Here is a 72,089-nt window from a genome sequence, read left to right as displayed (position 1 = left end):
TTTGTCATTATTTAACTTGACGTACTGTACGTCAGATCTTAAAGATTGACCATACTTTAATGACATCAGTAAAAAAAACAACAAATTATACAGGACACAGAATAAGCTAATTAATTTGTTTGTTTGTGAGAAAAGTGCTTGTTTTAAGAATAGACAAAAACATCAGCCGTAAGCTTTCATTGGTATTGTCCAAATAGAAGAAATTTCAAGAGACATTAACTGTAGACTTTTTAAAGGCAGATAAACTTGTCTAGTTTAGATCTAATTTGTACTCGGGTTTTAACAATAACTTATTGTTTCCAAGCACATTTGACATATACTACTGGTTTTGTTTACATGCATTAATATATCTCTGATGAGATTTGACTTTTTGATTACCTTAATCATTGATAAGAAATAATTTAAAAAATGACTTACATTAAAAAATGACTTACAGGAAAAGCCAATCTATTTTTCTGTTATTAAAGCATAAAATTCTTATTTCAACATTCTAAACCTAGATGTACATTATATTTGAACTGGCATGTTGAAAGTTATAATTCCTTGCAATTATGCTTGATTCCAATTTAAAACAGAAGAAACAGAATTTTCATTTCAAGGTCATTTCTAAATATAAACAGCTATGGTATTTTGTTGAAATCTTATAGTAAACCTAGCCATAGGGGATCAAGTAATAAAATATTTTATGGTCAAATGAGTTGTTATTTTTGATTATTGACCATCCTATTTATAATTTATTAGTTAAAGGGAATTTCACCTACATATTAGATTTCGAATTTTGTCACTAAGTAGCACTAAAGAGAATAGTTAATCTCTTTAAATATCACAGCAGCTTTAACGGGAAAAAAAAAAACCCTAGCTCAAATGGGAATTAGAATTAACAGGAAGACACCAATTCAACATATATATACTCCTGTTAAAACACACTAGTTAATGAATTTTCTACGACTACATGTATGTGTTTTGTCCCTGCTCTGTGTTCATCCAAACTTCTTGTCATAGAAACCATCTGAGTTGTATGAAACTTATGCCTATGTGGATTGATATGTTTCAATAAGGGTTATTAAATAATGATGCCTCAGACAAGTTTGAAGTTGATAATATTTAAGGCTTAATGGTTATTGTCCTTGATTAAATCAAAACCTGCCATATCAGTTCGTCGGCATGATATATACATGGGTTTTCATCCAAATATGATTATATGAATTTTTTGTACCTAGTCTACTTAGCCTGAAGAATCTCAACTCAATACAGCCTTCACAAACTGTTACATCAGTCTGTCCTAATACTCCTCTATTCCCAGCTTACAAATCTTGTAGTTGACTCTTCATTTTATAGTTCAAAGTTTCATCAATTTGTTTGACAAAGAACTCTTAGATTCTCTTAGCATGTAATTAAGTACAGAAAAACCAAAGTATATTGAAAAGAGACATAAAGAACTTTGGTGCAATTTTTATTGTGATGAAATAATTGTTGGCCAACATAAAAAAATACCGGTTAATATATTTGATAAACTCAGACTTTAATTCTTAGCAATTCTATTCATTTCAGTGAATAAAGGAGATGGTTTAGCCAAGTAATGTTCATTGGATATTGTTTATTTCAGATTAATACAGTACCTCAGGAAGTTATTGATATGAATAAATGTGTTGATGTAATAGATGCTGAAAAATCTACATCCCATCCCAATGCTATTGGTGTTGTAACTCCAGAAAAAACTCACTTTATTAAAGGAGAATCTAAGGAAGAATCACAATGGTAAGTGATATTTCTTATTCATGATTCAATCACTCCAAATAATATATAACATTTTTGTTCATATGGTGGCAACAACAGAGGAAAAGGGCGAAGTTCAATCAAGGAATTGTTCTCTGCAAGGCTTATAAGGATATCACCTACATATTTCTATATTTTGTTTCCTTAGGGTATATCTTAGGGTATCTTGTAAATTCCCTTTCTTACACATCAATTTTATAACCACAAGAAAACTTTCACATATCCACAAAATGGTGAAAATCTTCTCACAGATTATAGAATTCATTCACGAGCTTACTTAATAACTGTCACCTATTCAATATTGGGTTGTAAAAAACATACATTGATGTATGGGGGATTGTCAAAGAAAACAAAATGCAAGTGCATAGAAAACATTGAATGATAAATTACTATTGACTTAATGCATATAATTATACAATGAACGCCTACAGTCCACAATTCTAAACCTCGTACAATGTATTATTAAAGCTGACTTGAAACGCTGGTGAGTAAACCAATATACATTTTCATTGAAAAGAAATTAGGTTACGTCATTTACTTTTCATCTAACATCTTGATTGTTACAACTTAACACCCACTTTGATCAGAAATTGTGAAGAATTTTAGAATTATATGAAAAATATATATGGGAGTTCAGGATTACAATATCAGTTCTACAAACTTTCTAGCACAGGTTTAAGAAGGTTGGATTGGTTCGTGTAGTAAAAGAAACAAGAAAACATCTGATAAATCTCCTACATAATAAAATAATATGCGCTTAGGTTAAGATAACCAACATGTCAGCATGTTTTTTGTTATTTTCTAATTCTGCCAGTCATTTGTCATCCATGTGCTAAAATATTTTTGTTAGTGAATAAAAATTTTCACCTTCAAAAATGTCATTTATACCATAGATGTGTTGAAATATTTGCCAGTTTTACTCATATATATCTTTACCTTTGAATAATATTCTGAACTTCTACAATCTTTCTGCTATGTGAAACATTGTTTTTTTAAACTTTTGTTATACATCTATGTTACTGGCTATAATATTGTTTTATACTGTGAATTATTTTCAACGAGACTTGTAGGTTATATACAATGTTTAAAATGCATGAACTGCATTTTTAATCCTAGCTCTTTTCTATAAAGAATAAATGTTAGGGTATGATTATTAACGTAAAAAACATACTACTGCTAGTAATCTCTTGTCAACTGTCATGTAGTAGTAAAGATACTACTGCACCGTTTTAAACTAGTAGTCTGTATAATGAGATAGATGTCAAATTTATACAATGTATTAATGCTTAAAGTATAAGATACGCATGACCTATTTTAAATATGAATATTATCTATCATAGTGGTTAGCGGTTAGGTGTGGGTATCCGCATTTTTCTGATTTCATTCTGAAAAAAAAAACAGGTGTGTACATATTACGTCTTACTTATTTGTTTGTTTTTTGCAATAATTAACAAGTATTTAGGTCAGTTAAAGGTGAAATAAAGGTAAAACTCCTACTATGAGGTAGATATACAAGATAAGGAAGGAGGGCCTAAATTAAAGGTCATTAGAAATGGGTGTAGTCTAATTTGTCTTGCGTATGTTTTCTCATTGATAGTTAGGTACTAATGAATCTGACCTCAAGTCATGTGACCTTGATTACTCACTGACCATTTCCTAATATGGTTATTATAGGATATCAAATAAGTATGTGAAAGATCAGTTATTTATTTTAGTTATATTCATTACGTTAAATTTGTTTTTTCGCTATTTTCAGAATTACATGCATTCTGTATATTATATGTATTTTCATATTGTATAATCTTGCTTGGTATCAGCTGTTTATATTAATCTCTTTAACCTTAGACAAAAATCACTTCAAATATGGATTCATTATTTTAAAAGAAATTGATTTTCAACTGGGTCTGTGACTTTTATAATCCAACTTAATATTAATGTATTTTTAGCAGTAATTTTACAGTTGAAAATACTAGCTATACTATCTCTTCATCTATAGATCATACGTAATCGATCAAAGCTGTTATCTCTCTATATGATATATGCTATACATGATAGCTCTTTTGTTAAGTTGGCTTTTGAAATAAACTCGATGCAAATTCTGTAGGCATCAAGTTGGAGATATGAAAATAAAAAGTTCTTTCAGCACCATTTATTGAATATTTTGGTTGATGCATTCTTGTAAGTGTGTTTGACTATATATAAACTACTTCTACAATAGTTTATGATATGTGGTTTATGTATTCTTTCTTGATATATGCCTCTATCAGTGATAAGTGATGTTTTTAAAAGCTAATTGTTTATAATCTGTCATATTGACAATGTGGGAGATCTGTAATTTAATTATATCTGTATTATATTACACCTGTAATCAAAATAATCAAATACCCTATTATTATCTCCCTTTAACAACTCTTCAATAGAATCCCTTACTTCGTATTGTTCTAAATTATAGTGCTGAACTACGATTCTATCTCATTATATTCAAATAATGAAGAGAATCAAATAACAAAAAATATCATATAACACATAAAATAACTGTTTAGCTCGGAATAAAAACATTTCAATTATTTAAGCTGTACATTCTATATTAATTTACAGCAGCTGGTGAAACTTGACAAAACTTTCAAAACTTTCAAATTGCAACAGTATCAAGTGAAAGAAAATTGTATAATTTCATAAATAAAATCATAAAATTGTTGCAGTGTCCAGTTAACATCATTCAATTCATAAAATCCACAGCTGATATAAGATAGCAATCAAAGTTTGATAATGATGATATTGAATCTGACCATTTTGAGTAATTGAATACAACCAACTGAATATAATCAGTAGTCGGAGTTGAATTATTATACACAAGATTTCAGACATACGGTAATCTTTATTCAGCTTCTTTACATGTTGGCATGGATTTGATCTCGTCCAATTTGAAAAAATCCTATTATTCAATCCTGACTTGAAGTCCAAAATATGACATATTTTTTAAAATTCTCCCTAACTGTAAGATTGTAATCTGAAGTAAGTTGATTGACATGTTTTGTAAACTGAGGTGATGTTAGATTAGATCTGTATGCCCCAGGGATATCTCCTCCTGTAACATATCCCTTCTTGTATTGACCTCTTGGGTGCATCTCCTGATAACACCAACTGTAATTTATCCTTTTATTATATCTGAGCTTATTGATCTGACTTCTAGTTAAACAGATGACCTGCTAGATTATTCTCAGTATTGGTCACACTCTCCTGGCTCAGATTTTGAAATAACAACACCTGGCCAGTTTATAAATGAAAATACATTTCAACAGAAACTTTTGATATACAGACTTCTAATCTACTCACACCACAAAACAACGGAAACCATTCTTATGCCCATGAATGAAGCAAAGTTTTACCAGAATATAATTTAAGGTTAATACAACTATTTTTTAAAAAGGATTCGCAAACCTTCAATTTCATGTTTCTTAAAGAAAGTTGCAGTTTTTAGACACAGCTGTTCTAGTAGTATTAGGTGTTAAGGGTAGTTTTGGGATATTTATATTATTTCTATAATGGAACTCAAACTTTTTGACTACTGACCTAATAAGAAATAGATTAATGGTAAGATGTTTATAAAATAAGATTAATATATATGTTGATAAAAGCCTAGTATGGTGTGATTGTATGATTTATCATACCACCTAGTGTAATATGATTCAAGTTTATTTGATCAACACTTATCAACTTTATCTCTTCTTAAAGGGGGGCAGTATATGTTAATATACTTCAATGTTTGTATTCATTAAGTCATATGTATCATTGTGGGACAAATGAAAAAGATTGCATTGATATCATTAGTTGATTATTTACACTGATTATAACTGTAAGATTCTGGGAAAAATGAAAAAGATTTTAGATTCTATAGATTTTGTTATATTAATCAGTCTACCTAGGTTCTAAATACAAGTAATAATGGGGAATTTAAATTGCTGTTAAAGTTTGTTTGATTTCAGGATTATATGGCATTGAAGATGGATTTAGTTAAGTTAAATGGTTCTATGGTATAGTGATCTAGAGGTAATCTTCTCCATTGAGAAGAATTGCTTTGAGATACAGGGTGTGGTTTTAGGGTATCAGAATTAATCCCTCAGTTATAGATTTATATCTATATAACATTCAGATATACTAATCCCCTTCTTTTCTACATCAATGTTAGGAATGCCCTGGCATTTTCCAATATGTGAGACCTGACCGTGGAACCTTGTGTACTCTGGGACAGTCAGATAGCCTTAATTTGGGTAGTTATCCTTCGCACAATCAGATCTTATGTCAAAATGACTGCTCAATTTGAAAATTTTAACGCTTTTGGTATGAATTTAAAAAAAGGCATTAACATAAATTCGTCTATTGTCAATCCTCATATTTGAATTTTAACAGCCATCATACTAAACAAGTTTTATCATTCAGTTTGATTCATAAATGAAATAGGTCAAAGTATGACCTATTAAAACATTTAAATTTTCAGCCACTTCAACTTTTGAATTTTTATCAGTAGATATTTTTACTGAACTGACAGTTATATCACAGTCACACTTGTGAACTTTTGAATATTTTTTGCGAAACATTATTTAGACCAGCTTCTATTACAGCAATACCTGCCCATTTTGATTAAAAATATCTGATGTAATTATTATTAAAACTTAATAATGCACTATTACAGCTTTATGTTGGTTTTGCTATTTTTCAGAATTGGTATATTTTCATTTCACAGAATTGTTTGTTGCACGCATGGTGCACACATTATGTGTAATGTGACTCCCAATTGCTAATAGATGTATAGAATGAAAATGTTCCTACTTCCAATAAGTTTCAGTGTATTTGCTATAGACATCTTTAGGCTATTTCAAGTCAACTCATTCTGCACAGTTCTTGTTTTCAATATGTTATTGCTGGTAGAAGTAGGAATAAAAATATCCTACTAATTAATTTCATATTGAATTATCCTACTTTTTCCTTTTTATTTCTGTCATGATGGAACTTCACACCTATATTACGTGTAATAATATGTTGTATGTTTAACTAAGCTTTGTAATATATTTTATAATGTATATCAAAATGTTAAAATGTTGCATGTGGACAAGACATAAGTTATATTTTATATGACAAGGTGACATTCATTATTATTTATAACTCTGAAGATTGTATCATAAGTGAAATTATACATATTATATATACATATATTACATGTTTGTTGTCATGTAAGACACATAAACCTAAAAAAAATGATAATATTCTAAATATGGAAGACTATAAATTAAATACTTGCTTGTAGAAGCATTTGAATATGCTAATAAAGTCACACAACACACATCTATGCAATGCATATTATATTCACTGAAAATTATGCATGTCAAACAATAATTATATGTTAAAGAATATAATATTTTTTAATATGATAAACACAAAGGTTGAAACTGAAACCACATTGAAGCTAGAAGGTTATTCTTTTCTAACAGGAAACAAAATAAACACCAGTAATTCTTATAATGGTTTTACATTAATTGGAAAATCAACATCTTAGAATGACCTGGCTTTGCTAAATATATATACACCTCATAAGAGATATAGATAGCATTGAAGAATGATGTTACTTCCAGGGCTTATCAAAATTCAAATATGTCAAGTCATGATATATAACTGTATAATAGCTGTATTTGAGAAAGTTGGTAACACTGTGGAAAGTGATGACAGTGCTGCAGAAGGTCTTAGGTGATTTGTAGACTATTGTATGTTATATCTGTCTGATTTGTTTTAAGATTCTTTGTTTGTATATATTCCAGGTGGTTTGATGTACTGATACAATATCCACGAATAAATAAATCTATCATTAAACCACGACGTAAACCACCATTAAGTAACAAAGAAAATATTCAGGTAATATATTTAAGATTTCATGGTAATGCCAGGTTGTGGCAAATCAGGTTTTTGAATCCAAGAAGCCTTCAACCAACTAGTATTATAGGTAGGGGAGACGTGCAGTCTTATGTCTTATGTCAATTCAATTTTATGATGAATTCTATTTTAATAAAGATTACACAATTTAAATATTAAATAACTGATGTCTGATTTTTCAGCCCTCTACAAGCAGATTTGAAATTGAAAAAGTGAAAAATCAGTTGCCATCTTTTTCCACATATCGTGGTGTACGTAGTTTAAAACATAAATATGATAAAAACTATCAGGATGGTTTAAGAAAGAGCAGTAGTTTACATGATCTATCAACAGAAGATAAAGAATTAGGTGGGGACCTTGTCACTAGTAAATATCTCAGCTGCTCTGGTGATAACTTGAACTATTTTCGTAATTCTGATTCAGAGCATCCACTCAGCAGTCGTTCAGAAATTCTATCCAATCCAAATTATTCCAATCCATATTTTACAATTCCAAGAACTGTATGGCATCACTCTGGAAGAATTTCCAATAAATCTGTTTTGTCATCTACACCATACACCAGTACACCGACACCAAGCATCAATCTACAGAGCTCATTACACCGTGCAGCACAAGATGACAACAAATCAAGAAGTAAAAGTGTATCAGCCATTGAAAGGTCAAAAGTTCATCGTGAGCGATCAACAAGTCTGAAGGATTTTCCGACTACCTTATCCTTACCAAGAGATAATCATGACGATTCTTTAAGATCTGTTGTATCATCAGGAATAGATAACTCTCAATTAGACTCACCAAGAGATGATGATACTGAAAGCAATGAAACAGATGAATTGAAGGTAAATAGGGCCTTTTTAGTGCTATTTATTTCCTGTATCGTGTTAATGGAGATAAAGTAGACTATGTATATAATAATGGAAATATAACTTTTAATATAACATTTCATCAATACATTATGGTTTCAAGTTTTTTGTCTTGATTCAAATCATTTGATTGAAATTTGACTCTAGATAGCTACCTTTGTAATTATCTTTGTATTTTATTGCTTTCCCTTGCATCCAACAATCCAGCATCCATTTTTAATTACAGCTTGCTCTTTCCCAGCTAAATATCAATAATTTAATTTGTTGAGTATTTTTTCTTAAAGAACTATATGTTTTGATGGAAATTGAGTGAATGTTTTAACAGAATGTATTGAATTTCAATCACAAGACTAGAATTAGTTGTATTGTATAATAATTGTTAAAATGAAATGTAACCTGTATTTTAGATGGCACGAAGTACAGAATTAAATTCAGCTGGTCGTTCTAACACTAATGTTCAACCCCTCCCTGACCAATCCAATTCCATTTTTGAGGCAAGTATAAATAAACGTCCTTTGATATCTGTAAGAGCTCTAATTTTGAAAACTTAAATATCTATTGGAATTATAACATATGTTAAAAGCATGTCTTGTATCCACCCTTTGCACCCTGCTTGCATGCACCTTTGCAAATATTTATATAGTAATTCTGGTAGCATAGGTATAAAAGTAGAAAATGTTATTTGCCATGCTGGAAAGCAGTAATAAATGAGTCAATGAATTTTCATTTGTTAAATATTTGATATCATATATATTGTGCTATTAAATGTAAAGATATTCATCAAAATACCTAGAAGTACCCAGTACATTGAATACTTTGCGAAAGAATATTATAGCATTGTGATATATAGATATACAATGGCACTTTTCTATTGTTAGTTGCTGATGAAACTTGTTAAACATTTTGGGTATTTTCCAAAGATTATCTTTAGTAGCCCTTATATGATATCAGAAAGGAAAACATACATTGCATGTGAATGAGTTTTGTAATTTTAAGCATATGTGTGTTCTTACTATATAAAAACACTAGACATGTATTCCCAAATGGGTTCTAGCTTCTAGATCTTTATTTTAAAAAATCTCAGAAAAATTAAAATGGTATTATGATTGTAGGATTTGGTCTACATGAAGAAAGGGTGGTTGATCAAGCTGGGAAAATCAGAAAGGGTAATTATTTCTGTTCTGGATTTCTCATTTAAGAAAGGCATGCAACTGAAGTCTATTAAAAGGAATGAGATTGTGAATGTACCGGTTTTGGTGTTACCATCACTAGTTCATTTTCTAAGTGAATTGTGATAGTTTAGTAACTAATATAGAAGTGCATTTTGATGTTGAGTTGTCATGATTTATATTTCATAACAAAATTAATATATATCACTAACAACGATAACAATGTAATGGCAGACACGCTTATTATGAGAAAGCCAAGTAATGGAAACCTGTGACAGTGTTAAAAAGAGGGCAATGTGATTGATTAAATGGTATGATGTTGAATGTCGTCATATTCATGCCCAATAATGTTCAGACCAATTTGACAATACATTTTCCTATTTGATACACTACAGGATGTGAAGAAACATTGGTTTGTATTGGCTGGTAATTCATTACACTACTATAAAGATGCCAAGGCAGAAGACGCTAATAACCTGGATGGTAGAATTGATCTGTCCACTTGCTACGAAGTCTCAGAAGTTAATCTTCCTAGAAATTATGGTCTTAAAATTAAGGTAGGTTGTTTATGTTTGAAATAAGTCTAAAGCTGCCAAACCAGAAAACTACACAACTACAATTACAAAATTTAATTTGCTCAACAGCCCTAACTAGTAACTGATTTTATAGTTTTGGTCTTTAAATAAAAATGATCAATTCAAAGATTAAATCCTGTCTAGTAAGCATCATGATTGTTTACTGATATGATCTAAATGTGTTTTGTAGACAAGAAATGGAGAATATCAGCTGGCAGCTATGACTTCTGGGATTCGCAACAATTGGATGAAAGCTCTGAGATTATGTATGGACCTTCACAATTCTGGCGCCAAACAGAAATATGCTTCTTCTTTAACTGGTAAAGCTTTAATGGGTCTGACAACTCGAGCAGTGGATGATTTTGATGTCAACAGTGCTTCTGGCAACACTCAGGCTGTCACAAACCCTTCTGGTGAAACTGCATTTCAATTGGTTGGAAGACGAGATGCTAATAAAAGAGACTCACTTAAAAATGCAAGACGCCATCATTCTGATGTCAATCCTGGAAATGTCAGTAAAGTTCTGTCCGTCTCAGAATTTTGTGGTGCTTTGGATATACCTAATCTGAACATGTCATCTTCCTCTACAGTTAGTAATGACAGTCAAACAGGAACCGCTAGCTCTAGTAGAACCAGTTCTGTTTCTGAGGTAGGAGATGAGGACCGGACAAGATCCAAAGTTCCCCGCCATCATGGAAGCACCAGCAGTCAGGATTCATTATCCTGGTCACAATCTTCAGGATCTATCAGGAGATATGTAGAAGGTAGTGATGAGTTACAAGGTGATCATCCACGTAGATCCAAACAAAATATGTCGAATGATGTTAAGAGAGAAGAAGACAGAAGAGATAAGTTACACAGAGGGAAATCACCAAGTGCCAGAATTAAAGAAAAGTCTCGATCCTCTAAATCACCAAGACTTCATTCACCACCACCTGTTGAAGGATTTAGTTACAGTTTACCTGAACAACAAACATCTATTGGATCTGATGATGACATCACACAGGTAAAATATTTTAAAACTCTCTATGTTATCCAAAATAAGATAATACTGAAATCATCCATGTGAACACTTTGCATCATTGGTATAATAACAAATTATAAATGTGGATGTCTGACCTCTGATTGCAGGAATTATATCATGATGCTATGGAGACACCTGATGAAGTTGATGGTGGAGGAGAGAAAACTAAAGATGGTATGCTGGTAGAAATACTGGAGACTGAGGTATGTTGATAATTATTTTAGAAAGGTGCAAAACATGCAGTCACATTTTAGTCTTATTAAGATTAGACCAATCATTCACTTATTTTTATAAGCTTTTAATTTTGATATAGCCACTTCAGTTTGAGTCTATTGACAGCCCTCTTGAATGTTTGTCAAAATAACCTTTTTCAAAATGCCAGCGCTGGAGAAGGGTAGAAATTTGATTGGTCATCCAGTTAAGTCAAAAACAAAATAATGTTCATGAAGGCTGTCATTAGACACTAGCTAAAGTTGCTATGTTAAAAGTAAAACCTAATAGAAATAATTTACTTTCTGACTGATTTTAAATAACTCAATGCAAAACATACTGTGTATTTTTATGTAATTGTTAGAGGCTCAATGTAAAATATATTGTATTACATTTACTTACAGGTTGAATCATTAAAGGAAAGTTTGGACAATAAAGAAGAAGAATTAGTAAAAATGCAAGAAGCTAACCAAGATTTGAAAAATCGTCTTCAAACAGCTGATTCAGAGGTTTGTTGATTTTTCTCTTGCTGGTATGATATGTTACCATAAGTTATAAACTCGATTTTAAAGCTACTATAGACTACAATGAGTGAACCAACCCATTGAAGAACATGAAACAAAATATTGATTTGTAATTTGATCAGATTGAGGATTATATATGAATGATGATTGATTGAGATGAGAAGATTATGTGATAGAGAGTAGATTAGTAAGAACTAAAGAGGATTATAACAATCTGAAGATGGTACTATGAAAAATAAGTCAAAGACAAAGATGTTTGAGATGATTGTCCGCGCATTTGAACTTCTATCTGTGGAAGTTGAAGTCGGTGCAGAATGTATATGAAGATGTATCTTTGAATGTCAGTGAAGGTAAACCTATTTATAGAAATGTTTTGTTGTATTATAGGTGTCATCAGATAGATGGGGCAGTGGTAAACAACTGGAAGCTTCTCAGGTAAAGTAACCATACATTTATCTTTGATTATTATTATTTTATTATAATTTTACAGTAATGGTTTAAAAAAAAATTCCCATACTACTCCCCACAAAACTTGTCATTCATCTTAGCTCTCCAAACCCATTGATGACAGTGATGTACAATATGACTTGTTCTTCATTATCTTTTTTTTTTCTAGTTACAAGGAATGAAAAGACAGATGAAAGATTCCAAAGATGCTATACAAAGACAGAAAAATGAGATTGATAATTTAAAATCTAAATTAGATATGTCTGTTTCTAAACTTACTGGTACCGAGAAGGCATTGTCTGAGGCCCTGAAAGAACTGAAGCAAGAAAAAGAACGCTTCCTGAAGCTGACAAATGAATGGAATCGTAGAATAAGAACACTTGAAGGACAGTTGAAAGACACTTCATACAAATTAGAGCGTAACAAAGAAAATCTTGTCAGCAAAGAACGAGAGTGTCGTAGATTGGAATCAGATATGAAAGGTGCCCTGCAGAAAACTCGTGAATATGAACGTGAAATTTTGAAACTGAAAGCTGTTGAACATGAATATCGGGTTTTAAAAGAAAAATTTGATGATAAGGAACATGATATTGTGTCTTTACAAAGTCAGTTACGTGATCGTGAAACTCATTGTAAAAAACTGGAGTCTGAACTTGAAGAATTGGAAAAATCAAATTCTAATGAACAAGATGCTTTGGAAAATCATATAGAGGAACTCCAATCTAAATTGTGTGCTGCACATCAAAGACAAACCACAATGACTGACTCAATAACAAACAATATGGCAGGTATTTTGGATGAAAAGAATGATATAATCTCACAACTGGAAGAAAAACTTCGAGAACGAGAACGTAGAATTGGAGACATGACAGAGGAACTACAAGCAGAATTGAGTGAAAATGCTGACCTTAGTAACAATGTTGATATACTGCATGAAGAAAAACAGGAACTGATCCAAAAATTAGAGAGACTTCAAACTGTCCAATCCAAACTGATCAAACTGGAATCAGAAAATACTTCATTGAAGAAAATTATTGAGCAGTTGAAAAAAGAAAGTGGGAAATCAACTAGCAGTGCAGATGTGCATGAAAAAGAAAAGCTCCAGAAAACCATCCAAGATTTGAATCAACAAGTACAAACTCTACAACTACGGCTGATTGAGAAATTTGAAGTGATTGATCGTCAAACTGAATCAGTTCGTTCTTCAGGACATCTAGACAGCCAGGAATTACTCCATACTGTTTTACAAGTTGATTCAGAACTCAAAGATGTCAACTCCATGCTGCTCAGCTTACGGCAAAAATTTGATGCATATTTAGCTACTCAGCAAGGAGAAAATTTGACCAAAATAATTTCATTGGCAGATATGATTGAAGATATTGGGCGTAAATGTCAAGGAGTCCAGGATGTTTTACAAGAAGTTCCTGAGTCACCTCCAATGTCACCAGTTTCATCATCTTTACCAGAATACACTCATCATGTTACTGTAGACTCTAAATCTAACCCAGCAGAGATTCTCTCTGAATACAAGGGATTGAAAAATAAATTTGATTGTGCTGTGACAGAGTTGAAGAAACTTAGAAAAGAAGTTACAAATGTGTACAGTAATTATGATCAGTTAGAAAAAGATGATAGAATGATGAAATCTCAAGTTCGTGATATGGAAGAAGCTTACAAAACCCAACTGGAATCCATGATGTCACGAGTTGAATCTTTAACAAATAAATTAGACCAATTAAAGAATCCAGGTACACCCTCTAAAGCCAAGCCTAACAAAGCTTCTAGTCTAGATTTGTTTGGCCTTTCAAATCAAATAGAAAAACTTTTAGATGAATTAGACAGTAAGTTTGCTGAGGTTGAAAAGAACCTATCTGTGAATAATTCAACAAAACCAACTACAAAACAATCACGAATGTCTGTTTCATCCAATGAAATCATTGATCAGTTAAAAAATATGAAAGTACAACTAGATCACATTAATGCCAAATCTAAGGACATTTCCCAAGAGCTTACTCCTCAGAAAGGTAACAAACCTGAACGAAAACCAGAAGAACATCTACAAAAAAGAGTGTCGCAATATGTTCAGAAAATTGATTCTTTCACTACAAATTTAGAAAAAGTTGGTGGTGAATTCAATGATGATATGGTGAGAACAGACAGTTCTCGGCAAGAGGTGGCATTTGAAGATTGTCTGGGAGAAATCCGAGGTCGAATTATTGGAATCAGTGAACAGTTAGATGCCATTGATGATGATTCTTCTGAATCAGAGACAGAGGATGAAGATGAAACCACAATTGATGATGTTCGTGAAAAATTATCACATTTACTGGAATTCGTGGAAGAACATTCAAAATTGTCTTCATTTGATTGGAAAGTTTTAGATAAAATGACAAAACAACATTCAGCCATAATGAAACAGAAAACCTCCAAGCTAGAACCAGTATCTCAGGAAGATCGTTTAAGATTATTTGCTGATCGAGTCTCGTTAGAAGCTGTGGTTTTAGGTGAAATGGCCTCGCTGCTACAAAATAAATCCACTGAAAATACTTGCTCTAATCCTTTGTTGAGTGAAATTAACAATCTGAATAATTTAATTCTGGTTTTACATCAGCATCTTGACCTTGAAACACGACATTTAAACATTGATAACCATTCAGAAGATATTTTATCTTCTTACGCAGAGATTTTAGCTGAAAGAATTGTGTTAGAAAGTGAAGTAAGTGCTAGTGACAGTGCTGATTTAACAGAGTCCTCTAAGGGCCAAATGACAATGTTAGCTATGGAAAGTTTAACTCGATCACAAATTGATTCTCAAATTAACGAAGCAATAAATAAACCACTTATGGAACTAGAGTCTGTGTCATCACATATTGTGTCAAGAGCTTTAATTCAAGGGGAACTAACTTGTGCTTTACAGAAAGTGAAAAGTCGTGTAAACACATCTGTTGAAAAGTGTGGTTACCATCTTACCCAAAAACAATATGCATTCCAGGAATTGAAATCTCGTGAGTCTAATGTGTTAGATTTTTGTGAACAATATGAAAGCAAAATGGTAGAAATGTTATCATTAATTGTAGCAAGACAAGGTGATGAAATGACAATTGAACAAGGTCCAGTCAGTGTTCTAGAAGCTGTTTGTTCAGAGGTGTCCACAATAATTGAAAAACATATTCAAAAATATAAACATAGAGTGCGAACGGCTAGCGATACAAACACTGCACATAAATATGATACAATAGTGACTCAATTACGACGTGATCGGGAATCAGTTTTAAAATCTATCAAAGAACATCACAAACTATTTAAAAGTCAGTTGGATGAAGGAAAAGAGCTGGAAGATCCAGATATTTTGTTACAATCTTTAGACAGTACTATCAATAATTTTGGTGAAATTTTATCTCAAAAATCTATCATTTTGGCTAGTTCTATATATGTTTCTGAAATGTATGAAGCAAAAGATTTAAGTGTGTATGAAGCTGATGATTTTGATAATAATTCCGTGTCATCTACGTCAGATGTAGAAAGAGGTGTGCGATTCTTTTTAAGAAATCTCAGTGAACTATTAGAAAAGGAATCGATCAACAAACAAAATATTGTCTTTGAGATTCATAAAGTACATTCTGGTGGCAAAAATCAAGAAAAAATTGTGATATCCCTCCCTGATTTAGCTCACTACCCTAAACACTTGTCTCCCTATTCTGAAAATTTAGTCCGTGAGGCTGTCTTTCAAACCCAGTTGACTTATGTTATGTTAAAAATGAGGCTTGAACATGAACAAGAACTTGCACATCACAAGAAAACGCACAAATTAATCAAAAGTGAAAGTCAGGACTCTGAAATTGATTTTCAAACTGCTGTAGCCCCACTAGAGGATGTAATTGAGAGTAAATTTGATGACGAGACAGAAGTATTAAATATGTTTAGCCAACAAGTAGAAGCTTTACGCCAAGCTTTTACGACTCCTATGTCACCAGAAATTGAAGAAGAATTGCAGCAGTTGGAACATATGGTTGAACAAGAAATCATTGCTGCTCATGAACGACATGATGTACAGATTGAGGTCTTTAAACAGGTAAGTTTTATACTAGTATAGTTGTATATTAAATAAAGATCAATCTTATATTATATCATGACAACTATTTGCCTATTGTTAGACTGGTAAACAGAAAATCTTTTAGAGCATTAGAAAATTGACCTCATATTTGATATCAGTTAGTGTTATTCTTCTCAACGCATATGTTAATGGGTTCAGATAAATTTGAGAAAAGATCAATGCCAATAGGTTCTGACAATTTTTAAATTGAATGTTGCTATAATTACAGGAAGTAGGTAAGATAGAGAAGGTATGGGAATCTAGGGAGTATAATAGAGATGAATGTCGAGAGAGAATGGAAGATCTGGAAGAAGAATTAAACAGTATTAAATGTGAACATGAAGAAGAGGTTGAGAGGATGAAACAAGATGTTTTAACAGCAGTAGGAGCTATCAGAGCTAATGAAGAATTATCAGAAACTAATCTCACTGAAAAGGTTCAGAATCTTATCCATCAATTAGCTTCACAACGTAGAAATTATAAGGTAAGAAAGATGTTATATTTATGTGATGATATTTAATAAGCAAGACAAAAATTGATCTTCCAAGGTGAACGTCTTTGAATGGACAACCTATTTTGATCCAGACTGATTCCAAGTAGCTTCAAATATAGTTCTAATAATACTGTGTAAATTTTGAAACCTTTCTCTTACAAATAATTTCTTACGTCTATTCTATTATTTTATATGAAGAACTTATTTTTAAAAATCAAATATGGATGTATCAGCTCGATTGAAATCTTGTAATTGATGAAATTTGTTTGATGTTACAGTTGTTCCTGGAAGGGTTAAAGAGGAAACTGAACTCATTAGATAAGAACGATTTACTGAAGAAGATAGATGAACAACTTTTGAACATAAAAAAATCAGCATCTCAAGATGAGGTCAGTATATCTCATATATTGCTTATCGCTTTTTTCTCTATGTCGCCTGCAATATTAACAATTCTATTTTAAAATGATGATGACAATAGTTTGGAAGTGTCACAAGCTGCAAATCCATATTCCGTCTTCCAGTTTGTCAGGAACCAGGATCTGTTCTGTCTTTGACAGCACCTGGTATAACCTAACTTTGGCTTGTATATTTTGTTGTACTAGCTTGTGAATTTTGTATCATGCAGTACTGTTTTGATATGTTCATATCAAATCTCTAGAATCTTGGACTCAAAAATGGAATACTGTCTTGTATTTGATGACAATATTGATGGTTGTTTTTGTAGGATACATATTCTCTAACTAGTTCCACCTCTGAGTCTGATCTATCTCATACTGATGCTGTAGATGGTGGAGAGGAGATCAAACATCATGATATTAAACATCATAGAATTAAACCTGTAAGTATATTTTATAGTTATAGGTTAAAAAATAATTGGAAATATGAATTGTTTTTGACAGCTTCATTTGATAAGCTCCAAAGAACTCTCTTTAAATCACTGTGTAGGTAATATTAGTATGGTTTCTCTCTAGGAAAAGAATCGTAAATCTGAATTAGAAAAATTACGAAAAGAAAAAGAAGAAGCATTAGCTGAAGAAATGAGAAATACCAAAGCTGGTAAGAAATTTGTCAAGATATTATTTGGAATTTACTAATGTTAAAGCATGCTAGCAGTGCAAGGCAAACTCTCCATGATAAGTTTTGCGAGCTGTGGGCAATTTGAGTGCTATAGATGTTGATGATATCGCAAAATCTCTTCATGTACATTGGTCATCTCGTATTATAATTCATTCATTCATCTTATATTCTAGCCCTTGATGCAATGCGTAAAGCATATGAAGGAGAACTACAAGAAGAAAAAGATAAATTTAAAGAAGCCCTTATGACTATGTACACTGATGATTTTGTTGCTGAAATTAGAAAACAACACGAGTAAGTTCATTGAGAAATGTTATATAATCTGAGAAATGATCACAACATTAATTTTCTAAAATAATTTTATTGACTGTGCTACCAAAATCTATTCTTCATTATTTCTATGTCATCTGATTTGTGTTATATAATGTTCTATTTTATAGATAAGGTTGTGTTTTATATTCCCCATTGTTACACCTAACATGACTGGTTGTAATATACAAATATAATGATATTGCTGATTGTATTTTCAGGGCTGAGTTATGTAAATGCCAGGAAGAGCTAAAGCAAATGGAGTTCCATTATTCTAGTAAAACTGAAGATTGTAAGATATTGGAAGGGAAAATGAAACAGTTAAAGCAGGACTATGATGGTCATATATCACAACTTCTTGCCAGGTAGGGCGTATTGATATACCGGTGCATTTCACACTGGCACATGTCCCACAATTTTGATTCTTTGGGAACCACCACAATAAAAGTGGTATCAACCCTGATTCAGTAAGTAAACTGTTCTGCATCATTTTGTTGTTTTCAATTGAAAGATTTTCTAAAGCTTATATAGTTTTCAAAGACTGCTTTTCTGAGTGGACAACTAAATGCAAGGCAGTTCCTAACTTAATATACTATTGTCTTATGTATATTTTCAGTAATGATCAGTTGAACAAGTTGGTCAATGAAGAAGTAGAAGATTTGAAACAGTTTATTAAACACAAACCAAGTCGACTAGCACCAGGTAGTGCTACTGTAGAGGAAGAACTATATGATGCTCAGGTGGGTGAAAAATATGTTATATGTTCATTGAAGATTTCTCACTTTAAATATTTTTTTGAGCTTATGATCAAATGAAATTTTGAGTCATAAAGTTTAACTTGGTCAGTGTTATGGTATGTTTGTGAGGAACATAATGATATTCGCTTTATCAATTTACTTATTAGATAATAGAATCTTTTATATCCCAGTCAGTTTATACATACTATCTTTTTAGATTATGGTGAGAGTAAAAGATGCTGAATTACAGAAACTCAGATTACAAGTTAAAAATCATGAGAATAGTTTACATAGAATGATGGAGGTATGTATTTTATTTAATAAGATTTGTTTGAATGGCAGTATTTACACTCGTCTATTTGGAGCTCCTTAATTTTGCTTTTTAAAATATTAATTTTGCTTTAATTTTTGTGAAACTGAACCTTATATAAACTAATTGTTATGAAAGGTGCAGAATAAGTTGATTTAAATGCGAAGCAGAGCAGTTAATATTATTCAGATGTAGTTGACAAATGTTATACAATATCCTTAAAATCTTCTCTAGGAACAACGTCAAACAATGACAGAGAATTTAAGATTAATAAAAGAGAATCAGGAATTATCAGCTGAAAGTAAAAAATTAGATGGATTTAAAACAGGCAATAAAACAGATGATACTAACAGTAAACGCCCTGTCAGAAGAGGTAGGTACTAGAAAGAGTTTAGACCATGGTATTAATTGTTTGGCTTGAAAATTAGACAAGGTAAATCTGCAAATATTGCTCCCAATTTATAATTCGATGTATTTTATTCAGCACCATCATTTCATCAGAGAGCACGAAGTCCAAGTCCTACAGCAAGTTCAAAGAAAGAAGGTGAACATACAAGTCGTGAAGGTCATCGTAAACGTCATCTAGGACCTAGAGGTTAGTAAGATTCTATGGTTGTCACTTAGTTTCAGGTGATTTTCTAAATTATACATACTCTGATCTTGAAAGCCTCCAGCTACAACCATGGGTTGAGAACTTATATTAAATATGTTTTCCATCGGTTGAAGGAACAGTAATATATAATGAGTTTCTAGTTAAAGTAATAGGCGTTCATGTTCATGAATAAGAATAAGTCATTCAGGTCGAACTCGCCAGTCGTTTGTAAAGTTTGGTAAAAATGTAGTCAGTGTTATGCATTTGGTATTATTAATAGCATTGGCTGATATGATTTATTAATTTTGAATGAATAAGTAATAATTATATATTTGATGTAGATAGCTTAAGTGTAATTGTATGTTAATATGTTGTATATTTTTGTGCGTTCATCCAGCGCAACCTTTCTGAGACTTAATTTGCATGGCGGTTGGATACAGGTTTCTGCATAAAGCAGTTTTTCCTGGGCGGCAATTTAGGTTGATGATGGAAGTTGGTATTGTTGTCATAGTTATTGTGTTTAATAAAAGCATGGAGATTTCGACTCTTCATACCAAATAACTGTGTTAGTATTATTTGGGGATGGGATGGCCTGAAGCAGTAATGGAAGAGAAGAAACATCTTGACACATGCGATATGTTAGATTTTATGTGCCTTTCAAGTCTCTTCTAATAAATGATTTTAAAATTGGTCTAAAATTGTCTTAGGAGGAAGACCGTTTTTTTTTCTAACAGGAATGTTTGACTTTACATCCTCATGATTAACTTTGTTTGTTGATGGGAAATGAATAAAACTAATTTTGTGTTTTTCAGACATGAAAAGATCAAAAAGTACTCCATCTTTACCGTATGTGTTTGATGGTAAACAGTCAGACAGTAGTAAATCAGGTAGAGAACCCAGAACACCAAGATCTGTTAAGGCAGCTGCTGCTTCAAAACGATGAAACATGCCAGCTTGAATTAGAAATATATTGTTTTTGCATATTGTTTTCAGCCTTGAGATATTTAAGAGCAGGTGATTTTTCCATACAAATTATTGAAAACAACTGTTCAAGTGATATTTGGTACAATTTATGCATTTGATATATTTGATATACATTAAACCAAGTAAAAGTTCATCTCTCATTTATTAACATATCACTATCTATTATCTGGCATTGATATTTTCATCTGGATGTGTTTTGTATCAATCAAACATATCCCGTAATATACTATGTTTTATATTCATATCGGTGGTGTGTCATGTATTGTTTCAATTAACAAACCATTTCTCATTTGTTATTATGCAACTTAATCATTTGGAAAACTCTGATTGGTCAATTTCATTTTTATCTCTGTATTACATTTTTTTTTACTTATGATAATGTTGTTATTGACAAAAACTGAAACTACCTTTTTTCACACATTAAGATATACACATTCAAATGTTCAATACAAACTAATGAGACATACATGAGAACCACCCTCTATTGGTTGTGTTTCTCCTTCTATTTATTGTGATTATATTTTATTTTATCTGTACTTTAAACCAATGTGACATCCTAGTCCATCAAATACTGGTTGTGGTTTTAATACATCCTTTATTATTAGGTTTATGAACATGACTTACTGGTAATATGGCTCATGTAGAAAATATGTGAAAAGGAAATTAGCATAGATTATTCATTCATGCATGTAAGGTTTCTGATTTTTGTTTGAAAACCGATGAATACAACTATTTTTTGAGTTTTTGCAGTCTTTTTATAGCATTATATACACAATATTAACCTCATATCTTATACCTATATTTCACTTATTCTCTAGTTTATTAGAGAAACTCAATTTTTGTTGTGATTTTATATAGAATATTTATGTTCTAAACCTCTGTAACTGATAGATAGTTTGAAGAGCATAATAAAGTGAAATTATTATGAAATGATATATATTGTCATAATAAAAGTTTTAAAATGTAAAAGTTCAATGGGAGCCATGAGCTCAAATGATGAAAATTGTGTATGGATTTATTTTAAAAATGTTAATTTACAAGTGCACTAAATGTATGTCCAGGTCACATTATCTTATACACTGTTACACTGTTCATGTTGGTTACCATCAATGTTTTAATATTTAAGGAATGACCTGAACATTTTTTCAGTTTATCAATGTATAAACAGAAAAAAACCTTTATACATAAGTGTACACAGGTTTTTTCTGTTTATACATCGATAAACTGAAAAAATGTTCAGATCATTCCTTATAACTAAATCAACTGGAATACGTGTTTAAATGTTTATGTAATATAACAACAACTTAAGGCACTAAATTGGCGCTTAAATACAAAAGATTTTAACATAACGTTAATGAACTGATACTAAAAATATAGTGCATCGTGATTTAATTATATATTATTATCATACATGTATACAAATATATTTTGAATTTAAGAAATGCTGATCTTTTCTGGCTTTCAGGCACCATAATCAATCAGAATGGAATGATTACCATAAAATATCTTAATACAATGCTGCAAATCAAAACTATGCAATATTTTGGTGATAAAACTTGCTCAATTTATTGCATTCCATGCTTTAAGATTTTTAGCCGATATATTTAATTATTTATTTGTGTATCATCAAAGAGCTTCAATTTTTTAGTTTATAAATATTTATTTATTTATAACTTGTGTAAATTTCTATTTTCGGACTATTCTAAGTTTAACAACTTAACAATGTAGAATAGGTCTTGGTATAGTTTTTGATGACTATTATGTGCATTCTTGCCAAACCATACTACCTAATTACACTATCCAAATGTATTTAGTCAAAACTATTAGTTTTAGTTCATGTTATAAGATGCTATCCCTTATAACTTACATACTAGTGGCAGCAATTTTAGATTTCATTTAAGTAGGGCAATTATTATTTACTCATGATTGATCCAGGATTCAGAGTCACTTAACTTACACAATACAAACGATGTTTAAGGACTAAATATAAAGATTTGTAACAGTTCATTCTTATTTTTTTTTGATATGTTATATATCACAGTTATTATTATTAATAATCAACCAATGCTTTTCTAATCAATATTAAGTTTACTCTCTTAATTATATAATCTTTGTAATAAATTTTACCTCTATAGAAATGTGCATCAATATACTGATAGTAGGAGATGTGATTACCTCAAACTGTTAAATTGTTACAAAAACTGTTGCATAACATCGACTTCAGACCTTCAGTTGCATTACTTCCATTTCCCCATTTCTTTTATTCAATGCATGTACAAGAACTGTGTTAAGTTTATATTATTCAGTATATCACCTTACATGTTGTTAAATTTTATTTTATTAGCCTTTTAATATATTTTGTTATTGGTAGGGAGCATATTTGAAACATTTGTTTGCAGAAGTTAAATGTTTTAATAAGTAATAGTCAGTACTCAGTGATTATGTGCGTTTGTGTAAGTTTTCATTTCATATGAAATAAGAAACAGCTGAATGTAACAGTTTATTTTCTCAAAACAAAGAAAAAATGTTTCCTGCTGAGAAAATTAAAATCCACAGATTTTTTTTCCATTTTGAATTAGTTGAAAATGTTTTGTTACTAATATCATAAAACCCATGGTTGTATAAAATATCATATCCTAACTTTATCATTGCTATATACATAAATGTATTATTATCATTTACAATTTCTTGATATACATATTACTTATATTATTATATGTTTGACAAATAATAAAAAAATTATTACCAAGGTTTAGTGTTGTATATGTTGCAGAGTTATTTATATGTCCTGACATCCCCGGGCTTTGAAATTTTGGCCCCCCCTCCTCGGGCAATTTCTCCTGTATTGAACAAATTCAAATTTTTTTACGATGTAACGATGAAATATGTTTTTAGCTTTAGTTATCACCTTTGCCTCTGATATGTAGCACAACACAAGTTAGAGTGTTTGGAATACTTATTTGGATTGAGCCAGTTTTAATATGACGATGTTTCAATGAATTGTTTTAAGCTACTAGCCTTGAGCCAAATCAGCTCGTTACAATACAATCTATATTTTCCATCTGATTAGGCTAAAACTCGGTAGGTTTATGTGGATTGAAGTCTGGAAGTTTCTTTATACAAGCAATTGATTAAAACCAGGCAGTGTACAATTTCGAATAGATCATGTGACAACTAGCAGTTTTGTACACCAAACATTCATAGCAAAAGTCGATCTTTGTCTAACAAATAGATGCTCTTGAATCATTACCGATTTCCAAAGAATAACTGTGACTGTCTGCGGTGGCTTACGGATCTAGTTGACACTGTTTCGATGAACTTCTTTTGAGTTATTACCCTTGACTTAGTTTCAGATATGTCTACACAATATACAATATAAATTGCAACTAAGAAACTCTGATAGTCAACGCGTAGGGCGTTAACCTTCCTGTGTAGCAATATTGACATAGGTGATTAAGACACTTACCCAAGTTTCAAATCGGCATAAATTGGCCTATTTTTACCCGAGCTATTTAATTTTTGTTTTAAATGAAAGTTCAACATGTCCTATTTCAGTCGAAAGCCGAAAATTGGAATTATTTCAGATTGCCGAAAAAATACAATTACAATATTTTGTAGAGCAAGAGGAAAAAAGCCTTTAAAGTTGATTTCCGGAAGGAGAATGGAAATCAAACAATTTCAGTTCTTTGTACAATGCATTTCTAATTGCAGCTTTACATCGCTGATAGTTTCCAATGAAAGTTTGAAAGAGTTTTGGTTTTTACTCCCAACATGTGCAGCTGATTTGTAATCCAATGCCAAGATTCAGATGACCGCTACTTTGCCAATTCTGACCCTAGTGGTATAAAGATATACTTCCAGGTAGTTTTTTAACATGAACATTTTCTTTTTTTTTCTTTCACCTGTAAACATATTAAACTACATCCATCTAAATTCATCCAAATTGGTACAGTACCTCTTCAACATAGTGTTACGCAATTTCATTAACTGAAAAAGATCCAGTTTCGATAGGTCAAACGCACAATCTGTGCCTTTAAAACGTATGTTTTTTATACGCCCACATCTCTACATTTGCTTGTAAACGCTCTAAAAACTATATTTTTTGATTGAATCAAATGAAATTCGTGTATATCAAAAATCTTGAATATGCTATTACTCTCTTAGTTTTCAACCGATTTTGATGAAACTTAAAATGGAGGTTTACGATTCTTGTTGCTTACACGAAACTATCGCACCTCGAGCGATACCGTCGGCACCATTAATAAGGTTTTCTATCATTCCCATTTTCCAAATTCCTCTTGGGTTATCTTCGTCATGAACCAAAACGATATCACCCTCAGATGGTAAACTCAAACCAGTATGGGACAATCTATGGTTATGGTAATGCGAGTTTCTCAGTTCCACTAGGTACTCTTTCATCCATCTATTCCAGAAGTGATTCAAAACCATCTTAACGTGTTTCATCCTCTTACTTAGATCATCTTTAGGAATATTGAAATCATCATCATCATCATTTGGTAAAGGTCTGTCTGGTAGGCTTGCAATTCTATGACCACATATCAGGTGAGATGGGGTAAGCGGTTCTTCGATGTCTTCTGTCGAAATGAAAGATATCGGTCTAGAGTTCAATATCATTTCAACTTCTGTTATGGCTGTAAAGAGTTCGTCGTAAGTCATTCTCGCTCGAGCACATGTCTTTTTCAAACATCCCTTTACAGATCGTACCAGACGTTCATAAAAACCTCCCCACCAGGGAGCTTTGGCAAGAGTATAAATCCACTTCACGTTATGTTTAGTATAGTAGTTTTGGACCATCTTCTCCTTTAATATCTTAGTTATCTCCCGCTCCGCAGGTTTAAAGGTACTTGCGTTATCTGATACAAGAACAGATGGAAAAGATCTTCTGGCTGTAAATCGTCGGAAACTTCTCAGGAAGGCTTCTGGAGTTAGATCGGGAACAATCTCTAGATGTACAGCTCGGGTGACGCAACATGTGTAAAGAAACACCCAAACCTTTGAGTTCGTGTCATCAGCAGATTTGATGTACAGAGGCCCTAAATAGTCTAAACCAATGTAGGCAAATGCAGATGATTCAGATACTCTAAATTCGGGAAGGGGCGGTGTCGGTGGTGTCTGGTAGGGTTTAGCTCCGAATCGTTTACAGGGAATACAGGAATATACAATTCGCCTAACAAACTGTCTACCACGCGTGATCCAGAATCTCGATCGTAATTCTGCGAGTGTTGCTTTAACGCCATCGTGCATCACTGGCTGATGACAAACACGTACAATAAGAGTTGTAAACCAGTGTTCAGTGTCCAATAATATAGGGTATTTTGAAGAATAACTAAGTCCCAAATGATCTAAACGTCCACCACATCTTACTATCCCCGAATCGTCAACAAACGTGTTTAATTGGTGACACAACCTGTTGTAGTTCTTTCGATCATTTAATAGTTTCTGAACATCCCTTATCCACAAATTCTCAGACTGCTCAATATCGCTAATCGAAAGTTCGATGTCTAAACGACTAGTTTCACTGCGTTTCGATTTTAACAGTGAAACAAATTTAAGAACATACGCAGTGATTCTGAGGAGTTTATTCTTATCACTAAAGTCCTTACAGTCAATGATATTTTGAATTCCCACAAACTCATTTCCGACCACTAACGTAACCGAGTTTAATTGTTTCCGAAAACCAAGTTTCATCTCGCACAGGCAATCGTCTTCGAATACGTCTAGGTTCATATCGTCAAAACTTGTTTCTACTGCCTGTTAAGTCTTAAGCCAATCTGGTCCAAACCACCATAACGAGTTGGTAGCTAATTCACCTGGATTAATTCCCCTTGAAAGAATGTCTGCGGGATTATCCTGGCCTGGACAATGTTTCCAGCAAACTTCACTTTTTGGTATTAACGTTCGAATTTCATCTACACGGTTTTGGACAAACTGTTTCCATTCTTTATTAGGCTGTGTAATCCAAAACAGAGCAACCTTAGAATCGGAGTAACAGAACGAATTCAATAAATCGATTTCGGGATCAAGAGCAACTTTGATATTGTCAAGCAGCCTTGCTAACACGAGTGCGGATAACAATTCTAACCTAGGTATCGTCTGTTTAACAATTGGCGAGACTCTCGTTTTTGAAGCGACGAACCGAATATATGTCTCATTGACAGTAACAATTCGAATATATACTACAGCTCCGTATGCTGATTGAGAAGCATCAAAAAATCCAATAAGTTGGTACGAAACAGGATCATCGTAAACATCAAAAAGATAACATCTAGGTAAACATACTGGTTGCATGGAATATAAACCATCAACTAGACTGTCCCATTTTTTCTTGAATATTCCATCGAGAGGTGTGGCCCAGTCTCGCTGATCTTTGCAGAGTTCTTGAAATAATAGTTTGAACTGGATGATTACAGGTGATACAATTCCAACTGGATCGTAAAATTTTGAAGCAAGACTAATAACGTTCCGTTTTGTTGGTTCCAACGTCTTAGCTTCAGAAGCTATATACTGTATATCAAATATCAATTCATCTTTTCCATAGTCCCATCTGATACCTAGTATTTTCTGTTCACCATCAGAATCAGATGCAGTACCTGTTGTGTACGATCCAAGTGAGCTTCTTGAATAAGTCTCATCTTCTTCGAGCAATAATCGTAACTTCGATTTCAAATAAATGCTGTATGCATCATCTACGCTGTCGGATCCATATGTGACATCATCTACGTATATAGAGTTGAGGAATTTTCGAACAAATTCCGGATTTTCATTTTCGAATTTCTCCATATGATGTTTTATGGAAGCGTTCAGCAAAAACGGACTGGATGAGACGCCGAAAACTACCCTAGTAAATCTTAAGATATTAATCTTATGATCCCCTTCAATATCATCTATCCACAGGAACCTCAAACCATCCCTATCTCCATCTGCCATTCGTACCATAAGAAAAGCCTTTTCAATGTCCCCTGCTAACGCCACTCGATATGAACGAAATCACAGCATGATGTCCATTATTTTTTGGGTAAGAATTGGTCCGGTGTAGACACTATCATTTAATGACGGTCCGGCTGATCTAGCCGATGCATCATACATCAATTCTGAGCTTTGTCGTAGATTTATCTCTTCGTAATACAGGATGATGCGGAATATAGTGTATGTTGTCAATAGGTATTTTAGTTTCTTCAGACTCATGAACTACTTCGACTATCCCCTTCCTTATCTGATCTCTAATGACGTTATCATATTCTCGGAATATTTCGGGGTCGCGTTGAAGACGTTTGTAGATTTTGGAGACGCTTTAAACTCAATTCGTAATTATCCGGAAGCACGGGATGAGTCGTTTTCCATGGTAAATGGACTTCGTAGTAATTTTTCTTGAAGGTAATGGTTTCTAAGAATTCTTCGTAGACGGATTTGGACCCGATACCGATAGACTCCAAGTCCCAGAACTTCTTCAATTGACCAGTAAGACTTTCATCATAATTCACTGGGTAGATTTCCGACAATCGGTCCAGAGAGTACCCATCCGATTCGTGTGTGTATTGCTTGGGGACCATCCTTCCCCCGTAAGATCCTGCCAGTAACTAGATTCCAATAATGGTCGGAGCCTATCAGAATATCAATTTCTAGTCCGATTTCACCAGTGGTATAGTCAGCCAACCAAAGTCCGGATAAATGAACATATTTTCGATAAGCAGGTATAACAAACTGGTTCTGTAATGGGTCACAAATAAATGGTACCACGAAGGCTGTTAAACTCATATCAGTTCCACCGTCCGTCTTGATACACAAATCTACCAAATCAACCGTTTGCAAACCTTCTTCCTTTGATCCAAATGTTTTAATTCGAATGGTTTGTCGTCCGATGGATGGTAAGTTCAATGCATCTCTCAATCGTGTGGTAATGTACGATCTCTGGCTACCGCTATCCAATATGGCTCTCGAAGTCATGCCCATATTAGGATATTTAGGACTGTAGACATAAGGTTTGGCTGTTTGAAGAAGAACGGGAAAGGATGTACACACGCCAGTGTACATACATGCTACTGATGAATTATCATTTTTCTTTGAAGAGCTGTATCCGCCACTTTGTTGAGGTACAAACTGTCTAGCATCTTGCTTTAAGGTTGAATTCGACGAATGATAGGAATCGGGAGGTCTGTGCCGATCTGAATTTGGCGAAGTGGATGTACATATACTTATATGATGACGACTGCCACATTTCAAATATTTCATATTAGAAGGGCAATTTCTGGCAAGATGGTGCTTCTTTAAGCAGACAAAACAGCGCCCATAACGTCTCAACAAGTTCTTTCTTTCTTCAATGTTTGTCACTGTCTTACAGCTGGCAGATGGATGACTCATTCTACAATACGTGCAGGAGGGTCTATTGGAAAAATCATTCGTCAGTAAGGCTGTAGCCGTAGACACACTCTTGCTAGTGTTATTCAATCTTCTAGTCTGGTTCGGAGCAGAAAACTGTAAAGAACTGGTAATGATAGTAGACCTAGAAGCTCTCTCCCTAGATTCCAATTCCTTGCGAAAGATATCCAATAATTCATCCAATACCCAACTATCATTATGACTTTCTCGGCTAATGGTCAGGCGCATATCGTGAGGTAACTTGTTCATCAAAACTGAGGTTAGGAGACTTCCATATGTTTCTGAAGTTATTCCGAAGGACCCTAAACTTCTCACATTAGATTCTACCGTGTCATACAGTTGACGCAGTGCTTTAATATTCTGATTAGAAATGACAGGTTCTAAGCCCAATAACAATTCCATGTGTCGGTTAATAATTTTTTGTTTATTACCAAATCTGTGCTGGAGTATCGAGACTGCTTCGTCATAATTGGCGGCTGTGAGGGACAATCCGGAGATGGCATCAGAGGCAGATTTTTCTACAAGTGATATCAAATAGTTAAATTTATCTATCGCCGAAACAGAGGGATTGTTGTGTACTGAGGCCTGGAAGGAATCCCAAAATGTTTGCCATTTGCTGAGGTCGCCGTCAAATTTCCTTAAATCTAATTTAGAAAGCTTTAAACAAGGCTTATCTGGGACTGGGATGTGGGAATGTCATCTTTATTAGTATCTTTGGGTTGGTCAGGTCACTTTTTGGCTTAGGCCTAGACATGTTCATAGGATCATTTGACAAACTGGATTCTAATCTAGTTATTGTCAGTTGAATAATGTCCTTATATTCGTCTGACAATTCAATTTCTTGTTTATTCATAGTTAGGAAAACTTACAACTTCCGATAATTAGGTCTCGAACATCACGCCTGCACTCGATAGCTCAATAATGCAGACATGATAATCAAGACACAAAGAAAATAATAATCTAATAGATGGACTTGGAGTAGGAGTGGAGTATAAACCACGAATAAGGATCCTACAAAACTAGAGTGTTTGAAGGAATCAAATGAAATTCGGTATGTGCATACATATTCATGAAACGAGTTGATTTGGGCCTTGAGTATGTAAATAACCTTTAGAAGTACTAGAACTGCATGGAAATATCGCATAATCCATTTAAATACAGGGCCTACATCAAACTAGAAAATTCACTTCTATTTCTAAATAGGCTATACATATCTTTTCTATATCTCAATTAAAGACGAGTCGTCATTTAAATTACGAACGCGAATGATTTTGTACACACATGGATTTGAAGGCTCAAGTTTCGAAGGTAAATGAGCTTAAGCCTGCCTAGTTAAAAATATTCGTTTGGTTGGCTACGATTGGTCGAACGAATGGTGAACCTGACTGCTAATAACTGTTTATCAGTAAATGCAGATGGAATTCACTTATAACATATTGTAGAAAAACATCATAACTATAAGACAATTACCAAATGGAGCTGACATTATCGATAGGCAAACTATTAAATGATTTACCACAACTATCACTTTTTCAGGTTTAAAAAGAAAGTTGAAATTACCTCCCCTTAGATGAATTTTCTGTCATGAAGGTGAAAATCTTGTTTGTCAACATAGAACATGGCGTCTTCATCTGGTAAATATTTTTTTCTATATTTGTTCAACTGAGACGTAATACATTTTTTACCACGTAATAGTGGATTTTGATAAATTATAATTTGGTTAGATTCGAAAACCACAGACTCTTAATTTGATCCGAGTAACATTTATACACTCCAACCGACAGTCTAGACATTTCAGTATAATACACATTTTGAAAAACGGAAAATATATTGAGTAATTGACTCAATGACTAGCCTATTACGATTGAAATATCCGTAGACTTAATCGAAAAAAAACCAGATGAATAAATTAGTCAATAGAAATATAAATGAAAAAAAAAATCCCAAGGAGAAAAATATGTGAATTACATACTGTCACTGTCGATAATGTTGTTTGAGATTGAGAAAGTTGTCATTTATTTAATCTTTTAATTTGATCAAATATCTTGCAGAAACAGCAGATTATGTTGAATCAAATAAAGAAGATATTAAAATTGATAGTGTAGAATGTGTTACTAATGAAAGTGAAGATAACTCCACACCTGGTACACAAGAAAATGATCCTGGTGGATGTCTAACAGACACTGGTAAAATAGTTGTACAAGAAACAGGTACCAGTATAGACTTGATTTAAAGGATTTATGCCAAATTGCCCCTTTTACGTTGGAAATATTTCAGATACACTGTCATTATCGCATTCGTATCGATTTTACCGGAAAAAAATATTTTTATTTACCACTTTTTTTCATTTAAAAAGGCTAATTTAGCGCTTCTCAAATTATGCATATTTTCCACCACTACTCGGGAATCTTCGGTTGATGACGTCATACTAGACATATATTCTGATTCCGCCATTGAATCATAAGCAAAACGTTCACACAACTAAATGGTGAACTGTGTGGCATGACCAGTACTTACTCGTGAATTGGCTCATTGTCATCTATGGGTCCGTCAACTTCAACAAACTCCATTAGCGATACATCTAGAACATCTCTATAGAGACAATTCGCCCTGAACCTGGAATGTTGACAAATGCATGGCTGCATCTCCTCCAGAGCTTTATGTTCTTTGTCATTAACCTCTTTACAGCAAAGGCTCTCAAATGTTGTTGGCATTTCTCTACACAATCCACAAAGGCAGCTATTTAATAAGTAATATCTGTATTTCAACACGATGGCCACATTCAATCAATGTTTACGGAAATACAGACTGAGTCTGACGTCCAGACTAACCCCATCTACGTCGAAGCTGTACATAGACAAAGAGAGACTGGATGGTAGAGGCTACGTATTCACCTCAGTGACCTTTTCACCCGCACTGCCATATTAACACTGACGTTATGTGATGATAATAATAGGCCTACTACGGTCCGTAGATATATCCAATATGCTTATTTCTTTTTCATTTTCTTTTGAAATGGATATCAATGAGCTTCTGCAATGTTAATTATCATTGTTTTCAACCTGATAGTTTATGGTGACGACTGTTTAAACTCTATCCACTTACCATCTGTAGTACCGATTCGGGCGTTTGTAGAAAAAGAATCGGTTTCGTCATCTGAGAAATCGGAATTGTCAGAGCTTCCAGAGCTATCAGAATATTTTAGTACTAATCGTTTGTCTTCCACAAGCGGCTCAAACTGATATGGCTGGATATTTAGGTCGAAATCGTTGGATTCCATGGCAGTAATGAAAGTGAAAGATCGATGTATGCGAGGCTTCAACTATATAGACGGCAGGCTGCCAGTTTATCGAGTGTTGTCTATGACGTCATAGATCAACTGACTGCTAGCCTAATTAACTCTCAGCTGGAAAGCGACCAGAGTCAGAAATCTAAGGTTTTTGTCAAAAATATTGTTCTGGGAGACATTTTTAAGCCAATGATTATAGGTAAAAATCATTGTAATTAAGGGGAAATTTTATGTCTTGGCATAAATCCTTTAAGTTCTATATAATTATCACCTTCAAACTTCCTCTAATTGCACACTGCATGGTGTTGCCCCTGTTCATTCTAGATGAGATCTGATAAATCAATGTGTAAATTTGATTCAGCTTGTTCAGAACTTTATCTTAAGCTTATGTTCTTTCATGTAATTGTATTATGTTAACAAGTAAATTAAACCAGTGGAATTCTAAACAATTTTTCTGTTTTTGATTTTTCAGATAAAAGTAATGCTGAGAAAGTGGATTTTAAAATTATATATAATAAATCGAAATATGATGTTAGTTTTTCTTTAGATGAGACTATACATCAACTTAAACAACATGTACAAGGATTAACAGGTACTTCACTGTTACAGTAAAAATTACAGATAAAAGCACATTACTATACACATTTTGATTACAAATCATTTACAAGATATTTGTCTATAAGTATGTTGTGTATTGCTGTTATCCATACACATGTATTACTGTGTTTATCACATTAAATTAATTCAAAATTCTATTTTGTTCCTGTATTATGTTACAGTTCTCAGAGCTGAAATGCAGGTGTCATATAGTCCGTGTTGGTGCTGGTGCACCTTAATGCATTTCATTTCATTTTCAAAGTTGACATATAATTTTAAAGATGTAACAGTGTTATGAACATGATGTCTCATATTTTCTCTTTTTGTAGGAGTTCCTCATGCTATGCAAAAACTAATGTACAGGGGTCTTGCCAAAGATGAATGCACACTACGTCAATTAAATGTTACAAAGGGAGCTAAAATTATGGTAGTAGGATCCACTTTAAATGATGTATTATCTGTCAGTGCACCATCTAAACAGGAACTTGCTGAGGCAGCCAAAGCTGAAGCCTCAAGTAAAGAACCTTTAAGTGAAATGAAGGTAAATTATATAACAGCTTCAATTATGGAAGTTCCATACTCATTGTACCTTGGGTTTTGATTAGACCTTAAATAATTTGTGATTGAAATAAAAAAAAATTCTGATTATGGCTTGATCATCAAAACAGACATTTCTTAGTGAAAAAGGACTTCAATCACTTCTAGATTTTTGTGAGGCATGGTTTAAATATATATTAACACAATCTGCTCTTTAGTGTTTTTAAAATGTAATGTCCTGTGTTAGATTATACAATGTTGACGATCAATCAATGTCAAAATCAAAGTATTTTCTAAATTGAGTAAATTTTCCCAAATTTTCAGCAACACAAAAAAGTTTTAGAAAAATATGGCAAACCTGAAGATGCCAATCCCGGTGTTAAAAATCGTAAAGATCCATTGCCCCATGTCCCCTTATCAGGAATGTATAATAAATCTGGTGGTAAGGTTAGATTAACATTTAAACTAGAATCTGATCAACTCTGGATTGGAACAAAAGGTGAGACTGACAAAGCTTTTTCTTTTTCTGTTATTTGACTTGATAATTTAAACTGCAAAGTATGTTTGTATGAATTTTCAGTGTCTTTTTCTTCAGTACTGCAAGCAGTACACATTTAAAATCCCTAGTTAATCAGAAACCTAAAAAGAAACATAATTGTGCACAGTTATTGTTTGATTTTGAAAATATGATGACTGCAACATGTTTTCAGTTTTTTTTTATACGCCCACATGAAATGGGGGGGAGCGTATGTTGACGTCAACCTTGTCCGTTCGTCCACAATTGCTCGTAAACACTCTACAAGACACAATTCTTGACGGATTTTGACAAAACTTGGTATGAGTGTTTGTAATCACCCAAGGATGAACCCTATTGAAAATCAGAAGAATCGAAAAATATTTAGTATGAGTTTTTGCCCTTGTTCTTGAAAACGCGTTCAATTTGTAGCTTGTAAATAGTCTAGAAGGCACAATTCTTGATGGATTTTGACGAAACTTGGTGTGAGTGTTCAAAATCAACCAAGGATGGACCCTATTGATAAATCAGAAGAATCGAAAAATATTTAGTATGAGTTATTGCCCTTGTTCTTGTTCTTGTTCCTTGTGTTAAGCTCGTAAACATTCTAGAATGCTCAATTCTTGACAGATTTTGACGAAACTTGATTAAATTGTTTATTATTACCCATGGATGTACCCTATTGAAAATCAAAAAAATCAAAATATGTTTCATAGGAGTTATTGACCTTGTTCTTGAAACGCTTTCAAATTTTAGCTCTTAAACACTAAAAAGCATGATTCTTGCTTATTGACAAAACATGGTTTTATTATTCAGTACCATGCTGAAGATTGTATAATTGCTTTCTAGAGTTTTCATGATCTAAAAATTGAACACGTTTTTAAGAACAAGGGCAATAACTCATACTCAATATTATTCAGTATCGCTCTAAAGAGTTCAAAAGAAGTGTATGACTGAAGGTTGAATATTTCATACTGGTGATTGTTACTGTACTGCTAAATATTTTTATTCAAAATCAAAGCTGCCAATGGGCGTATATTACCTTGCCTGGCAAGCTTTCTTTACAAAATGAGGTGCTGAATGTTTTTTTTAATAGTTATCATTCATATGTATCATTTTTTTTTTTTAGAAAGAACAGATAAAATACCTATGAACTCAATAAAAGCTGTAGTCAGTGAACCTATTAAAGGCCATGAAGAATATCACTTAATGGTGAGTTTTCTTTCCACTAATCAGTTTATGACAGTTAAGTGAATTCTTAGCTAAATTATTAAGCTGGTTTCTTTTCCATCTAACATAGCTATTTGGTACACTTCTTGGTAGATTTACTAGGTAGGTTAATTGGTAGGTTTACTATTATGATAGAATTATGTCAAAATCCTAAATAGGACTGTTTCCTGAAAGGAAGTTTAGCTTTCTACCAATAGGACTTGAGGTAAGCTATGGTTACAATGAGGAATAAGTATAATGATTGTACAATGCTTCATTCTATTTAAATCTGATTATCATTGTCATTTGATTAGGTCACATACATTATTTTACTTTAAAACATTTGTCAACACTTCCTCAATTTCAGGGAATTCAACTTGGACCTACTGAAGCTTCTAGACTCTGGATTTATTGGGTTCCTGCACAATATGTTGATTCCGTCAAAGATGCCATATTAGGAAAATGGCAATTTTTCTGATTGTCAAAGACTGTTATAGTGCTTTGTGTATTTCTATCAAAAATGTTTGTAGCTAAAGCTACTCAGTTCAATTGATTCATCTTCAAATTTCCAAGAGTCATTTACAACTTATAGTTCTAAATGAAGTCCTAAAACTTCCGCTTGACAATGTCATTTCTTGATGGGGATTTTAATATTGCAGACAAGGCCATGTTCTTATCCCTTCAATACATCTTTCACAACTTACTAAATAAATTACATTTATTCTAGTAATATAACTCTCTGAACTGAATTGATGAGTTTGAAAAATGATTGTTCAATCTTCAGGTAAACTTTAAACTTATTATGACCTGGAAATTTGATGATGTTTGATGGGATTATGTTTGAATAATACAGCATGAAGTGAGGGAGATGGAATCTCCATAAAAACTTCTTTCTTTCGTTTACATTTTTCTCTCAAATCATAGCAAGCTCTCCCTCGTTATCTATTATCAACTGTCTCACATTTGTCAGTTAATCAAATTTTACCAATTATTTTAAGTGAAAGGGAATATTAGCTTCAAGATAATACTGATAGACTTTAATGAAAATATAAACATGGCACATTTTTAATTGTGACAATTTTCAGTTGAATGATAAGATGGAAATGTGTTTATGTTAAACTAATAATTGTAAAAATGAATATATTATAAATGCAAAGTAATTGTAAGACTATAAGTACTGTTCTGAAGATATTATCCTGATTCACATGCTCAGTTAAATTGGATTGACTGACAACAGTGTGAGGTCAAAAAAATGAATGGAGTTTTACATCCTGCTTTTCTGAGTGTGAGGTCAATACACAGTAGCAATAGTATTTATATTTTATACAGATATTCTGTTGCCTGTCGAAAATCTTTTGATAATTTGTTCCTATTTTTGTATTTTAATGTTAAAGTTCTGCTTAAAAGCTTTTAGGATATCATTGAAATGTTATGTAAATGAATGTTTGATTTCTTGTTTAACACCTACAATGAATGTAGGAGCAATTGTCATAGGACTTCTATGATATTTTCTGTCTTTTTTTTGGCCATTGCAGCTGAAATGAAAAGTAGAAGAATGAAATAAATTTGAAGAGTTCTATATTCTGTGACACAGGGATCTCTAATTTAGCCCCTTCAGCTACAAAAATAAGTCGCCACTACCGTCGATTTCTTTTCAGCCAGAACCTGCTAATTGTGCTAGATTCCAGTCAGGTACCTTATGATCATCACAAAACCTCAATTAATTTATAAACTGATAACTTTTAATTAAGTCTACTTTAATTGTTAAAACATCTTTCATATGTAAATATCAAACTTAAATGGTATTTACAGATACAAAATCACCCTTTAAATATTACCTCTACCAGCTAATGAGTGAATGGTATTGATCTGTGGTCCTTTTCAATATTCAAATCCTCCATCTGATTTTCATGCAATTTGACAATATTATGTACCTTGGAAGTTCACTAATCTCTTCCAGGATGTGATCAACAAGAAGTTATAGTCAATGACGTCCTTATAATGCTTATATGCTTAAATATGAGATTGTTATAATGTTGCCAAAATCCAAACGGATTAAAGTTTGGAAGGTGATACTGATAGCTTCAATTCAACTGTTATAAGCTGGTTGAGGAAATACTCAATTGAATCCTTTTAATTTTAATACATATACATTTATATATACATGATTTATTTTCTGGTACATCATGTACCAAATACTATGGAGTTTAGAACCGAAACCAAAATAAAATGAAATTATACAGTTTGACTGTGATTTATTGTTGAATTATAAAGAAATATTGTTTGTCCCATGCTAATAATAGGATAAAGAAATTCCATCCATATCTGTGTTTGTGTATGTATTAGTCATGCTTTTAGCCACCTTCACATTCCATTTTTATGTGAATTGGAATAGAATGTCATTGCATGGACACTGGTCACAGTGTTCTGATCATGGCCACAATAGTTCTGATCTCAAGGTAAATGAGTCACAATAATGCTATTTTCAGTGAATATGGTCTGCATTATGAACGGGTGCTGCATAGAACTTCTAATACATTCAAAACGTCCAATACGCCATTTAAATGAAATATATACAATGCTTTTGATGAGTTTTTTTTATTCAAGTAAAATTGTTAATTAGATTGCATCCCTGGTGACTTGCTCTTCTGGGACTGTTAAGTCGGGTAGACGAGCCGAAGGCGCTTATTGCATAAAACGTTGCGTACGCTTGTACTGGAATTGAGCTTTCGACTATTTGTAAATATAATCAGACTGAGAAAATGTAAGCTGTTGGAATCCGTTTAAAAGTGCTTGTCACTAAATGGAAGTATCGTCTTCTTTTGACAATATCAGACATGATTCATGGTGTGTCGCCTTACTGACCTGATTAACAAGTTCACCTTTCAATCATTCTTTCTCACAAATACAAAGAAATTGTACGTCAATATAGTACATTATTATGCTTTGTACTCGCTGACTGACATATTTCTCTCAATCCAGCATTACTAAGCCAAAAGTCATCTACACTTCCAAGCTAATCAGTAATAGTGTTCATGGCTCACCGCCGAAATTTCAAATCCATGTCTGTCCAGATTTATCTACATTTAAAAGTTAAAAAGACGACTCGTCATTTTATGATGCACTTATATATAGAAAAGACTCATATAGAAATACAGAGTACATTTCCTAGTTTGAAATATTTCATAAGGAATAATGCGATTTTTATACGCCCACATAAATTTAGTATTTAGTATGAGTTATTGTCCTTGTTCTTAAAACGCTCGTAAACACTCTAGAAGGCTCAATTCTTGACGGATGTTGATGAAACTTGGTGTGAGTGTTTGTTATCACCCAAGAATGAACCCTTTAAAATCGGAAAGATAGAAAAATAATTACTAGAGTTATTGCCCTTGTTCTTGAAAACGCGTTCAATTTTACCTTGTAAACACTCAAGAAGGCACAATTCTTGACAGATTTTTACGAAACTTTGTGTGACTGTTTGTAATCACCCAAGGACGAACCCTATCGAAAATAGGACACATTGATAATATTTAGTATGAGTTATTGCCCTTTTCTTGAAAACGCGTTCAATTTTTAGCTCGTAAACTCTCAAGAAGGATTTTGACGAAACTTGGTGTGAGTGTTTGTTGTCATCTAAGGATGAATCCTATTGAAAATCAGAAAAATCGAAAAATAATTGGTATGTGTTATTGCCCTTGTTCTTGAAAATGCGTTCAATTTGAAGCATGTAAACACTCTAGAAGGCACAATTCTTGATGGATTTGGACGATACTCGGTGTGAGTGTATATAAAAACCTAAAGATGAACCCTAATGAAAATCAGAAAAAATCGAAAAAATTTTATTGCCCTTGTTCTTAAAAACACGTTCAAGTTGTAGCCAGTTAACACTCTAGAAGGCCTAATTCTTGACAGATTTTGATGAAACTTAAGTTACATTATTCAGTATCGACTCAACTGTATGTCTGAAGGTTGAATATTTCATACTGGTAATTGTTACTGTACTGCCAAATATTTTTATTTAAAATCAAAGCTGCCAGTGGGCGTATATTACCTTGCCTGGCAAGCTATCTTCACAATTTCTAGTACTTTTAAAGACTATATACATATATATTACTTCATATTATACATTGATGTAATGAACTTTATTCGGACACGTATAAAATAAAGAGTTTATTATTTACATTTTTATTATTTTCGTTATTCTTATGTCTGTGGTAATGAAAAGTGACGCAATGTCTGATAAACAATACTAAATTGTTGATTATTCTATTCAGTTTGGATTTGTGTTACATTCACGCTGCGTCAGTATGGGAAAAACTGACTGATTACGTTTTTAATAGAAATACGATTCGCTACTAAATAACAAGGAAAGAAAAACTGAGAAAAAAAAGATCTATTTATAATGTTTTAAACAATGATCCAGACTGATAACGCAATTAAAGGTTAAAGGCAAGGAAGCATGAAAGAGACAAAGCAGCCTGACGTATTTTCACATCTACATAGTGTTTATTGTTTTTAGGAAAGAAGGAAAAGATATGGTCATATTTACTAGGATCTGATAATGATCACTGTAATGATATTGCCCACGAAACCTATTCTCCCATTCAGATTTCACTGATGGTGAATAAAACATAGCAAATGATTTTATGTTATTTAAAAGGAAAAGTTTTGAATATCATAAAAACCCGAGGGAAAGTGTTTTATCTGATAAACCGACAAGGACTCATTTGCTGTAATTTTTTTACTGGAAAAACTATAAAAAATAACGAAATAGGGGGCGCAACTCGTGCCTTCAAGACTCGGTCTTTTCATCAACCATTGAGATAAACTTACTTTTTGTAAGACTTCGTAACTATGACCCCTTAATTAGGTATAAAAACATTCTTCAACCTCATTGCGTTTCGCTCCACTGTTTGAGCATGCATTTGTTAATTTGAGTTGATCCAGCAAAGACCTGATGATAATATAGATCCAATTGAAACTAAAGAGTGGAGAACAATAGAATGAGTTCCGTGGTTCGGAGAAAGCAAGTGTCGATATAAGGCCCATTATACCCAATCTAATGTGCAATACAAAATATTGGACCAAACGCTCGATCTCATCTTGCAGTGCACTTGATAGTGTCCTCTGGAGTTAAACAGCGAGTACTCAATTGTATATACATTGAAGGCATTGTTTATTTCTGGAAAAGGGGTGAAACTCGTATCTACAAACGTGGTCAATTTAACCGGCCATTGAGCTAGACTTTTTATTAGGAAAGGCCTTCTGGAGTAAAACTTAATGTAAGAAATATCACCGAGATTTTCCCCGAAATTAAACAAAATATACTACAAGTAATATCCTTGTACACATTATATCCCCAGGGTTAAACAGGAAAAAGGTGTTAAGAGGACAGAACAATGGGATAAGGTTATCTAAACGGTATGTCGTTGTAATATACACCTTGAAGAAAGTAAAAAATGGCCTTCTGACCATTTTGAACTGGACTGGACGTTTTCAATTTATTGTAGACGTGAGATATTCATATAGCTAATTGAATGTATACACATTTTTACGGTCTGCGTCTTTTCTCATAGCCTCTCAGAAATTTAATCGGCGGTTAACATTGCCTACAGAAATGGATTTTAATAACTTGTAGTCAGGAAACATTTGCAAGAATAACAGTCATGGTTTTGTTTGGACAGTGACACAGTGTTTCCTGGACAGGATTCTGTTTGAAGTCTGATCAAGAGGCACAGTAACCTTTTGTGACCATACATTTTCTGATCCTAAGAGTCTTTGTAGTTAGAGTGCTTTGATGGTGACACGGTTTTTGTGGAATCAGTCCGGATTTTCATCAACATAAACTAGATAGCTGTCTCTTCGTGTGTTCATCGACAATTCTAAAACCACTGGTAACCTAGCAACCATTTCCTTGTGTTAATTACCTGAGCACGTCATTACAAAATCGCTTGTTTCTACTGTTTATATCGCTATATTATTTTATTCTCCATCTATATTCAATTATTTAACAAGTCAGCACCAAGGAATCTAAGGAGGTAAGTGCTTTATAAATATTTTAAGACAAGAAGTTGTTTTGATGTGGTTGTTTGGAAATGAAGTATTTGTAATGTCAGGTTGCCTTTCTATTCTATATCGATTGATTGATAAGGAATATTGACAGGTGCCCGATGATAATTAATAATAGACATCAAATAACATGAAATAAATATGATATATCATTCAAATACATTTTGAGATATATCAATTCGTATTCTATGATAGGTTAGGACTTAATTTTCAGAATAATACATAGTTTACTAACAGACAATATGGTTGAATATGTGACAATATTGGTTCAATAACCAGTAGAGTATACACAAGTACAGTACATAACCTGAAAATCCATGAATGATGCCAACTTGCGTAGGTTTAAAACAATAATATTATTGTTATAGTGTAATAGATCATTGACTGTCTTTTCAGTTGAAGATTAAATTTGTTCAATATCTTGAGATATATTATATTATCACTTGGTGTAGGCCTATATTCATTGCTTCATTTTGTCCTTATTCGTCAAGGGCCCCTCCATTGTCCGATTTCGAATCGAAGCGAAGTTAGGCTACTTTATATTTTATTCCGTACATAGCTTTAGGGGTTTTATTGCAATTACACCCATAAGATGCCATCAAATGGTTGTATGACATTGTCTATGTTTCTCTTCCAATTAGAGTGAGCTTGAACCTTATGATTATTTAGTCTGCTCTAGGTTATTCCGGGTTGAATCGCATCGCCGATGCGAACCGAATAAGACCATGTTCTATATAGAATGTACAGCAATATTTTGCTTGAAGTTCACTTTGCAATAATCATTCAAGGATTCTTTTTTTGGGTAACACCCTAGATTTATTTCTCTAAGATTATGATTGTTTGATATCATTAACATTTTGAAAACGGGAAATATACCTACTATATATCGAGTGCATGGTTATAATAGTAGTTGTTTTTCGTTTATGGAACTCAATTATTTTCGAGGTAGAGTCGCCATCATGTTGACAATCAGTCAATGACTGATTTGAAGGTCTGTTTCTTGATCTGTCACGAAGATGTGAAATCTCTCATTTCCTCACACCTTCACAATGTCTTAAATGGAACCCATGTGTTTTAACACTATATTATTAAATCTATGAACAATAGTTGTCGAGAAAATAATATCTTAAATTTTGTTAAGAAAGGTTAAATCCTCTCCCAATGGACGAGAAAATGTATTTATAGAGTCTTTAAACTAAAAAAAAATCAATAAAACAACACGTTAATTTTGCAAGGAAGGAAAGTAGTAAGTGAAGAATTGTAAAGCCATTAAAATATGAAGTCATACAAATAGGACATATGTAGGCGGTTTGATATTTGTAATAATATTTCTAGAATTCAATATGTAATATATTTTCTATAGCAAAACTTAATCAACTGGAAATCTGTCAATAGATGTTATTGCTTTATTTAAATCCGCAGGCTGTTGCCGGTTTTCTTTAAAGCGACACATCAATGTAGTGCTTCAACCAGAACAGAATGCAACCCAAAAAATTTGAGTGTTAATTTATTAAGTCAGTTTATAGAAAATCATTTTATCGTTTACAAATATTACATTTTCACAAAATGTAGCGACGAACAAAGGTATGTTTTTTTTTAGCTCCGTTTGATCGATTTAAAGTGCTAATGATTCCAGCGACCTCTGTGTCGAAATTATTTCGGATTCCACAAGTCGAAATTTCGGATTCCACAAGTCAAAATTTCGGATTCCACAACTCGAAATTTCGGATTCCACAACTCGAAATTTTGGATTTTAAACGCTGTCTTGTTGAAATTCACTAGCAGTTATTCTTAATTTGAGGCAAGTGTTTGTGTTTGTCATGAATACCATTGGAAAAAATATAGTAAGGGATCTTTTCCATCAAGAATTGGGTTACAAATAAATTAGATTGGTTGCCTTAGAAAGACTAAGCGTTTTAACCAATTGAACAAATTTTGAAGAGTTAAATCAAGTTATTTTTTCAGACGGACCGAAAAGGCTTTCGTACCAATCTGTGTCAAATCGTACCAAAAATTTAATTTGTACAAGATATTGTTGATTTAAAGTGATACTATGTCTTAGAATGAACATACAATTTAAGTTCTCGAAATGGTCAATATGAGTAGGCCTATATATTCTTCAGTTAGCTTACCTGGTGTCATTAAGTTACAACAGAATCCCTGTAAAATCTGGAAAATTGGAAAATTCATAAAACTAAGTAATTATTGAAAAACACCTAATTTTGATATTAAGCGTTTTTCAATAGTTATTTGCATATTTATGGATAATTATAAAGTTTTTTGGATTTATCGGATTAAATAAGAACCCTGTTATGTTATCCATGACACGTGGTATATCTACTAGCTCTTCGCCAAGTTTAAAATTCTTAAATTTTATGCTAATTCTAAGACGTAGTATCACTTTAATAAAATACAAAATAATTCATAAAATTTGGACATAAACTGCCAACAAATTTTGATGCATTGTTACTAAGTCAGGGGCAATAACTCAAATTTCATTCATTAAAAAATTGTCAAATAGAAATTTGACCAAGATCTCATTGTAATAGATCAATGGTTCCCAACATTTTTCCCCCCTGGAGTAATCATTTGAACTCCTCACACCGCCTCACGTGGACATTCAAGACATTGTAAATTTTATCATTTTTATTCAAACTAATAATAATCACACAGAATAATGGATATATAATCATGCGACCGCAATAAGATGCTGTTGCTCTTTTCTTTGCACAAGATGTACTGGAACCATAATATATACCCCCCCCCCCCCCCCCCCCCCACCCATTTGTCCACACCTCCGACATCCCAGTCCCACAACCAAGGGGATGAAAACACACCAGTTTGGGAACCAGGGTAGTAGATGATGACCAGATTTCTTTAAAATCAGATGTAAACTGTAGTCTCTATTTTGTTCAAACAAATTTTGACGCGTTTTCCTTAGTCAAGGGCAATAACTCAAAAACCGTTCATCGAAAGATCGTCAAATTCGAACTTGACCAAAACCATGAATACAAATGATCACGCTAAATTTCATTAAAATCAGATAAAAACTGTAGCCTCTATTGTGCTCACAAGCCAAAAGTGGACGGACGGACGGCCAGACGGGCGGACAGAGGCGATGATATTATTCGACCACATTATAATGTGGGCGTATAAAAAATAAATGTGGCAGAAGGTGGTTTTTACAAGCTGAATCTGTCATGCAGGGTTCAATTTAAGCGTTATCTCAATATCGAGTCAAAATGGTCCATTTTGCTGTCGACGATCTACGAATCAAATTGAATTGAATTGAATATTTTCCCTGAAAATTTTCTGCCAAATCTAGAAATATAGGGCACCTCACGACTGTCTGTTTAGCTTTAAGAAACTAACGTCATTGGCAAGATCGATCTAAATTTTACATACTGGAACATTTTGAATTGCTACCGAAAAATGCGCAATTCAATCTAAATTGAATACTGATAAAAACAGCGCAATTACTAAGTAACCTATTTTAATATTGAAAGTTTCGGACTATCAATCTTTTACAACTCTTGAAGATTTTCTGCACCATCCTTGTGAATGGAGATACGACTCTCACTACAGCCATTATTTATCAATACTTTTGTTAAAATCTTAAATACAAAATTAATGCATGTAGTTTCTCGTCCTTTTACTTTGGTTGTTCCTGCGCTTTGCCATAGAACGTAAATAAAACAATATCATGTATGATCTTGTAATCTATTTCTATTAAAATCATGAATGATTTATGTCGGTTTTAGTTAAAAATGAATTTAATACCCCGCATTTGTATATCCCCAATAGATTCAAATTTCTATATTTGTTAACCTGCATATATAAAAATATAAAAATCGTAGATAGGAAATTCTATTTACATACATGTAATCTTACTAAAATAACTTTCTGATTTATATATATTTTTAGTTGTAAACTCCTGTCCTCTACTCTGTAATGATTTGAATTATTACAATATTTTATTAAGTTTATGAACATATTAAACAAAAATATTATATCTTTTAACAATATATTATTGAAAGGGGTAGTATATGTAAAAAGTTTTCATTATCAAAAACGTCGTAAATTATACCTGAAATACTAATTGTTAATTAAACAGTTTGACCTAGATTTGGTGTTTGGCTTTATAATGGCTCGATATTATTACTGAAAACCTTTAGAATACAAAGGAGACACATGTTTTATTCAAGTCCGTACAGTAATTTTCTAACATCTTCCAAAATGCATAACCAACTTAAAAACTTTACGTTATGTTTTTAAATATTTTGGCGTTTTTTTGATTTTTTAGTTAAAACATTCCTCTAGATTTTGTTGTAAAGTTTTCACAAATTTGAGCCAAAAACATTTCGACCTACAAAAAAGCAGAATGTCCCTTTATGATCCCATCGTATTATTGACTATCAATACGAGTGAAATAGTGGGTATGCACAAGATATGAGCCTTTGTTTTTTGGGCCTTTCCAATACTATTGTTTAGATTATAATTAGAATCAGCATTACGAAATATGTTCAGGAAACCAAAGGCCCTATTTCCGATGCCTTCTCACGAAACTGATGAATTAATGACAATAATTGAATCCAAGGAAATGACTATCCACTCCCGTCTGCCGATTTCTCGACCTGCCGCCATATTATTGATTTATTTTATTGAGAGTGATGAGGAAACGTTCATATTAATCTTATTTCGATACAGTCAAGCATTCTCTTAGATTTTTAAACAGTTAATGACAGATGCATTGTTGATGTTCATGTTTTCTGGTAGCAGAGGGTAGCTTGATACGTCTGCTTTGTGTTACTGGATTTATAGTTCCGGATGGCAGTCGTGTTAAATCTGTAAACAGATCATTGAAATAAAGGTAGGGTTTTCTACAAATGTACAGACGATTTCACAAGTATAATTGGCGTTTCAATGGAAGTACTGGCAAAGACTATGAATATAATATGTTACATTTTCAAAATTTGTTCGCCACCATCGTTTTTAACCATTTGTAATAAAAAAAACTGGCATAACTCAGAGCCTTGTGAGGCTAAAATGTTAAAAATTACATTAACAGTGTTTTTTTAAATGTACATCTTCAGGGTGGTAAATTTCAGCAGTTTCGATTTAGCTTGATATAAATTGTTACTGTAGTTTTGAGAAAATCGGAAATGATTATCGCCTTGTCGACAATAAGATCGAGATTTAAAAGAATTGGAACAGTAAGGTTATTAAAAGTAGCATCTACAATCGGTAGATAAAAATTCTAATGTTAGAACCACAATCAAACCCATACACATTCAAAAAACCGTGCAATATTCACCTGATACAATGTAACGTATGTTAGGAAAGTCGTGTATCCAGAATCAATCACTTGTCTAGATTATGGGTTCTTCAGAGACAATGGCCTAAATTAAAGACGGTATGTTAGTAAAGCCAGCCATAAAGAAACATTGTATCTGTGTGTTAGGGAGTTGTTTCTCTTGAAACAAACTGGCCTAGATACAGAAGTTATGTTAGGGAAGCCTGTTCTGTAGAAACACTGTCCTAGGTTAACTACAGGCAGCATATTATGAGGAAAGCCGATTCTTATAAACACTGTACCTTTTACTGACTTACAGTAGTATTTCGGGAAGCCGGTTCTATAGAAGTTTTGGACTGAATTACAGGCGGTATGCTTGGGAAGCCGGATCTATAGAAACTTTGAACAAGGTTCCAGTCAGGAAAGTTGATTCTATAGAAACTTTGGCCAGATACACTGGACTAAGTTAACTCTCGAATTATTATAGGATGTCGTGTTTTCGTCCACTCTTCTCAATAACAATATTGGTCCACTCTTATCAATATCAATATTGGTCCACTCTCCTCGATGACGATATTAGTTCACTCTTCTCAAAAACAATTTTGGTCCACTCTTCTCCATAACAATATTGGCCCACTCTTCTCAATAACAATATTGGCCCACTCTTCTCCATTACAATATTGGTCCACTCTTCTCAATATCGATATTGGCCCACTCTTCTCAATAACAATATTGGCCCACTCTTCTCCATTACAATATTGGTCCACTCTTCTCAATATCGATATTGGCCCACTCTTCTCAATACCAATATTGGTCCACTCTATTCATTAACAAAAATGGATCCACACTTTTCGACAACGATATGGATCCCACATCAAAATTGAATGGACTAAGAACTATTGAAAACCTAATGCATTATCTTTTTACAAAAGACACAGTCTGTCATAAATGCTTCCATTGACTGCTCCATCCTTGGTTACTTTCCTTAGTTACACCATAGTTGTGTTATATATTATATACATAGCTCTAGCCAAGGTTGGTTAGGAACATCAGCATGGTGTCAAGTATAGGCCTACCATGACGTTAAAGGAATTTGGCGAAAGCAGAGGTCAGCAATGATAATATCTACTGGTGAATGTTTCTATCATGTAGATTCTTCATGTTGCTGAATCAGAGTTTCTCATAAGAACCAATTTTAGAGTTGGTGCACTAGTTATTTACTTAGTAACTCTCAACGTTATTCTGTACACAGAAAATTGGACGAAACACACACTTTTGTCTGGACATGATGAAGTTGTATAGTTTCATAGCGCTTATATAATAGTAGCCGACATGGGAAGTAATTATTATTTTTATACCATGTAATTGTAACTTTTGTCAATTATAAGAGTGTGTGTGAAAGGCTTCGGAGAAAATTGTAAGCCGTTGGCTGTAATAGATTTAGAAAAGATCTTGCCTTTGTAAGAATCCCAATCATGAAGCCATTTAATTTGATCAATCTCTATCTAGGCTAGGCATTGATCTTTCGTTCAAATCTAGTTAGTTATATTTTAGCCTAAAGCCTGATCTAAAATAGGTTCCAGAAATAGAGCTTTTCACATGCTTGGCATCTGCCTATATAAACTCGAAAGTTCGTTGATTTTGACAAAACTAAATCATTTTTATACGCCCACATGAAATGGGGGCGTTTATTGCCGTCACCCATGTCCGTCGGTCCGTCCGTCCGTCCATCCGTCAGTCTACAAGACACAATTGACAAAACTTGGTATGAGTGTTCGTAATCACCATAGGATGAAACCTATTGAAAAATCAGGCGAATCGAAAAATATTTAGTATAAGTTATTGACCTGTTTCTTGAAAACGCGTTCAATTTTTAGCTCGTAAACACTCTAGAAGGCATAATTCTTGGTGGATATTGACGAAACTTGACATGAGTGTTTGTTATAATCCAAGGATAAACCCTGTTGAAAATCAGAAAAATCGAAAAATATTTAGTATGAGTTATTGCCCTTGTTCTTGAAAACGCGTTAAATTTTTTTACAGCTCGTAAACACTCTAGAAGGCACACTTCTTGACGGATTTTGACAAAACTTGGTGTGAGTGTTCATAATCACCCAAGGATGAACCCTATTGAAAATCAAAAAATTGAAAAATAATTAGTATGAGTTATTGACCTTGCTATTGAAAACGTGTTCAATTTTTAGCTCGTAATCACTCTAAAAGGGACAATTCTTGACGGATTTTGATGAAACTTGGTGTGAATGTTCGTAATCACCAAACGATGAACCCTATTGAAAATCAGAAGAAATTTTAGTATGAGTTATTGTCCTTGTTCTTGAAAACTCTTTCAAATTTAGCTCTTAAACACTAAAAGGCATGATTCTTGCTGGATTTTGACAAAACTTGGTTTTATTATTCAGCCCCGCGCTGAAGATTGAATATTTGCCTTCTAGAGTTTTCACGAGCTAAAAATTAAACATGTTTTCAAGAACAAGGGCAATAACTCATACTCAATATCATTCAGTATTGCCCTAAAGAGTTCAAAAGAAGTGTATGACTGAAGGTTGAATATTTCATACTGGTGATTGTTACTGTACTGATAAATAATTTTAGTCAAAATCAAAGCGGCCAGTGGGCGTACATTACTTTGCCTGGCAAGCTATCTTCTTGACCATTAGTCAAGAAATGTGCCGTCATTTTCAAGAGAAGAATGAGAGTTTCCGACTCTCATTAATGTATATTGATGAATAATCCATTGCTCTATCACTAGAAGTTACGCCTACAAGCCTGTGCCTGTGCTTTCGTAACATTGCTTAACCACAATGTTACAACTTAAAATTCCTAATGATATTGTTGGTGCAAGGTGTGAGCCAAACTGTCAGTGGTAATAACATTATATATTGTAATAGCATCAATTTGGTGCCATTATTACGTACCTCTATTGATTATGGAAATATCCAAATAAAAATGTCCTACAATATTAATTGTTCTTAATACTTAATGGTGGTTCCTCGCCTTTCGATTAACACAACACAGTAATATAGTTGATTTGAGTCTTGAATATATGTAAAGAGTCTTTAGAAGTACCAGAAAAATCGCATAATTCCTTTAAAAATATCTCAACAAGGAATTTATTTTCTTATTTCTACAGATGTTTTTTCTTTATGATATGACAGGGTTTCAAGAAAAGACTCTTTCTAACTTTAAAACGCGGATAATTTTGGACACATATAGATTTGAAGGCTCAAATTTCGACGTTGAACTGTGAACACTAATATTACTTATAACTTGTAATATATATATTATGTCGTTCAAATCTTATACTAAAATTACTGATTGGCTTAGCTAAATAATTTTTGTTTCTATGACAAAGGTACGATTGATCAAAAAATGTCCCTTTAAGCTCTTAAAGATGGGTTTCCTCATTTTTTAGTGTCAAATTAAGCAAACTTTTTGATGAATTGATGTTTCTAATGAATTATCATGCATTCTTAATCATATCATTTTGTTCTTATTACATATAACTAAAGAGTTTTAACCAATCATAAATGTCCATATATGTACAGTCTGGATAAACAAAAAAAAAAAGACTTTTTGACCTTTCTTGATCGGGTCACTCATTGGAATTCTGGTGTTAATTCTCTTCTAATTTAGCTAATTATGAAATAATTATTGACTTGTGAGACAAACTGATATTTTTCCAAGTCATTAGAACACATCTACTTTCTATTCATATAAGTATTAGCATTTTCATTTTCATAAATGGAAATAAGGGAACCCATCTTTAAGCTTTTGACTTCTCGTTTTTCTTTGAAAATGTGATGACGTCCACTCATAAGCAGAAGCGTGGGTGGATTTTAAACCAACCGCCATTGGACTTAATATTTTGATATTCTATTGATTACAACGTTCCTTATATAGATAGAAGCTGATTAAAATTACTGATTATAAATTATTAGCAATTAAATACATTTTTCTCTTGAAAGGGAAAACAATCATTCTCCCCCGAAATAATTGGATTTTATATGAGAAATTTCAAGTTCAGCTTATTTCGGTAGGGAATTAATTAGGTCAAACCATTCTTACTTCTTAATCTGCAGAGTTCGTGTCGTTTTCAAAGCCCGACAACACGAATTGATTAATGTATTAAAAAGTGTGTAAATTATCTTCATATTATTTGTCTTTTTAATAATAATATTTGTCACGTTCTTTATCACTTGCAATTTTGTATTCACAAAATAAGCCGTCTTTCCTTTATTAAAAGATCGAAGCACAAGTCAAATCAAATTTTGTAAGATTAATGTTCATAATATGAACAAATATATATTATACTACGCATCAGAAATGATGCATTCGAGTTGCTCATCGTGTGCTTATGATTTTTAAACATCTTAATATAAACGCGCTGTATTTGGTTCTAAATAGGATCCAGATCTGATTGTATAAATTCTTAAAATCGCGTGGTCATTTCTTAGGTAGAAATGACTAATCTTATAAAATTAAAGTATTTTACGTGTTTTATCTCCTATCTTATTTACCTTTTTCAATTTGAGTCTTCTAGAACCTAATTTTAATCTTTGACTTTCTTCATTGGATCGTGTTATCTGAATCGTAACCTTGAATATTACGGAATTTAAATTAGATCACGTGACATTTTCTGCATATCATTATTATTCGTGTTTTTAATGAGAAATACATCGGTGGGTTCGTTTTGCAGCATTGCCCAACTGCACAAAAACGACTTGTAAAACGAAACTAAAGTTTGCTTCTAAAATCTGAAATGGCCATTTGTTTCACATGAAACGAAATATTTCAATCTGTTGTCCCGCATCGATTTTCTTTTTATTTATTATTTGGACCTGTTAGGGAAATCGAAACTATATTTTCAAGACTTTCGTACTGTGCCTTTTTACAGAGACATACTTTTCGCTATTATGGTGACAATACAACCATACAACCTCACCGGTCACGGTTTTAGATTCCGCAATACTTATTTTCCTGTGGATCCATCTGAACATTTTTTGTAAACAATCGCAGGTTCGTCTATTTTTGTCTCCACTGCCGACAGAAGTGTGGAGCCAATCAACCCCAGCTTCTACCTTGTCCACCAGGACAATCTGGGACTTATCTGGAACCAGTAGGGTTTGAGCCACTGCCGAATTATAGAGCACATCGATTATGAGAATTTCAAACTTCTCCTCGCTTGATAATTCAGATTTACTATTCAGAAGATTTTTACTTTCAAACATTTCAGTTACCATTTTTTCTAGCACGTGGGCGACGTTATAGGCTAGCAGTAGAGGGACATAACTCTTGCAAGTTATGACCAATATTTTATTTATTGAACTTGTCTTGTTTCATTTTATGGATTTATGTATTTTATATTACGGTTCTGATCGTTTGTACTTGGTATTTATTTTATTGCAGATATTACCATGCGGCAAAACGAACCCACCGGAAATAAATTACCCCAAAAACTAAAATCTTACCCCAAAAACTTAAATTTCTCCGTGTATTTCCTGTGAACTTTGTTCTATTCAAATTTTAGATACTGTTTAGAATTACAATTTATGAAATGAATGACGAATAATAATGATATGCAGAAAATGTCACGTGATCTAATTTAATTTCCGTAATATTCAAGGTTACGATTCAGCGAACACGATCCAATGAAGAAAGTCGAAAGATTACGATTCAGCGAATACGATCCAGTGGAGAAGTTCTAAAGATCACAATTCAGCGAACACGATCCAGTGAAGAAAGTCGAAAGATTACGATTCAGCGAACAAGATCCAGTATGAAGTTCCAAAGGTTAAATTCGCGTTCTGCGTTCTACAAAGTTTACGGTTAAAATTAGGTTGTAGAAGACTCAAATTGAAAAAGTAAATAAGATAGGAGATAAAACACGTAAAAATGCTTTAATTTTATAAGATTAGTCATTTCTACCTAAGAAATGACCACGCGATTTTAAGAATTTATACAATCAGACCTGGATCCTATTTTGAACCAAATACAGCGCCATACACTATCCTGAGTTTCAGAAACAGGAATTTATTTTTTGGCTTACATAATCAGTAACACTGTATACAGCTCATCGTCGAAATTTGAGCCTTCAAATCCATGTGTGTCCATAATTATCACGTTTGGAAGTTGAAATTCTAAAATAGAAAACACATAATAATATGTCGGAATAGACAGTAAAATTTCTAGTTTGAGGTAAATTTAAAGGGATTATGCTACTTTCGTGCGTTTTCGTACTTCTAAAGACTATTAAAGCACAATAAAGACCAGAATCAATCCCCGAAAATGCCAACTGTTCCCCTTTAAAGAGACAACAATTTATACTAATTATATTACTATTGAAAATACATGGATATTTTCATGGAAGTTCGAATTTGACATATTTTCGATGAACGGTTTTTGAGATATTGCCCTTGACTTAGAACGCCTTGAAATTTGTTAAAAATTGTTCGTGAGCAGGATTGAAGCTACAGTTTTCATCCGATTCTGATGAAACTTCGTGTGATCATTGTAATTCATAAGATCTCGGACAAGTTCTAACTTGACGCATTTTCAATGAACGGGTTTTGAATTATTGCCCTTGACTTTGTTAAAACGCGTCAAAATTTGTTAAAAATAGTTCGTGAGCAGGATTGAAGCTATAGTTTTCAACCGATTCTGATGAAACTTGGTGTGATCATTGGAATTGATAAGATCTCGGACAAGTTCTAACTTGACGCATTTTCGATGCACGGTTTTTGAGTTATTGCCCTTGACTTTGTTAAAACGCGTCGAAATTTGTTAAAAATAGTTCATGAGCAGGATTGAAGCTACAGTTTTCAACCGATTCTGATGAAACTTGGTGTGATCATTGGAATTGATAAGATCTCGGACAAGTTCTAACATGACGCATTTTCGATGAACGGTTTTTGAGTTATTGCCCTTGACTTTGTTAAAACACGTTGAAATTTGTTAAAAAAAAGTTCGTTAGCAGGATTGAAGCTACAGTTTTCAACCGATTCTGATGAAACTTGGTGTGATCATTGGAATTGATAAGATCTCGGACAAGTTCTAACTTGACACATTTTCAATGAACGGTTTTTGAGTTATTGCCCTTGACTTTGTAAAAACACGTCAAAATTTGTTAAAAATAGTTTGTGAGCAGGATTGAAGCTACAGTTTTCAACTGATTCTGATGAAACTTGGTGTGATCATTGGAATTGATAAGATCTCGGACAAGTTGTAACTTGACGCATTTTAGATGAACGGTTTTTGAGTTATTGCCCTTGACTTTGTTAAAAAGTGTTGAAATTTGTTAAAAATAGTTTGTGAGCAGGATTGACGCTACAGTTTTCAACCGATTCTGATGAAACTTGGTGTGATCATTGAAATTGATAAGATCTCGGACAAGTTCTAACTTGACGCATTTTCGATGAAATGTTTTTGAGTTAATGCCATTAACTTACGAAAAACGCGTTAAAATTTGTTTGTGAGCACAATAGAAGCTACAGTTTTCAACCGATTCTGATGAAACTTGGTTTGATCATTGGAATTGATAAGATCTCGGACAAGTTCTAACAAGAGATATTTTTGATGAACATTTTTTGAGTTATTGCCCTTGACTTTGTAAACACGCATCAAAAGTTGTTTTTTGCCCTTGATTAGAGCTGTGTGATTTAATTGTTTGTTGTATTTGGGTTATTGATATTGATTTTAAAAAATTTTGTTGAATTATTCAGCATGAATAATTTCTTCAATATGAGAAAATTCGTACTTTAGTCACTAAAGACTGTTTTATTTTTTCTGACAGCTGCCAGTGGGCATATGTTACCTTGCAACGCAAGCTATATTTTTAATTCGGAAAACTTAGTAACTAAAGATAATGTAAATAATTTCAACAATAACTAAATTGTCCATTTAATGTCACTAACATACCGGAATGTCCGGGGTGAATGTTTTTTTATTCACCTTTGATTACAGATAGATCTCCTTAAAGGGACAGATTCGCTTTCCGTTTGACCTTAGCGCTAGTAGTGGTGTTCCCTGCTTGCCGTCGAAATATGACCCTAAAAATCCACGTGGGTCCAGTATTCTCCACACTTGAGTTAAAAAGATAGACTGTCATAATATAGAAAAGACAAATATAGAAATAGAAAGTGAAATTTCTGGTCTGAGGTATTCCTGATGAAATTTTGCGACTCCAGTACTTCTGGGGACTATATATTTACATGTTTCGAGACCCAATCAACGCCCGAAAATAGCGAATCTGTCCCTTAAAGTTTGCCACATGATATTTTTATTCATTCCGCATTTCCAGCTATTGTTTAACATTGTTACTTAGAAATTTGGTATATATAGGGCCCACTGATCTGCATTACCAAAATCGTATATCACTATTGATATTATTATATATTAATTGTTCTCTTCTGGACATCTAGGTGGAAGCCTTGTAATATAAAGAAATGGCATTTCCTCTAGCAGGTGATTGACACAGTTGTCTGTGAATTTGAACTTCCCATCGTCAATTGCGACTGATTTTCCTCAGTTGACACTTGAATTAAATGTCAGTAGGTTAATTGGAAACGGTGGCATTGCAGTCGATGACACAACGGGAAATAATTCTTTATCTCTGTTTTTGGAAAAGACTTTTATTTTTTTTTATTAGAATAGGAGCAATTGGAATCCCCATTTATTAGCTAATTACAAGTTCATTATGGACTTGAGAGACAAAATGTTAATTTTATCACCATTATTTGTATAATGAATAATTGGAAAGTGACCCATCTTTAAATTTGAAAGGCCTTCTTTGTTTTTTCGTGTCTCTTCTTTTTTTGTAATTAAATTGTACATTTTAAATTGTCATTTCTTATTGTTACATTATACTTTTATGTATTTTATTTTATTCTTTATTGTAGACGATGCGATATTTAGAGAAGCTGATTGAAGTCTTCTGTACCAATGGTTGTAAACGTTGTTGTGACTGTTGCTTTGAAACAGAGAAGAAGGAAAAACGGATTGAAATTAGACATTCGTTCCGAGACTCCATCTTAGATTCTACTAGCAGTAATGCTGAAAGTTTGAGAAGTTTTCGTGAACGACACGATTCCGAAAATTCAAGAACGGATTCTGTTTCCTCCACTGGAACACCCGATTATAAACGATATCACACTACCCCAATTATTGATATGAAACCGATTGAATTTTGGACGGCAAATAGAGAAAATGTACAACCGAAAACAAAACGACGACTTCCGAGTGAAAGCGAAATAAGTATAGACAATTTTCAAAGAGATTTATATGACAATCTACCAGAAGAGACCCCATGTTTGACTGACGAAGAAAAACTTGCGCAGTATCAACTAGGACAAATTCATTTTGGCCTGCAATATGAAGTTTCTTCGAAAACATTAGTTGTTAAGATAATCGAGGCTAAAGATTTACCTCCGCCATATTGTTTAGACGAGAACAAGCAAGACATGTCTCATTCCAATCCTTACTGTAAAATTTCTCTACTTCCGGATCAGAAAAACTCCCAACAGACAACAGTTCAAAGGAAAACACAAGAACCTATGTGGAACGAGTACTTCTCTTTTGAAATACCATATAAGGAAGTTCAAATGAGAACATTGGAAATATTAGTCAAAGATTTTGATAAATTTTCCCGCCATTGTGTGATTGGTCAGATTTATCTGCCCTTGAATAGTGTTAATTTGATTAAAGGTGGTCACATGTGGAAACCCTTGATTCCTGGTAGTCCAGTAAGTATCACTCTATATTACAGATTGTTTATCTGAATCGAACAAAATTTTTGATTCAAATAATAATATACATGTAGGCTACACTCTCAAACTGATTGACTGACATTGATCACGGTATTGTTCGAGAGAAGTCACAAAAGTCACAACGAGAATTTTCGAAAATCACCGTTAAATTTAGAGATCATACGCTACATCAGGTTCCATTATTACATTCGATTTTTTGCATAAACAATACACAAACTACCGCTGTTGGATGATCTGACAAAAATATTTATGAATGAAATTCTAGGGATGTACATAAGCAAGTGAACTCTTTCATAAACTGGGGAGGAACAAGTCTTAATTCACACGACCTTGATTTACGTTTGTAAACATACCATGCGTTGAATTTATCTGACTTACATTAACATTCAACCATTTGTGTTTAATGTGTCAACAGTAGGCCTACTGATACGTAATTAAATAAGTTTACTCTCCATTAACAATTAAGGGGTCAGGGGAGGAGGTGAACATCCCTTATGGCCATGGCTATGGCTAGTACTTTAACTGTCCATTCCGGTAAGAATAGCAAAGTTCGACTCGGGAATCTTTTGTCGATATCTAAATCATAATCTGGGGTTTCCAACCGAGAATTACGAATATCATGTACGTATCCAACTTGTTTTTATATGTAGTTAATAGTTCTTCGCGCCACAAGTCATTTTACATTTCTATATAGTGCTTTAAAAGTGAATCAGTCCTGTTAAGACTATAATTAATATATTTTATCACCAAAAAGAAAATAAATTAATATGTATTTTAAACAATTTTTATTGCTTTTTGAAGAAACAAAATATATATTTTTTCACAAATTGAGCATTTAGCTTAAGTCTATCAACAATATTGTGAGAGTAACACGATGAAAATTGAACTGTTTCGACTGATACATCGAGGATGTCAGTCATTCTGGTTTAGTTTATCATTTCGGTATATCATCATAGACCCACATCATCATCTACCAAACCAATATTAGTCATTCTTCACCAAACCAGAGTGTCTCGATATTTGACATAATCAATCTTAATTCATTTCAGGAAAGACAAGATTTGGGTGAAATTCTTCTATCCTTGAACTATTTACCTAGTGCCGGAAGATTGAACGTTGATATCATCAAAGGGAAGCAACTCCAGCAAACTGAAATAGTAGGTGGCGCTGGTAAGTATCTGAATACTGATAGTCTGCTGAAATGGAAATAACCTCTTCATCTGTCTGCACAGCATTATTTTTGCAGTGTTCCTATCACTACATGAAAAGGAGGATTGACTATATGGTGGATAGAGAATTCAATAATTCTTGTATTTAGCGTATTTAGATTTGTTTTCATATGTTATTGACACCACATTTTACTACCGTTTTGTCGGTTGATGATTAGTTTGTTTGGAAATTGAACTATTCCGATTTTGAAGTTATAACTCGTAACCCGTTCACCGAAAACCAGTTTCATCATATTTGAATTAGAAGTGTCCGCAATCTTATCATTCAAAATTTTTACGCCAAGTTAGTCGATCTAACCTATATTAACGAGTCTTGAAACCCAGACCAAGTTTGACTGAAAGTAAATGAGAAAAAGATCCAAATACAATTGTTACTGTTGATATAATACAGATAGCTAACTTAAAGCTTGTATATTCTTCTCTAGAAGCAAATGACTTTGTTGATATGTATTGCCCACGCTTTTCTATAAATAACACTAAATTGATGAAAGTGACCACAGGCATGTTGCCATAGTTACAGGAGATTGGTGCCGACTAATCAATATTACCAGGAATGTTGCAAGATTATATTGATGACATGTCTTTCTATAAAACTATCGGTTTTTTCTTTTTATTTACTGAACTGGAAATGCTGAAATAGATTGTCAGCTAGCAAGAGTTAAAAAGACTTCCCCACGTCACCTGAACGGCCATATTATGTCCACTCTCAAGCAAAATGCTTTGCAGTATTTCTTTTCAAATAAAATATCTTCTTTTAGCCCCAGATGAGGCCTTGGATGAGTTTTCTAAATGTTGGACGACTGTTTTTATTTTTTTTAAATTTTGCCCTAAATTATGTCCCAGTCAATCCTCTCGAATCATAGGCGACCCCCAACAACAGTCCCCCAGACCGGCGGTCCTAGGCTGTACTCTCTATAGTTGTTCCAGCCGTGTCCCATCTGTCTACCTGAAGGTCCCGTGTCTTTTTGGCCTTCGTCTCTTTCGTTTTACCAGGGTTTCATGATAGCGCCTGTTTAGGGATATACTACTGGTTTGCTTCATCAGGCGCTGCAAAAGATTCGTCAAAATTGTAGTCTCTATCGCGATCACAAACAATTGACGGCGATATACATCCGCTTAATAAAGTTGTGTAAAATTAAATAGACACCTTTTTACGTACCCGTCAGTATAGTTATCCTGACTCGAATTGTCATCATATTCTAATTATCTGCATCTTAATTAAAGCTTGTTGGTTTTCAAATTGATATGACGAAATATTATATTTTAATAAGAATGGAATAGGTTATTTGAATATATTCAATACATTAATGATGAGTGAAAGATTGTAGGAAATCCGCTCAAAACGTCAATGAATTAACTGCCTACATTTTGTAGAACTTATCAATGAACACTGCGTAATAACATCTGTTAAAAGTAACCTTTGACTTTGATATATAACGAAGATGTTCAGTTATATTTTCATGACATTATGAGACCAACAGTTTAATCCAATGAACAGATTTTATATTCTGTAAGCACCTGCTTCATTGTTCAAGTTTAGCCCACGACTCAACTCAGATCTATTTAGATTAATAATATTTCAATCACCTATGACCACAACTACTGATTAAATTTTACATAATTTCAATCTCAGGGTAACATTGCTAATGGTTAAAAATATTCGCTTCTTGTTAACCAATAATGATGCCCTTGACATCGTAAAATCATGATTCTTATATATTTTTGTCAAGGGCAAAAACTTTAGAACTGTTCGTCAAGACATCGTCAATTTCGAACGAATTCGAGATCTTATCAATCTAAATATCTATACCTAGTCACAGGGGTGACGGCAATATACGCCAAAAATGTCAAGTGGGTAAAACATTGCAGATAAAGAAAGTATTTAGAAAATTTCAAATTGTATCAATGTTATCATTTCAGATCCATTAGTTAAAGTTACGTTGATCCATTTTGAGAAACCGATCAAAACTAAGAAGACTTCCATCAAGAAGAGCACTATTGATCCAATATTTAACGAATCGATTAGTTTTAATATCACACCACAACAATTGGAGAACACAAGTCTCGTCATCAGTGTCTGGCACCACGGTACGAAGAGTAAGGACGAATTTGTAGGGCGAATCGTCTTGGGACGTTACGGTACAGGCCCTCACGAGTTTACACACTGGTCCCGTATGCTTCAATGTCAGCGATCACCTGTTGCACAGTGGCATTCGTTACGCTTGCGTGCTGAATGCGATCAGGTCTCTCCTGCATCTATCGCAGTACAGTGAAGAGTCAAAAGGGATAACACAATGTTCCGTGCATGAATGAAAGGGAGATCATCAGTAAAATTTTTTATTATGATGCCGTAATATCTTTATATACAGACCAAATGTCGTAACGTAAGTCGTAACATCTTGACATTGCATTGTGGTTTTTAGAAATCTGCATAGAGCAGTTCTATTAGAACAATATGCATACACGTACAAAAAAGCGTATTAGGAGTCGCAATCGCCATTGAAACTGCCAGCTCGAGATGCACAAGCTTTTCCATGGACTCACGATCTGTTCCCATATTTATAGAATATACATTAACACGGTCAATTGGCTTATGCATGAGAAGTCAATTTTCTTTAAGCAAGGGGGTATGAGTGTTCTCACAATATTATCCGCTCTCGCCAAATTACATGGGTATATTGAAACACCCATTGTAATTGGTTGAAACTTCCTCTGTAGGCCTATTCGTCAACTTCTCATTGCAAGCTACGCCATATGTTACGCAGTGGCTTATTGGACAGTAATAATGAAGGCTACAATGATGAGTTGTAGCGAAAGGTGAGGTAACTATGTATCATTAGTTTAAAGAAATTCAAATTAACATTTAATCTTGACCACGCACATGATTTGAAAAATTCATAAAAAAACTGTCGAAATTTTCTGCATTTTATAAACTGATAAGATGAAAATGTGACACCATTACTCTCTTGGAAATGGGTCCCTAACATCCTTGCACTTTGGAGAAATCAGACATATCCTTCCCTTATACCCAGACTATCGCATTCTGATTTTTTTTTTTTTTTGCAAATATACATAAGTATTTATAGATATTTTTATTGACGTGTACAAAGTCAGGAGGTTATTATGTATATATGAATATCATATGTTAATTGGTTTATGTTAATCAAGTATTGCTATCTATTGTTTTATATCTTATATATTTATAACGTCAAAAGTATAGTCTCTGTATATAAATTTATTAGGAAAATTTTTGAAGATTTATAACGTCATAAATATAGTGTTTCTATGTAAATTTATGAGGAAAAGCTTAAAGATGAATGCGTCATTGCATGTACACTATTAATAGTCGAATTCCGACAACTGCGAATAGCCTAACTCGACCGAAACAAAATAGTTTAATGATTGTTTGTTATTTCTTCTGTCTGTTAAAAGCTTAATAATTAGCATATTGCAAATTTTTTCTACAAACATTAAAACTCGTTTGATTATCGTCTTATATAGTTAATATTCATACCTGCCATTTTTAAAATAAACATTAAATTTTTTCTGTGTGTATTTAGGTCCTACCATTGGTGGCAATATTTGGATTTTTAACATTCTGTATATAAATTGCCACTATGTAATTAAATTGTAAATACAATAATAAACGATACAGATAGGGCAAATTTGTATTCATAATATATGTAAAGATGTTTTTATGTAAAGCCTTTATTTAAGCTTTTGTAAAAATTGAATATATTGACCAGAATTACAGTAAAATTTATCTGTAAGCTTTACTCGTCTCGTTGTTCAATTTATATATTTAACTTTCATCTTCTGATTGGTCAAAGTTCTTTTCAGCTTTCCACAGAAGTTGTTATTTTCCTTTAATTGGCATAAATAACATACTATAATAATATAGTTTTATATGTAGCTTAGTGTACTAATGATATTTATTTAAGTGTGTGTTACATATCTGTATATTTCTGGTATATTTATTGTTACGTGAAGCCAAAACTGTTGAGTTATTGTTGTTTGATTATTGTTATTAATGATGAATAAATATATTTAGGTTATTATTTGTTATATTATTCAAGCTGATTGGGTTCGAGTGGCTGCCGAACTCATTCTTTATTAGTCATTTTTGTCAGTCAGATATTTTTTACAACCTATATCTGGATCTTAAAACACAATTCCGATAAGCTGCTAGTAAAGAATACAAGAGTAGTCATCGATAAGGACAGTGGAGACCCAGTTCTCACATTAGGAATTATTTTCTTGCTTATAAAGAATACATTAAGGATTGTTTTCTTCAAGAACAATGACATTTAGGTACATTGAGATCCATCACTCTATTACTGGAAACTTTAATTTGGTGGGATTGCGACTATTACCGGAAACAGGACTCCCGCAATCTATAGGATTTAAAGGGGAATTTGTCGCTGTGCTGCGTTCATCACTTTCTGGCGTTTTCATTGGTAGTCTGGTATGTCGACTAGATACTTTACGTAATCTTCCCTGCGGAGCTTGTTTACCTAATCCCATGTTCTTATGAACTATGTGTGTATAGTGTCCAACAAAACCTGCGGGAGTGTCGCTCTTCTTCTCCTTCTTCTGGGTTTCTTTGGTATTAGGAAGGCATCTCCTCTGACTGATCTCATTCAATGTAGCCGAGGCTTGATTGATATCCAATGGAGTCAGTTCAGCAAATGGTAAAGAATGATATACAGCTATCTAAAAGAATTAAAAGAGGAACATTCAGGTAAAGGCATCTAGGCAAACTTGTCTGAGAACTTTTAAAGTTAAATTTTAATTCAGATTCTGCAATTTGAGATGGAGTTGTATCAAATGAAACAGATATCGGATGCCCACAAAAATGTAATATCTTAAGAGTATCGAGTTTCATCAAAAAATTGCAAAGATTAAACATTGTTTGCCTTAGAAGTCACTTAATAGTTATTACATTTAAAAAAAAAAACATCTCATCTTATTAACATGGTCACTTGAAAAGGCATTGATCTATTCAACCGTGGCGTGTGGTCATTTTCTCTCGTTTAATGTGAAATGATTATTCTTTATCGAAGCAACATCTGTGCGACGGCATGTCACTGCTGTGAATAAGATTTACATTTTATATGTAAAAGTAAACGTTATTCAAATATCGATCATAATTTCAAGCTTTAGCTCTTAAATAGTAAACTGTACAAACCGTGTTTGGTGTTTCCAAAAGTTTGGGTAAAACTGGCGGCATTTTATGTCTGATCTGTCTTTTATAAGATTTACCCAATATATTACTAGATTCTTGCTCCATTTCCTGCTTTTTTAACAGTTCATTCAGTTCGTCCTTGTCTTGAAGATGCTCAAATTGAGCCTTCAAACGTTCAAATCCTCTTTGTTTAACCAGGTTAACCGCTTTACGCCAATATGGTAGCTTACCACCGTTCAGTACCCTCATCGTCCGAGCTGAACCACATCTTCGAAGATCTTTTGGCACTGTTCTTTGGATTGCAGCAGCCTTGATTGTTTTGGGAAGTTGTTTCCACCTCTCACCAAATGTTCCAATGTATTTTCCACAGATAGTCCAAAGTCTTATAGCACAGTCACTACTAGTAGTGATAATGAGTTGCCTATCATTGATAAACTCTAAGCGGTTAATAGCTTTAGTATGGGCACGGAATGAGTTCAGGCACAAAGGCTCCTTTAAAGTCATTTCCGGATTGCTCGAAGCTGGCGGAGGTCGCCTTTTAAAATTTTCACCTTTATCTTGACGGAACGCAGCACTGATGGCAAAAATCCTAAGATAAGGAAATCGTTTTGTCAGTTTCTTAAATCTGGCATATGATGTGCCATCGGGAACACGGAGACGAATACAATAATTCATGATGTCCCAAACTTTAACGACGCCCATGGTATCAGCAGTAATAAGATAGTTATTATCTATATCCGTAACCATACAGTTTACGCTACAACCAGGTTGATGTCCAGCATTGAATTGACCTAATAAACCACCCTCATGAGCGACGGACCAAAAGCGCACCCAGCCTTCCGCACCCGAGGAAACCAAAACAGCAGTGTCTTTATCCAAATGATTTCTCTTTTCAAGAAAAATCATACTTTCAATTGAAGCTTCGTAATTCTTTGTAAGACTGTCATAATCTTGTCGACTATAAAGTTTCTTCGGTATCTTATCAAGATCTGGACTCTGGGGATTCAAAGCTCCCAACAAAGGATGTTCGTAACTCTTGTCTTCGATGTTCATAATGTTGCATAATTCTTCCTCACCATCCTTATCATCGATGTCTTCTAGGCTTCTACTTTCGACTTTTTGTTTTAAATGGTAATCCTGGCCAGCATAAAAGCTACCAATTTTGGATTTGGTCAAAGTTGGAAAGTCCATTGGTGACATAATTGAATCAGCTGAATCAAGTCGATATTCAGAATCACTTTTAGGTTGATATGAAGGGGTTTGTGTTTCCTGGTTCTCGCCGTAGCTATAAGTACCGTCTGGATTAGCTTTATCCGATTCATGAGCATTGAGCTTACAGACAACATGACCAGTTTCTCGAAGCCATACATTAATCGTACCATCATACGCACCAGTTGCTAATAACGTAGGATGAAAGTAAGCCATACAAAGAATGTCCTCCTCATGCTTCTTAGGCCACCTTTTACAGCTATCAGCTCCTTCGCCATCTACAAATACATTGATGAATCTGAACCAACCAGTAACATAAAATTTTCGAGCTGTACAAATAATCCCCGTCACCATAGCCCTTTCTGACGCGTAAAAACTCTGAAGCACAGCACCAACATTGAAATTCCAGACCTTAAATGAAACAAATTCGAGTGCAACATTTCGACCATGGCATGTTTGTACAGTATCTATATATATAATATCCTAGTGCAGCCCAATTCATGACCATTTGCCAGCGTTAAGTTTAGTTCAGAGAAACACTTAATTGGACATCGTATCACGAATTTGGGTTTTGACATGGTCTTATTAAGGAAGTGTGACGAATGGGGCGTGTTTTGGACACGATGTTAATTGGTCGAAAAGCGTACTTTACTAATAAATAAAAGAAGTTTACCTTGATAATTCCGTCTCTGGCGCCAGTCAGCAACCTTCTCATAGGTGGGTCAAAAGCCATGGCAGTAATCTCTAGAGGTGTGAGCACACCATCTTCCATTAGTGTATGAGCATTAACAAACTGCATGGATTTCTCTCCTGTTTCCATATCCCATACACTGACCACAGATTCCTCACATGCTGTTATCACTACCTGAAATATCATCAGAGATAACTGATCAGTAATTGATGGAATTAGCACCACCCAATACACAATATGATATAATGTCATTCTCATATGGTATAGATATATACACGGAGGGACTGAAGACAGGAAAAAAGAATTGCAAAGAACGATATCACGGGTATTACCTTAAAGGAAGGATTATATAGAACTTGTACAACAGGTTTATTGTGTGACAATATTTCAGCATGACGTTCATCTTCTTCACGACTCTCCAGCAATCCTGTAATAATAAATTCAGATATCGCTATCCACATAATATTATATTGTAGTTTATAACTTATAATTATTTCGCTTCCGATTACATATCCGACGTCTGCTGTTCACATAACTTTTAAGAACTTAACCATATTGTACGATAGCTTAGAGTCCGATTGTTTCTGGAATCTCAGGAAGCAGAAACACAAAACGGTGCAAATAGAAGCTATAAGCCCATGGAACACATACATGGAGCCTATTTTGAATCTCTTCATAATGTTCATTACAACTAATTCCGTTCGAATTTTCGAGAACACATTTGTTGTTTATCTATTTAGAATAAAGTCTTATAAATGCAAGGTTCATAATCTCCCCTGGTATATTTCATAATCAGTCTAATGTGTTCCACCATGTTACCTCCAAACGTGTAATCAGCTTCAGTGATTCGATTAAATAGATATTAAAGACGACTTATCTTACCTAGTTTATTAGTTGCTAAAACCAGATGCTGAAGATCAGGATTAAATAGAATGGTTGAGATAGGAAACGGTCCAAGGGAGATAATTCTACCACTAAGATTCTGGAGACAACTCTGATCCTTAAGGTCGAAAACACGGATACTTTTACCTTTGTCGATACTGAGAACTTGATGTTTCTTGCCAATCAAAACAATATGTACCACAGGCTTGGTGTGACCTTTCAGTAGCAATATACATTTATTGTTGACATACGGATTCCATATTCGAACATTGTAGTCCATACCTCCAGTCGCAATGATATTAAGTTTGGCACAGTAATCGAATGCAAACAAGCCTTTATTCACCTTGAAATAAGATGGTGATTTCTTTTTAAGAAAGTCTCCCAAATAAAGAGAGGTGGTACTTGATTGACAACACGACAAAAAACATCCCAATTCTGGGATATAAGCTATCTTAGTTACCCAGTCATCGTGGATTCCAGCCAGACGAAAAGCTTTGATATTTGGAAAATGGCCTTTTAGCAGCTCTGCAAAACTTATTCGCTTTGCCATCTCCTGCTTGGTAGGTAATGAACCAAAGAGTCCACTTCCACGTTGAATTTCAAAATATATCCCGTAATCATTTCCGGCGGTGTCACCCCATACCATTACTGACTGCTTCTTTCCGTCTAAATCCGCCCAATAGTCCATGGTGGTGACACAGTTCTCTAAACCCGTTATCACATATCTTTTGACAAATTTCTTAGCTGTGATATCATAAAAACTTATATCCCGATCAGTACTAGCAACCGCTATCATATTGACGTTATAGACTGACACCATGTCAACAAACCATGGCTGAGTTGCTCGATCATTCGGTACCGCAACAGTATGACACCTATTGTAACGCAACCCTAAACTCCAGAATGTAACAATACCATCTTTGCTGAGAGTTGCATATTTGCCATTCGTGTAGTCCATATGAGTCCATCGTTTATGGACATGAGGTGAATAAATGATTCGGACTATATTGTCATGGTGACGCGTATGAATGCATTTTATTTCTTTCGGAAAGGGTTTTTCTTTCAGCATTTCTAACATCTGTGATTTTTCCTGATATTCTAATAAATTGTAGCTAACGTATTCCTCCCAATCTAATGTTCCGTCACAGTTAGCGTCCATTTTCATAAACAATGTTTCCACTTCCTCTTCATCTATTGGCTGAAAGAAACAAAATTTTATGTCTAAATGTCTACAGATCATTATAATGTTGTACATTTTGACTAGTTCAGTGATTGGGTGTATTCAAGAATAAAATGCGGGCAGTTGCATTATTATTTGTTTTTAAAGAAACCATCCCAGAATGATCTGATGCGACAGGTGGTGATAAAAAAATATCCATTAATTATAGACTATAGACTAGAACTTGGTTACGCTTTGGCAACTCTATCAAAATAACCATTTTCATTCAAATCTGCTAAAAAACACTTTTGAATGTGAATTTATGATTATCTCTTACCTTATTAGATGTCTGCCTGAGCGCATCTTTGAATTCATCCATACTAAGTCCAGGCTCGCCATCCTTGTCCGCTTCTTTAAAAATTGACTGGAGACGGGCAAGTTTTACATTTGCAGCAATTTGTTCTGGGGTTGATTCTATCGATTGTTGAACAATATCACTATCTCTCATACCATATTCCCGAGTATCTTTACTATCCAACACGGACGTGGATGAACTGGCGAAAAATAGCGAAAAACCACGCTGTTTTTTCGTCAGTGAAGGCTTACACCCATTTGCTTTCTTGGTGTCTTCTTGGGGATCTTCAACTTCTGGAAGTAGTTGGGGTGCTATGGTCACAGTTTTCTGGGCAATCGTTTCTCTCTTTCCCTCCATTTTGGTTCAATAACGATTAATGTCCAAAGTCCTTAAACTTTGTCTGCCATCTTTGACAACCGTGCCATTGTGACGTTACCAATAACGTCATGTGTTTGTGACGCCAATAATGATAGTGGGCATTTTTGACAGTCAGGTGAAAGTAGACTTGAAAGACAATCTCGTCGTGTCCAAGCCAACTGTTGCCGAGAGGACAGATACTGTGATTGTTAAGTAGGCACCGTATGCCTTCATTGTTGTATATTTCTGATTCCAACACGGTAAGGTGGATTTTTCGATATAACTAAGTTCATAAACGGCACATACAAATCTTTGTATTATACTATCCAGCCGATAATTGATAGGCGTGTCAGAAATAAAATCACCCTAGATATTCTAGAAATTCTGAAATCTTGAAAATGAATGCACACAAGAGATAGCTTGAGATAGTAAGGCAAAGATGATAAGTGTAGGAATCTGGTGATCATTTTTCAAATATTGCATCTAAATTAACTAATCAAAAGCAAGTTAACAGAAAAAGGCCTACATGTAATTATTATAAAAGTTATGTTATTGAAATTGAAGAAATTGCCACTTCCATGTTAATTTCTAGTGGAGAATGTTCGATTGACCACAATAAAAATATGAAGTTTTTAAACAATTATATTCGTTAAATGCAGTTAAAAGTACTGGTTTAGCTAAATTAAATTCTTTTTTTCTCAAATGCGGTGCTTATACATTAAGTGGTCCTTTGACTCATATATATAATCTATGTAATCTATACAAACATATTTCCTGATAATTTCAAAGAAGCAAAAGTAAGTCTGACCCAAAAATTATACATCAATTTTTGTTTTATCTTGTCAATCTAGTGTATCTAAACTGCTTGAAAGACACTATTCAAAGCATATTACAATTTTTCTAAATGATAACCAATTCTTTGCTCGCAACAGTCTAGATCTACACAACGATGTTACGACAATGGAACTATTCGTCTTCTCGCAATATTACGCATGCAGTTTCACAAGGATCCATCTTAGGTCCCTTGTTGTTTAATCTTTATCAATAAATTACCATTATATATAAATTCAATTTTTGCGGATGATATTACTATTTATACCTTTGGTAAAACTATAATAACGGATATACAACTTAAATTGCAAGAAGTCTTAAACTGGTATTCTAATGTCATGATTTTTAAATGAAAAGAAAACCAAATGTATCTCAATCACAACAGCCCAAAAAGAAGGAATTCAGGAAATTTATCAGTTGAACTTTATAATCAGTATATTGAACAAGTTGAAAACTTTAAATTACTAAAGTTATTGTTATTGTCAATCAAAAGTTATTTCAATTACGCTAGTTAAGAAAAGTTTAGATTTCGGGTAAGGGAGGGTTTGATTTTTCGGGTAAGGGAGGGTTTGATTCTCCCAAATGTACAGGCATTGGGTGGAGCAGACACCTTATTTAGAAATTAGGATTAAGGGTCTTGATATTGGGTTTTCTTCTGATTCTGATCTGAAATTAGAAAAAATATCTCACCCAATGGGCGAGAAGTATAGTATCTGTTATGTTCTGATTGTTTTTAGTTTAGTATGAACAATATTATCATTTAATTCTTTTTTAATTTTATTCTTATTTTTTGATTATGCAACTATCATTTTCTGCTTATAGACTTGAGGGAATTTCTCTTGAAGGCTCTTATAGTGGGAATGAACTATCTTGCTTGCTCGATTGCTGGTTGTACTGAACGGGACAACAAAGGGTGCTATGCCTACATTATGGTGAATATTTAGTCCTATAGGTCTTGCTGTATTCAATGTCTCAATCCAATGGGCTTCCTTAGATTGGCGGAATTTGGTAGTTTCATCTTCGGGCAAGTCAATTTCTATGCGCTCAATTGGGATTAGGGTGAGATTGTTCTACAATTTAGGATTCGTATGACCTACTTTTCAAACCTCTTTAGATATAAACAAACTCCATATTCGAATATAAATTCAAAACTTGTGGTGCAAAAACCACGTATCAATCTGATTAATCTGAGTATCAAGTGCGAAGGGTCAATTTTATGAAATGATCTAAGGGATAATTATAGATCAGATTTTAATACTTTTCGAAGAATAATTTTTGATTATCTTTCTTAAGTATAAGAATACTTCCTTTTCATTACAGGTATTCATAACGTAACTAAGACTGCGTTACCATACCATTTTAATCATATTACCCAATTGTCGCTCTTGTATCTCTCAGTGTCCATGTTCATTTTTTTTCTATGGGGTTGGTGGATGCTGTGCCTGTGAATCGTATCCTTCAAACCTTAGATTTGACCAATAATACACCTGCTTACTAATTGTTATCTTGACTCTAACAGTTATGGTTCAATATCATGAATGATTCGATTGTTTATACTAATTCAATAATTTTTTACTCTTTTCCCACAGGTAGACTACATATTGTTTCACTAACAATTCTATTTTTGGCCTGAACTTAATTGATTTGGCAAATTCAAAATTACTCTTAATGTCAGAGGATGAGTAAACATCTGGTCTTGAGCATGGATAAATTCTACCTCACCCTCCATTATAGAAAGAAAGCTTGCCAGGCAAGGTAATATACGCCCACTGGCAGCTTTGATTTTGAACAAAACAGAACAGTAACAATTACCAGTATGAAATATTCAACCTTCAGTTTGAACATTCAACACTTCTTTTGAAGTCTTTCGATACTGTATAATATTCTGATTTTCGATAGGATTCATCCTTGTTTGATAACAAACATTCCACCAAGTTTCGACAAAATCCATCAAGAATTGTGCCTTCTAGAGTGTTTATGGACTAAAATTGAAAGCATCTTAAAGAACAAGGGCAATAACTCATACTAAATATTTTTCGATTTTTCTGATTTTCAATAGTATTCATCCTTTGGTGATTACAAACACTCACGCCAAGTTTCGTTAAAATCTGTTAATAATTGAACTTTCTAGAGTGCTTACAAGCTAAAAATTGAACGCGTTTCAAGAACAAAGGCAACAACTCATCCTAATTTTTTTTTGATTGTTCAATAGGGTTCATCCTTGGGTATTTACAGACAATCATACTAATTTTCGTCAAAATCCATCAAGAATTGTGCCTTCTAGAATGATTACAAGCAATTGTGGACGGACGGACGGACGTGGGTGACGACAATACGCTCCGCATTTCACGTGGGCACATAAAAATGTGAACATGATATGGAGTAGGGTTTGGGTAACCCACTCGCAGCACTTGCACTGACTTTTGACTTGCGTTTTTTTTTTGCTTCATATGAATGTATATGTATTTCAATGTCTTTACATCGTGTGGTTATGTACGTTAGCATGAACTTGTGTATATTATGTATTTTTCTGTATAATGTAATATATATATTATTATCTTGTTAAATTGTGATGGCTTGTACATCTTTTGTGTTCATGTACTTGATCACAGCATGGTAATCCATTTAATACACATATTGTACTTACGTGTTTGTTAAACAAGTTGTCCATCGAGGTATTGTGTATTTTTTTCATTCATTACATTGCCCCCATGTGCTGAATGTTAGACAGGACCATGTTCTTGCCTAACCTACACTGACACGGCACCAGCACTGGAATTTTCTCTAAAATATATTTCCCGGGCTTTATAACTTAGGGAATCGATAAATCGTTTACGTAATATGTTCTTTGGAATATAAAGATATTTAATCAAAGGACAATGAGATATTTATTGTTAGGTATTGCCAAGGTCAAGAAGGTTAGCCTACTCAGCTTTTCATTTCTTTTGTTAGTTACAGGACGTTTCGTGTCGTTTCGTGAGTATGCTTAATCATCTGGACACTTGGTAGGCCTATCTTTTTTCATTATAAATGTTGCCTAATTGTTATGGGCGTTTGTAACACTATTTCCAAAGACAATATAACTGTTGTGATCGGTATTCTGCCTTGAACCTATATATAGGCTCTGCTTGAACGTAAATATTAGCCGAAATAAAAATATTCTATCTACAAATTACCTCCCTTGAACTTTTAAGTTAGTCACAATTTATTTGTTTTTGCCTTCACGTTAGACGTGTTTGTTGTTTATATTGAGCAGCAATGACGGATGTGGCGCCATGAAGAGTATGTTTACCCTCCTAGACACTCGATATCACTTTTGAATACTAGAAATACGTATGTACTTATGACTTCAGTCACTTTCCTTTTCACATTAGTATTTTTACTATTATTATAGTA

The 72,089-nt window shown here is 33.4% G+C and overlaps 5 protein-coding genes across 5 annotated transcripts in view; 4 read left to right on the top strand and 1 right to left on the bottom strand.

The window, feature by feature from the left end:
- The window catches only part of LOTGIDRAFT_166568 (hypothetical protein), a gene marked incomplete at both ends in the record, with an annotated part of 13,606 nt that extends 9,823 nt beyond the window's left edge, over positions 1 to 3,783 (top strand). The window contains 2 exons of the mRNA XM_009063637.1: positions 1,607 to 1,758; positions 3,723 to 3,783. Coding sequence (XP_009061885.1) covers positions 1,607 to 1,758; positions 3,723 to 3,783 — 213 coding nt within the window. The remainder of the gene's footprint in view (positions 1 to 1,606; positions 1,759 to 3,722) is intronic.
- A 6,348-nt stretch (positions 3,784 to 10,131) lies between these two features.
- LOTGIDRAFT_127833 (hypothetical protein) lies at positions 10,132 to 10,567 on the top strand (the record flags this gene model as incomplete). The annotated part of the gene is made up of 2 exons (XM_009063636.1): positions 10,132 to 10,287; positions 10,496 to 10,567. Coding segments are annotated over 2 exons (228 nt in total), but the record flags the coding sequence as incomplete, so codon positions are not given.
- Positions 10,568 to 31,120: 20,553 nt separating this feature from the next.
- Positions 31,121 to 37,970, top strand: LOTGIDRAFT_235090 (hypothetical protein; the record flags this gene model as incomplete). The annotated part of the gene is made up of 7 exons (XM_009063635.1): positions 31,121 to 31,136; positions 31,554 to 31,712; positions 33,264 to 33,383; positions 33,718 to 33,929; positions 34,250 to 34,424; positions 35,569 to 35,651; positions 36,016 to 37,970. 7 exons carry the CDS (start codon positions 31,121 to 31,123, stop codon positions 36,124 to 36,126), a joined length of 876 nt encoding a protein of 291 aa, XP_009061883.1. The 3' UTR covers positions 36,127 to 37,970.
- An 8,425-nt stretch (positions 37,971 to 46,395) lies between these two features.
- Syt17 (synaptotagmin 17) lies at positions 46,396 to 60,297 on the top strand (the record flags this gene model as incomplete). The annotated part of the gene is made up of 4 exons (XM_009063694.1): positions 46,396 to 46,590; positions 55,929 to 56,771; positions 57,845 to 57,965; positions 59,945 to 60,297. The coding sequence occupies exons 2-4, from the start codon at positions 55,932 to 55,934 to the stop codon at positions 60,295 to 60,297; spliced, it is 1,314 nt and encodes a 437-aa protein (XP_009061942.1). The 5' UTR covers positions 46,396 to 46,590; positions 55,929 to 55,931.
- A 3,140-nt stretch (positions 60,298 to 63,437) lies between these two features.
- Positions 63,438 to 67,186, bottom strand: LOTGIDRAFT_92084 (hypothetical protein; the record flags this gene model as incomplete). The annotated part of the gene is made up of 6 exons (XM_009063634.1): positions 63,438 to 63,723; positions 63,778 to 64,314; positions 64,408 to 64,829; positions 65,092 to 65,283; positions 65,442 to 65,536; positions 65,983 to 67,186. Coding segments are annotated over 6 exons (2,736 nt in total), but the record flags the coding sequence as incomplete, so codon positions are not given.
- Between the last annotated feature and the right edge of the window lie 4,903 nt (positions 67,187 to 72,089).

Source organism: Lottia gigantea (genome assembly GCF_000327385.1).
Source record: "Lottia gigantea unplaced genomic scaffold LOTGIsca_59, whole genome shotgun sequence".
In the NCBI taxonomy this organism is placed as follows: Eukaryota; Metazoa; Mollusca; class Gastropoda; family Lottiidae; genus Lottia; species Lottia gigantea.
The sequence above is the reverse complement of the archived record's forward strand: the minus strand, read 5'-3'. Positions and strand labels throughout refer to the sequence as shown.